The sequence below is a fragment of the Salvia hispanica genome, chromosome 2 (assembly GCF_029641045.1).
Source record: "Salvia hispanica isolate PSC_SH4W2 chromosome 2, Shi_PSC_v1, whole genome shotgun sequence".
NCBI classification, from domain to species: Eukaryota; Viridiplantae; Streptophyta; class Magnoliopsida; order Lamiales; family Lamiaceae; genus Salvia; species Salvia hispanica.
The window spans coordinates 16,039,040-16,109,996 of record NC_142693.1 but is presented as its reverse complement, the minus strand read 5'-3'; the positions used below and the strand labels follow the sequence as shown (position 1 = coordinate 16,109,996).

General features: G+C 35.0%; 9 protein-coding genes across 15 annotated transcripts in view; 5 read left to right on the top strand and 4 right to left on the bottom strand.

Annotated features, from left to right (window-relative positions):
- Window positions 1–40, top strand: part of LOC125200537 (protein KINESIN LIGHT CHAIN-RELATED 2-like) — a 3,198-nt gene extending 3,158 nt beyond the window's left edge. The window contains exon 3 of the mRNA XM_048098171.2: window positions 1–40. This exon is cut by the window's left edge and continues 461 nt beyond it. The gene's annotated coding sequence lies outside the window, so the exon portion shown is untranslated.
- An 899-nt stretch (window positions 41–939) lies between these two features.
- On the top strand, window positions 940–3,393 carry BSM (Mitochondrial transcription termination factor family protein). Of its 4 annotated transcripts, none has more exons than XM_048098175.2 (3): window positions 940–1,114; window positions 1,333–1,416; window positions 1,631–3,393. In XM_048098175.2, the coding sequence occupies exon 3, from the start codon at window positions 1,658–1,660 to the stop codon at window positions 3,203–3,205; it is 1,548 nt and encodes a 515-aa protein (XP_047954132.1). In that variant the 5' UTR covers window positions 940–1,114; window positions 1,333–1,416; window positions 1,631–1,657; the 3' UTR covers window positions 3,206–3,393. The 4 variants fall into 4 exon arrangements, with proteins under 4 accessions (XP_047954132.1, XP_047954130.1, XP_047954131.1 ...); XM_048098173.2 differs by having other exon boundaries at window positions 1,626–3,393; XM_048098174.2 differs by lacking the exon at window positions 1,333–1,416.
- Window positions 3,394–4,965: 1,572 nt separating this feature from the next.
- Window positions 4,966–9,611, top strand: LOC125200539 (uncharacterized). Of its 2 annotated transcripts, XM_048098176.2 has the most exons (14): window positions 4,966–5,120; window positions 5,204–5,348; window positions 5,783–5,850; window positions 5,938–5,991; window positions 6,084–6,167; window positions 6,262–6,347; window positions 6,431–6,514; window positions 7,129–7,259; window positions 7,973–8,014; window positions 8,292–8,368; window positions 8,484–8,574; window positions 8,658–8,739; window positions 9,076–9,148; window positions 9,248–9,611. In XM_048098176.2, exons 1-14 carry the CDS (start codon window positions 5,023–5,025, stop codon window positions 9,414–9,416), a joined length of 1,284 nt encoding a protein of 427 aa, XP_047954133.1. In that variant the 5' UTR covers window positions 4,966–5,022; the 3' UTR covers window positions 9,417–9,611. The 2 variants fall into 2 exon arrangements, with proteins under 2 accessions (XP_047954133.1, XP_047954134.1); XM_048098177.2 differs by lacking the exon at window positions 8,658–8,739 and having other exon boundaries at window positions 9,248–9,415.
- Window positions 9,517–13,052, bottom strand: LOC125200540 (carbonic anhydrase 2-like). 2 transcript variants are annotated; one of them, XR_007172734.2, is made up of 10 exons: window positions 12,771–13,046; window positions 11,339–11,400; window positions 11,085–11,234; window positions 10,937–10,985; window positions 10,737–10,853; window positions 10,601–10,654; window positions 10,438–10,523; window positions 10,211–10,319; window positions 9,872–10,100; window positions 9,517–9,719 (listed from the first exon to the last, which is right to left on the bottom strand). XR_007172734.2 is itself a non-coding variant. In XM_048098178.2 (10 exons), exons 1-10 carry the CDS (start codon window positions 12,951–12,953, stop codon window positions 9,678–9,680), a joined length of 1,011 nt encoding a protein of 336 aa, XP_047954135.1. In that variant the 5' UTR covers window positions 12,954–13,052; the 3' UTR covers window positions 9,517–9,677. The 2 variants fall into 2 exon arrangements, 1 of the variants encoding a protein (XP_047954135.1); XM_048098178.2 differs by having other exon boundaries at window positions 9,942–10,100; window positions 12,771–13,052.
- An 8,502-nt stretch (window positions 13,053–21,554) lies between these two features.
- LOC125187707 (uncharacterized) lies at window positions 21,555–22,608 on the bottom strand. The gene has a single exon (XM_048084339.2). The coding sequence runs from the start codon at window positions 22,458–22,460 to the stop codon at window positions 21,666–21,668; it is 795 nt and encodes a 264-aa protein (XP_047940296.1). The 5' UTR covers window positions 22,461–22,608; the 3' UTR covers window positions 21,555–21,665.
- A 4,244-nt stretch (window positions 22,609–26,852) lies between these two features.
- Window positions 26,853–32,633, bottom strand: LOC125200704 (putative phospholipid-transporting ATPase 8). 2 transcript variants are annotated; one of them, XM_048098442.2, is made up of 11 exons: window positions 31,655–32,633; window positions 29,609–30,969; window positions 29,428–29,538; window positions 29,059–29,335; window positions 28,863–28,951; window positions 28,673–28,781; window positions 28,389–28,598; window positions 28,140–28,265; window positions 27,954–28,052; window positions 27,677–27,868; window positions 26,853–27,615 (listed from the first exon to the last, which is right to left on the bottom strand). In XM_048098442.2, the coding sequence occupies exons 1-11, from the start codon at window positions 32,051–32,053 to the stop codon at window positions 27,058–27,060; spliced, it is 3,531 nt and encodes a 1,176-aa protein (XP_047954399.1). In that variant the 5' UTR covers window positions 32,054–32,633; the 3' UTR covers window positions 26,853–27,057. The 2 variants fall into 2 exon arrangements, with proteins under 2 accessions (XP_047954399.1, XP_088920424.1); XM_089064298.1 differs by having other exon boundaries at window positions 29,609–30,962; window positions 31,655–31,784.
- Window positions 32,634–52,000: 19,367 nt separating this feature from the next.
- Window positions 52,001–54,528, top strand: LOC125185099 (NAD(P)-binding Rossmann-fold superfamily protein). Its single transcript, XM_048099922.2, has 4 exons — window positions 52,001–52,361; window positions 53,000–53,181; window positions 53,627–53,821; window positions 53,907–54,528. The coding sequence occupies exons 1-4, from the start codon at window positions 52,100–52,102 to the stop codon at window positions 54,351–54,353; spliced, it is 1,086 nt and encodes a 361-aa protein (XP_047955879.1). The 5' UTR covers window positions 52,001–52,099; the 3' UTR covers window positions 54,354–54,528.
- Window positions 54,529–56,463: 1,935 nt separating this feature from the next.
- On the top strand, window positions 56,464–60,045 carry LOC125202773 (uncharacterized). The gene is made up of 2 exons (XM_048101237.2): window positions 56,464–56,557; window positions 59,359–60,045. Exon 2 carries the CDS (start codon window positions 59,505–59,507, stop codon window positions 59,940–59,942), a length of 438 nt encoding a protein of 145 aa, XP_047957194.2. The 5' UTR covers window positions 56,464–56,557; window positions 59,359–59,504; the 3' UTR covers window positions 59,943–60,045.
- Window positions 60,046–68,063: 8,018 nt separating this feature from the next.
- Window positions 68,064–68,812, bottom strand: LOC125209818 (large ribosomal subunit protein bL12c-like). Its single transcript, XM_048109402.2, has one exon. It carries the CDS (start codon window positions 68,761–68,763, stop codon window positions 68,200–68,202), a length of 564 nt encoding a protein of 187 aa, XP_047965359.2. The 5' UTR covers window positions 68,764–68,812; the 3' UTR covers window positions 68,064–68,199.
- Between the last annotated feature and the right edge of the window lie 2,145 nt (window positions 68,813–70,957).

Sequence of the window (70,957 nt, the reverse complement as noted above, 5' to 3'; positions counted from 1 at the left end):
TTGTGTTTTGATGAAGTAAAGATGGGATTTCATTTTCCTATATTTGGTGTAACCACTATTGATAATGACAATAGACCTTCAACTGCATTCTTTGATGGATCAGATCTTATATAAATGTGCTTAATTCTCTTTTCTAGAAATTGGATTTGGATTAGATATTTCATCTTGTGAGTGTGACATGGGACTTGTATTAGATGAGGATTTGTTAAGGGACAAGAACTGCTTAATCATTAGTATTAGGCTTGTTGCATTGTGGAATGGATGGCATTGATGGAAATGGAAGAACAGAAGTGGGAAATGACAAAATATGGTGAAATTTGTCAATTTTGTAAATATTTTAATTACAGTGCAACAGCCTCATTTGATCGTGAGATTACTATACACTAGGAATGATATGGTACACCTTATACTTGAGTTCCTCATGTGAATACTAGTCTCATTTGACGCATGTTTAAATATGTTTCGTTTCAATTTATAGATTTATTTTAGTTCTAATATATTATGTTATTGGTTTTTTTAATTTCACAAAATTCATAATAATCAAAGCTTGATTTATTAATTTATAAATTTATTATTATTTAAATTTATAGAGAAAACGAGCAAATTGAGCTTTGATTTATATGAATTTTGTTCATGGATTTCCAACCCTAGATGAGTTATCACCCCTACCAAACATGCTAAATATATAAAATCAAACTAAATATATAAATCGAAACGAACAACGCTAAATATGCGCGAACATGGTGCTCAGGTAAGTGGGCAGCATATCATTTGTCTACTATATATCGACAACCCCCTCATCTCGTACGATTTTATAATGTATTAATTACTAGGAATTAAAAAAAAAATTTGTTCCCATTAGTTAATATCAATAATTAAATATTAATTTCTAGAATCATGCCTATGAAATTGAAAAATCGACAAACTACATACAGTAAAATTATTTTGAGCTGCGCCGCTAATTTCAATATCTCTCCTCCACTTGTGACAAACCACGGAACGAGGCCGTGTATACTGTATTGTGTGTGGATAATGGAGCCGTTTTGTGTAGACTGCTGAGTTTTTAACTGCCAAAGCTCTAAGCCCAGAGGATTAATTTCTTATCATTGTTTAGGTGATTTTCTTTATCCTTATGTTTCGGCTCTCGTAGCTTCAAAGATTTTCTATTCATTTGGATCTGTGGTGGGTTTTCTCTTTTGATTGTGGGTGTGTGATCAAGATCGGATTTTTATGTGGATTCTCGGTGTGAATTCTGTTTATTGATTAATTATGTTTCTTGAATTTTGAATAATTCGTTTCTTTCTGGTGGTCTATGTGAATTTTGTTTTCTAGGTTTACTGGGAGTGAGCTTGAATTTTTTCTGCTAAAGCCTCTTTTTTTTGGGGGAAAAAAGTATTATTGCGGTGATTGAATAGGGTAATTCTCTAATTGTGCCATCACTCTCCCTAGCTTCCTTTTGGAATTCTGTTTTCACACTCTCCATCAATTGATGCTTCATAGGCTCCTTTCCAGTTTCGTTTTTTTTGAGTTTGTGGGCTTCAACGTTCTGTAACTAGCTAACTTGCTACAATAAAGGCAGCTGGAGTATTTGTGTATCTGAATTTGTTTGTTTTGCTCCTTCATAGTGCAGAGCTGATTGTGTAGTTTGTTAGAGGGAATGAAGATTGCGATATGTGCTAGCCTCCCCAGACCTAGTCTTCTGCTTGTGCATTGCGACTTGCCTGCTTTCGCTTTCCATGGATCAAAATCAGTATCTATCTTGTCTAGTAGTTGTATCAAGAGATGTAGACTGGTGATGAGTATTCATTCCTCTGTTGCTGGCCGAACCAGTTCATCCACCTCCAAAAACGTGTCTTTGTCGAGGGGAGATAAATATAAAAGCGAGAGGAATCCTTCTTCATTTTACACTCACCCTAGTTTATTAGAGCTGAAGAACGAAAGGATTGCTAATCGTGCCCGTGTTTATGACTTCTTAAAAGGTATTGGCGTCGTTCCTGATGAGCTTGATGGATTAGAGCTTCCTGTCACTGTTGAGGTCATGAGAGAGCGCGTGGATTTCCTTCACAAGCTAGGGCTTACGGTTGAAGATATCAACAATTACCCTCTTGTTCTTGGCTGCAGCGTGAAGAAGAATATGGTTCCGGTGCTGGATTTCCTTGGCAAACTCGGTGTCAGGAAATCTACTTTCACCGAGTTCTTGCGCAGGTACCCTCAAGTCCTCCATGCTAGTGTTGTGGTTGACCTTCAACCAGTTGTCAACTATCTTCAGGGCATGGATATTAAGCCTAATGATATTCCTCGAGTTCTTGAGAGATACCCGGAAGTTTTGGGATTCAAGCTTGAGGGCACCATGAGTACTTCTGTTGCTTATTTGGTTGGGATCGGAGTAGCTAGGCGTGAGATTGGAGGAGTGTTAACTAGATACCCGGAGATATTGGGTATGCGAGTTGGTCGAGTGATTAAACCATTTGTGGAGTATTTGGGAAGCTTGGGAATACCTTCCCTAGCTGTTGCTAGGTTGGTTGAGAAGCTGCCTCATATCCTTGGTTTTGGACTTAACGAGAGGGTGAAACCGAATATCAAACTGCTTTTAGAGTGTAATGTTAGACAGAAGTCACTTGCAAATGTGATTGCTCAATATCCTGAGATCATGGGCCTCGACCTGGAATCGAAGCTTCTCAGTAAACGTGACTTTCTCAACTCTGTTGTAGAAACAAGTCCCGAAGAATTTGGGAAGATATTGGAAAAGATGCCTCAAAGTGTAGTTCTCAGTGACAAAGCAATTGTGAGGCATGTCGATTTCCTAAAGGAATGCGGATTCTCTGTAGAACAAGTGAGGAAGATGGTGGTCGGGTGTCCACAGCTGTTGGCCTTAAACATTGACATCATGAAGCTAAGCTTCGATTTCTTCAAGTCTGCAATGGGTAGGCCGTTGGATGATTTAGTGGCTTTCCCGGCTTACTTCACTTATGGCCTAGAGTCCACTGTTAAGCCAAGACATAGGATGATTGCGCAAAAGGGTATCAAGTGTTCTCTTGCTTGGCTCCTCAACTGTTCGGATGACAAATTTGAAGACCGGATGAACTACGACTCTATTGACATGGAAGAGATGGAGGATGATTCGTCGTTTCACCTAGATAGCTTGATGAAGCCCAGGACTCAAGTCTCGGATTCTGAGAGTGATATCGATGATGAGTATGCTTGAGTATGTTTGGATTTGTATTTGTATTAGATGAGAGATTTTGTAGGGAACAAGAACTGCTAAATCAATAGTATAATTAGAAGGAATTGACTTGTTACTGTCTCACCTGTTGTGGAATTAGTGGAGAAACTTGTGTTGATGGTAATGGAAGACAGATGTGGGAAATTACAAATTGTGGTGAAATTTCTCAACTTTGGGGTGTTTGTTTGTGATTAATCTCACTTACTTAAGTGTACTTAAATAAAAAGAATTATTGAATATATCATGTCTACAATACTTTGAAGTTGCTGGAACATAACATTTCAAACGAGAAACATTTTATCAGTTGATAGTTTTTATCAGCTCTACAAACAATCATTGATTTTATAAGATTTTGGTCAACAAAAACCTTACTTTTGTAATTTTATACTACTTGTGTAGGGAATTGGAATTTGGTAGAAGAAAAAAAGTGTGCTTTGTTCTTTCTTGCATTTCTTCCACAAAATTGGTATTTGAATCTCCCACTTTTTTCCTTTAATTTGATTGCGTCAATAAAATTCTATTGAAATTAAAGAAGTCATATTTTATTTATTTTGATGATTGACTAGGGGTTGGGCAACACTATTAACAATATGGTCCATACTCCATACTAATTCTACTACTAGAAATATCTTGATTTTAAGATAATTAGACGCATCATATAATTCATTTGAAACAAGATCATGGTTCAGTTGATGTTATTTCAATCAAATATAAAAGTGATGAAAACCTATTGGAACAAAATTTAAAAAGGATCTTTGAAATAGGATCTCGTTGGGTTTCATAAATTAGCTAATATACAATTTATCTTCAAAAAATAAAGTTCAAATGGAATAAAGTGGTAATGGATATTGCCTTAGTTTATTCATTGTGTTTGAGTCCGAATAAAATGGTAAGAAAAAGGATAAAATAAAACCAACAACAAACAACAATATAATTGATGCAACCTTATAGAGAGACACATGATACGCATCTCTAGTATTAGCGTCACTTTAGAAACTGTTTGTATGATTAGAAATCATTCCGAGTCTTCGATTGAGAAAATTACAATTGCATTATTTTTATAAATGACAAAGCACATTGACTCTTTTGAGTACTAAAATAATTTAATCTAATTTACTATTTGAATTAAGAAATTGATAATTTCTCATAAAATATTGTGGCTCCAAAATTAGATGACTATTCTTGGTTTTTATTTTTTATTTTTAAAAAATGATCGAATGACACACATTCAATCAGTTTTATTACCAATTAAACTATTCTTTATCATTAAAAAAAAGACAAAAAAATAACACTAGCGATTCTGAGCTAAGGTATAAAGCGATTATTGTCTTAAATAAAACTCATTACCATTATAAATAATAAAATAAATAATTATATGTTTAATTATTATTTTCAGAATACAAAAAAGTAACTATATTAATGAGTGAAGTCATTGTTTAAAAAAAAGTTGAATAGGATCTGGTCCAACACCCCCCAAATTACAAATATAGGATGATACTATGAAATTTCGAAGGTCCAGCCCAAACTCATATTCGAAACCAGCAGTCCAGCACTAAACGGCCCATGAAGGCCCGTTTCAGTGACTGCACAAACCGTACACACAGAACAGAATAGACAGAAGAATGGGGTCCACCAGTAACGGAAATGCTCTTAATCCGCTGCCACGTGTCCTGGAGTTGACAGAGTTAGTTACGGACGGTAGAGATTATCACGGTACCATTTCCCTCCATTTCTCTCTCCTCCAACAATCAAACTCTCTCAAATTCAATTCCGCCGAAGAAAGTTGCAGCTCGCCGGAGATGGGGAACACGTTTAAGTCCCCCCGGCCTCCGCCTCCACCGCCGATGGTGCTGGTCCCGCCGCTCTTCGATTTCCCCCCTCTCGCCGCCCGTACGAGGTCACTGATTTTTCATGCTCATGGTTGTGTTTCCCTCTGTGATAATAATGGAGTCTGAATAGTGTTATTCCATGGCAATGCAGAATGCTGGATTCGTCCTACAACATGCTGTTTGGAAAGCTGGCTCTGAAATGCCTATTCGAGGACTATTTCGAAGAAGCGAGGCGTTTCAGCACGAGAATTATGCTCAAGCCGATCGATGATCCGCATGTCGATTTGATTGCCACTGTATCCGTGATTTATTGCTCGCATTGTGTCTGATTACGCGATTTAAGTTTTCCTTTGCTATTTTGTTAATTCTAGTTTACAGATTTCAGTGGGAGAATCAATATAGGAATAGTGGAAGTAGTGAAATTTTGATCCATGATAATTCCGGTATGCGACCAAGATGTGTGTTAGTTCTACCCTTATTCGAGCTCATTGATATTTAGTGTTATTTGGTGAAATGTTAGCATAGTTAGTTGTTTCCTTATCAATGAACATTGATTTTTTTTAATAGTAGTGGCTGCTTAGATTTCTTTTCTTGTAGCTTATCAAATTTTGCAAGACTAAAAATGGCAACAAGCAGTTACTTTAGGTTTGGAGTTTAGTGGATAACTTTGCAGTTACTGAGCTACTTGAAATAAAGGTTGTTATGCATTAGTGTTCCTTAGCATGTTCAGGTTGATGGTCCACTCAATCACAAGCCAGAAGAGAAATTTGCAGGAAACGCACAGTTTCGCTGGCAAAGGTTTTGGATCTACTTAGACACGCGATTTAACCATAATTTCAGTTCCTTCTTGATGATGTACTGAAAAGGTCCATTGTTTCTTTCTAGTGATGTTCTTGATCCTCACACATTTGTCGATCTCTCCGTTTCAAACTCAGAACCGTAAGAACCGAGTCTTGCATGAAACCTTTTTTTTATCTACTTCTGTATTGGAAACAATCGATCTTTATATTCTCTATTTGTTGTATATGCAGAACTCTACTGATGAGATCCTGTGCATACTATCCCAAGTCTGGGTTTGGAGCATTTGGCATCTTCCCTATTCTTTCAAAACAAAGGTTACTTTTGGATTTTCAATTAAAAGAGTGATGTTGAGAAGTTGGAATATGCTTGTCTATTTGTATAATGTTTGTGACGTAATTGAGCAATCAGAAAATCTTCTGAAGATTATGGCTACATGGGTTTGAGATATGGCTCTTCTAATCTGTCAGTTGGAGCTACATTTGTCCCATTTACTGGTAAAGTACTTAACAAATTATATATGGCTGATAACACATGCAAACAACACGAAGTCTCCGAACTAAGTTGTTTCTTACTGCAGCATCGGCTGATGAACTCCCAAAAAATGCATGGTTAGTAAGCAAGATGGGAAGGTTAACTGCTGGAGTGCAATACGAACCAACATGTATGTTATTTGTCGAACTAATACCTGTTTCCTTTCTCTCCTAGAACTTCCACAAGAATAATAGTTTCAAATTATTAAATTTATGAACTACTGCAGCCATTTGTTTCAATTCATATTGTTCTGATGCAACAGATTATTTTCCTTACATTCCTCATGCCTCTGAGTTATTAATAACATAATAACACATCTATTATTTAGAGCTGAAGACGTTCTCTTTATTGCTGGAAAACTGGCAATGAATGGTTGAAATAGGTCAACTTTCCTGTGAAAATAAGTTGCTTCTTTGAAGGTATATTAAAGATGATTTGAATTATTGTCTAGCCATGTTCCTTAGACGAGCACATATTTCTTTCGGGATACTTAATCATGCTCGTTGTGGATATTTGGAAACACAGTGGGATGGCTATTTACACTGTTTTGAATGCCATTTTGAATTCAATAGCCGTCATTCATATTGTATATGTGGTGAAGTGTAGTTTGGATGAATAAATATTTTCCAAGCCATCTTAATTGAAAAGAAATGAATATTACTGAAATTAAACTGTTAAACATTGCTATCTCTAAAAATTTATAATGGTGATTCTATTACTTATATATTTCTTGATGTGCTGTAGTTGAAAGCAAAGATGGAGCTAGATACAAAAACTTAGCAAATTGGAGCTGTGCAATTGGTTATGGACTTGGATCAGAGAGCCCATTGAGCCCGTCATTTAACTTTGGACTTGAACTTGCTAAAAACTCCCAGGTTTGCTTTTGAAGTTTTAGAGTTCCTGCTTAATTGTTCAGTCATTTTTACCTTGGCAATCAGACTCTCTCTTCTAGTCAATTTATTTAACATTTACATTGGGATGCCATTAGATAATGATTGACTACTATTAATAATTCACTGAGGAAGGGTTTATGTGGTTCTAACATGTCACATCAATATAATTTCTTAGATGAGAGCTCAAAACAGAAGCGTTGACTAATATTAGGTAGTATGTCTTGATTAATAGGAGTAAATTTTAACAAGGCTTTATCAATTGCTATGACCATATAACATTGGCAGCTTATCACTTTCAGTCATAAGTTGTCAATTCTGTTAGTAAACAAATTTGAGAAGTCAGATGTGAGGCTGATGCTAAATTAGTTTTCAATTGCCTACAACCATCTCATTTACTAGTAGGCATTTATCTTTTCTTGTAGCATGGCAAAGATACCGAATGGTCGTGAAGATATTCAAACTGTTGCTTGTACATCCTCAGGGGAATATCTTGCACTTGCATTATCATGAATATGATGCATGATTTCGCAGTATAAATTTACTGCTCGTGCATGTTAATAATACCTACAATTTGACCATATTAGACACCTGTATTAGGAAATCTCCCATTCCCATGCCTTGTCATTCCTTGTCATGTCTTGTTGTATTCTTTATTTGCTTCCAACTCACAACTTTGTCTTTGTTATGATTTGCAGTTCATTGCTTCTTTCTACCAGCATGTGGTAGTCCAAAGACGGGTCTCTCTCTCTCTCTCTCTCTCTCTCTCACACACACACACACACACACACAGTCTATCCTTGCTCTCTTCATAAGCTATTGTGTCATTGTGTGTGTTTGTATTCACTTCATAGTCTACTGTGTGGGTGTTTGTACTCACATGTTTTCATTACTGGTTTCAATCATTATTTTGACTCTACTATGAGATGGCTTTGCTGTGCAATATCTATGTTAGTCTATTTTCTTGATGCATAACATTTGAATTGGGGTTTGTAATAAAAAAATGATTTCATGCAGGTTAAAAATCCGTTTGAGCCAGAAGAAGTAGTTGGAATCACAAACTACATTGACTTTGGTTTTGAGTTGCAGACAAGGTATTTTCCACCTATTAGCTGTGTACAATTTTAACATGGCTTCAGGCCTCGTTCATATTCCATGTTATACTGAAACATGCGGGTAAATAGAGTTCTTCCAATACTTTCTTTGAAGGGTCGATGATGCCCAACATGCAAACAATATTCACGATTCTAGTTTCCAAATTGGTGCATCGTGGCAAGCTAATAAGAACTTTTTATTAAAGGTAACACTTAGATGTGTGTGCTGTGTTGTATTCGTTTTGTTAAATAACACTACATTTAAGAAACCATTACTTGGTTTTCTAAGGGTAAGTTGGGACCTTTGAGCTCCTCAATAGCCTTGGCTTTTAAGTCATGGTGGAAACCTTCTTTCACATTAAGCATCTCAGGTACTGCTCTAATTTCCTTCATGGATATTTGTAATTTTGGATATTTCCTGCTCTGGAAATGATTCTATAATATTCCCTCCTATCTATCGCGATTGTACTACATGCACACACAAACATGTTAGTATTAGACATCGTTTCACCTTCTGCCCCATACTGAGGTGAAATCAAGATTGTAGTCTGTTAGCTGAAGGTGATGATACCTATAAACGGCCATAAGCATATACCGATATGCTTCTTCCTTATCTGTAGTCTCTTTGAATCATCGCATGCTGTGACATCTACATAATACATGTAATAGTCTCCATGTCTTTGACCATAACAAACATTTGCATACAGCTATCAGAGACCGTGCAAAAAGGGAGACAGCATATGGTCTCGGTATCCAAGTCGAAAATATTCGGGAAGGAATGTAAGTTCATCCCCTGTTACTCCCTCTCTGCATTCTCTATTAGCACCTCATATGTTGAGTTAGTTCTCATTTAATTTCATTTCACAACTCGACACGCAGTTATCAGAGGGCTGATCCCAATTATGTGATGCTGACGCCAAGCAAGGAGCATCTTGCTGAAGGCATTCAGTGGATAATTGGAGAGAGACCATTGTTTGAATCAGATGTTACTTCTGGCAATTTCAGTGGGGTGCCCAAGGAATTGAGACCCTTAAACAAAATGTTGTGAGCCTCTCTCTCTCTCTCTCTTTGAATTGTTCAAAATGTAGTTAAGATTTTGGCAAGTTAACATGTTTACCACCTATTGTAATTGATACTCCATCATAGAATTATCTGTCTCAAAATATTGTAGCAATCAATTAGGTTTCTGAAAGTATTGTAGCACTCATTTTCTTTACAAAAAAAAATATTTTATTTGTATTAATCCCAGATGATAGATACAGATAAACCCCATCACTCTGCAGATTGGGCTGCCTCATACCCAATTTTCCTAATAGAGCTTCCAGTGCAGAATTGTGGCCACATCTTTTACCTATCCAAAAATGAACCAAAACAAATGCCCACAATAAATACATAACCCCAAATCTCAACTCTTATTTCACAAACAAAAAAACAGTTATATTAACATTATCATACAACAAAAAAGGAGTCTCCCTCCCTCTTTATGCTTTTTCTTTTACTTACTGAGAAATAAAAATACAAAGGCAAGATTGCTGAGAGAGAAATAGGGAAGAAGTGCGACTCAAGTTCATACAGAGAGAGATGGCGATAGGCTGAAGTCAAGCCCCCACAGCTCGAAACTCCCATTCACAAAGTCATAGTATCCGCCCTTCAACGCTAGCGTCTTCTTCACCAACCCTTCCCTCACAAACGGGTATGACAGCAGGTTTCCTAGCGACACGTTCACAGCTTCCTGTTCCGGTTTCAAGATCAAGAATCAGTGTCCGTGCATATGAGCTCGAATAAAATTTACTACAATTATAAAACTTGTGGACGGGTTAAGGCCAGATCCGCAAGTTATACCTTTTCACAAGTGGTGCATTGCTCGCCGAATGGCGTGTCTTTTGAGCACTCGGCCAACGTCTTGTTCTTGGCAGGTAATGCAATCTTCACCCAGTCCTCAATGAAGTCACTGAAATCATAACCAACACATGAAAATGAAATCATCTCTCTATCTTTCTCTTTCTACTATTTGACTTGGTAAATAGGCAGTTTTGAAACGACACGAGTAAATATGAAAGCGTGCTTACGTGGATGAGGAGCCATCATATGGGAATGACATGACTCCCTTGATACCTCCACATGCACTGTGCCCAATCACAACAATCTCCTTCACCTGCAACAACAAATTACTATGTAATCACTGATAATTCACCAATATTTTCTTTAAGAAAAATTTATTAATTACTTCACCTTCAGATGGAGAACAGCATACTCAACAGCAGCTCCCACTCCTGAGTATTTTGTCTGAAATAAAAAAAATTAATAATAAAATGACCCATATATTGAACGTCCAATACTAATTACTTTTCAAAGAAAGAAAATCCACCTTGTCGAATGGTGGCACTAGGTTAGCGACGTTGCGGACGACGAAAGCTTCGCCTGGCTGAAGGTCCAGCACGTGCGAGGGGCACACACGTGAGTCTGAACATGCGAAAACCATGTACTACACATACATGCATGTCCAAAAAAAATTAATTTCTAGATTAAATTTTACCAAAGGAAATTTTAAAAAAAAAATTTATGTACCGTAGGGCTCTGGCCTTTGGCGAGTTCACCATAAAGAGCTGGATTTTTCCTGATTTAAATTTTTGGATCAATATGACGTTATAAGTAATATTTTTTTACTAGTGTTTTTAAGAAAAAAAAAAAAAGGTTGATGGATGCGTTGGCTTACTCGTATTTCTCTCTTTTGAAGGTGATGAAGCCAGTTTTCAGCCTCTCAACGTTCTCCGATGAAATGGAAGCGCCAGTGTCTGCTGTTGCAAGCTGCGCCGTGATTTCATTGACTTTGGCCGCTGCCACCGGTTCTATCACTCCATTCTCACTACATGTACACGTGACACAATTTTGGTGATTAAAATACAATTTTTGCTAATTAAAACCAGCAGCTATCAATGAGTGTGTGAGAGAGAGAGAGAGAGAGCCAACGCTAGAAGCTTCTCTAGTGCAGCCATGGCTTCTTCGTAGGAGTCCTTTCCCATGTCTTCTTTCTGCAAATTTTCAATCGTATTAGAACACTTATATATATGAAATTGTGAGTAGAATTTTATAGAAGAAAAGTAGGGGTGGCATTTCAGATTTTTGCCTAATTCAATCCGGTCCAAAAATGTGAAATTTTATGAAAAATGAATCCGATCCGGTTGTCCAAAAATAAAAAAATTCAAAACTATATATGAAATCCGATCTGATCTGAAAAATCCAAAATGGCATAAAAATATGAAAACCCGATACAAAAAAATTCGACATTTTGAAAATCCAATACCAAAATCCGAAAATCTAATACTCCCCTCTGTCCCGGCCTAATTGTGACGTTTCTATTTTGACACAGAAATTTAGCTAGTGGTGTTTAGTTGATTAGATTATTAATAGTAAAATAAGAGAGAAATTAAAGTAAGAAAGAAAAAGATGGAATTAAGTAAAAATGAGAATAAAGTAAGAAAGAAAATAAATAAAAAAGTAGGAGAGATGAAAAAGTAAAAGAGATAAGAAGATAAAGTAGGAAAGAGTAGTGAGTTAACTATTGCCAATTAAAAGAAGAAATGTCTCACTTAGATTGGGATGTATCAAAAAGGAAAACGTTTCACTTAGGCTGAGACGAGGGAGTAGCAAGTAACATTAGAATTGTCCAACACAAATGTTTTATAGTATTTGTTAGGTTTATTATTGTAAGGAATAGTGTATTTCTCTATATATAGATAACTATATACAAAGTATATTTTAAATCTCTGATTAATTCAAATTTTAAAATATCCAATCTGATTTGAATCGAAAATTAAAAAAATCTAAACAGAAATTTTAATTTTAATTTAGTTCAAATCGGGTTTTGGATTTTTTTTTTCTCGCCAATGTAAAAAAGTGAGGATAACTTATTACTAGAAGATTTTCAAACTAACATTAAAAAAATCTAGTGTAATTTGGTAAGTAGAGAAATTCAATAATTCATGCAGCTGAGTTATAATGCGACAATACATGTCCTAAGGTTGTTATATATTTACTATATATAGCAAATTTTTCAGTCCATATAACCAACTATATATATGTATTAAATTTAGTGCATGTACTAAATCTAAATGTAACATTCATGTGCACCCGTCACCTAACTTGTCATGTGGCTTAATTCTTGATCTTGGACTTCCAGATTTCAACTCAATTATTGCCTTTTTGTGTCACACATATATATCATTAATATTTGTATGTTAATGTAAAAGTGAAGTATAGTAGTACTAGTGAAATTTGAAATGTACATGTGAAAAAGAACTCAAATGTCAAAGCGTAACTCAGTTGGTGAAAGAAGACTTGAATATCAAAACGTAATTCAGTTGGTGAGAAGAAAAAAAGCAGCATTCTAAAAAAAGAGTACCAAGAGTGGGTGGATGATGGGAGCGGGAGCCGCGAAGACGGGCTCATTGCGGATGAGGCTGGGAGGAGTGGAGCCGGAGTTGTTGAGGCGAGCGGTGGCCGCGGGGCGGAGGGAAACTCTTGATCGGCCGGAGGTGGCGGCGGTGAAGATTTGAGAGGCGAGGCAGCCGTTAACGGTCGACATTGCTCAATGGGGGACAAAATTTGAACGCCTTAATTTGTGTATATATTGAGAAAGTGTTTTGAAGAGAGAATGCATGCATGTAAATAGTAAATTCAATGGATAATGAAAGGGAAATGTGAGTGAACCACAGCTTCTATTACTCGGAGATTAGGATTGGATGTTGCATTTCAATTTTTGACCTCAAATTTCATCTTGCATTCACAAATCAAGAGAGATAGAATAGTGGAGAAATTTTAAAATAATTAAATGCTTTGGATACACTAACGGTATTTTTTGTTTTTTTGTTTTTTTTTTTGAACTACTAATTTGCGAGGTATTCTAATATAATGTCCATTTGTAATATATATATCTGTCTTTTCAATTTTTGCTTAAATATATTAACATGTTGTCGATTATAAAAATATTTATTTGCTTGTGGTAATTTACTAGTAATTTATCATGCATGGCGTACAATATAAGAACCCTTCTTCCCAATATTAATTAATTACACTATTGATATAATACAGTCACATAATTAATACATGCATATTAATAAATTGCATTTTCGTACATCTCGGAAATAATATTCAAATATTAATGTACGAGGTTTGGAGTTTGGAGTTTGCAAATAATCATTAATTCGTATATGATTTGACAAGGAAATAATATCTTAGTGCAATATTTTCTACAAAACCAACCTTGAGGCGACACGTATTAAGAGATATGTGGTGCTATTATTTTTTACAAAAGTGTGGAAAATCTTGGAAATTAATGTGGGAAAATAATTATACTATAAGAAAGTTGAAGAAAAAAATACAAAGAAAGAGTGAGTGAATGATGTGGTGAAATGGTGATGAAGGGATAAGACCCTATCTCTAAAACGTGGTTGTAGTCTTGCTCCACATCTCCACTTTATCTTTTGAAATCTTATTCGTTTCGATTCCACTAGATTTTATATTTATATTTATTGTTGAATTTATATAATGTGATTCATAAGATGTAATTTAATTTGTAGAATATGTGGTATTTGAATTTATAAATTTGGACGACATAAGGCCGCATCTGGAGCATTTATGAACGCAAATTATGTAAATCTATTAAGTACTTACATTATAATAGAACACTAGTTTAAAACATTATTGCTTCAAATCTTCAATGAAATAAAATAAATGAAATGAAATCGAGATTGAATCAAGAGATAGAATAGTTACCCGGTGTATAAAATTTTGAACACATTCTTCATGACTAGAATAATTACCAAATGGGGTTTGGGGATAAACTACAAACCAGTGTGCATAACAATATTTCATCTCATATAAGTCACAAGAGAAAATATATGAAGAAGAAGGAGAAGAAGAAAAAAAGGAGTTTAATGCTGCGAAGTTGAAGGTGGGATTTAATAGCATATATGTTGCTTAATTTGTATTTCAAGGTTTTGGAGTGGTTCAATCTATATGTCAACATTCTTACAACATCCTTTCCACATTCTTATTGTACTCTCCATATTATTACTATTATTTAAACATATTTATTACCTGTAAAGTGTAATTATTTATGTGAGGGTTAGTAATTTAATAATTACTCCCTCCGTCCCGGATAATTCGGGTCACTTTGACCGGACACGGGTTTTAAGAATTGTAATGAAAAGTGGGTTGAAAAAGTTAGTACAATGTGGATCATACTTTTAAGGTATTAGTTTTATAATAAAATGTGAGTAGGAATGAGTTAGTGGAATATGAGGTCCACTACCAAAAAATGGTAAAAGTGAAATGGGACAAATTATGTGAGACGGACCGAAATGGAAAAGTAGGACGAAGGGAGTAATTTATACTTAGCAATAGTTAGGAGATAAGTAAGGTCAATTACAATTTATTAAACACTTGAATTCCTAATTTGGATTTCATTGGTCCGTTTGGTAACGAGAAGTTTAGAATGTGGACTTCAATCTTTGATTCCAAATGTCACGAAAATGTTTATTTAGAATTCGAGCAAGTTGACCTAGTCAAAATTTTTCTAAGAAAATATAGGAGTTAGAGTATATCTTTAAGTTTGCCCCAAAAAACGAAAATACTCGTAAAAAATGATAACATTATCCGTGAAACAGATCATAATAGTCTCAACATCTAAAAGATACAAAACTGTGCAAATTGATTATTAGTAGAGAGACATAAACCACAAGAGGAAAAATAAAAGAAAGGAATGCAGCGAAGGAAGTCCCGTTGATCAACCGTGACATTGGGGTTTGCGAACGGAAAAATAAAAGGAAGGAAATATATAGGCGAAAACTCATTATTTCATTCATTGATTAATATGAACATAATATGTGGGGATGCAAAGGAAAGTAAAATAAATCATATCTTAAAAGATAAGTAAATGCAAATCACACATAAGAACTTGTTCCTAGCAAACGCTTCATGAACTCCTTTGCATATCTCCTAGTCATAAAAATCATGTTCCTTCCGCTCGATATTGGGGCTGCACGGCTGATAGATTTCCTCATCTGGTTGGCCAACTCTAGTTGCACTTGATGAATCTCCTATATCTAAATCAGCAACTTTACGAACTATGTCTTCTGCTCCTCTTCCGCATATGAATACTCAATCTGCGCATCTAGCATCTTTGGTCATGATGAGTTGCATATGCCTGGTATCCTTGTTGCACGCGATATCCGGAGTTACAGGTAGGTGAGCGCGGTGGCTGTGGTGGGGGTCGTTGTATTCTTCTTCCTGCACTCGATAGCACTCCCAGCGGGTACGGACTCCGTCCCAGCACGTTGGCATCGGGTACCAACTTGAATTTTGGTGATTGCACTGTGCGTGGGATTGGTACAGCTGACCTTTGTTATTGGACATGACTACGTTTGGAAATAGGCGAAATTAAACTTGTTATTTCATTCATAAAAGATATGCCAACTAAATCATAAGGATATGGGGAATATGAAAAGATATTGGAGTATCAGTTTTGCAGTGCCGCATTCGTAAACAGAAAAGAGAGAATTGCAAAAGTCTGGGATTCGAGCTTTATATTACCAAAAATTACTAGTCGATCATATGGTGGAGAATTATAAACCTATAACAGCAAGCATCAAGCAAGTATAGTAGTAAACTGATTAATTCTTCAAATCACAAGCTCAGTGTTTGAGAAATATATGTAATGTTTAAATAAACAGAGGATGCTTGAGTGACTCTGTTTCAAGAATTTGCAATCTTTACGTGTGATTTTTGAATTCATCATACCTTCTTTTCCGGTTTCACATTATTGATATATATTCAGTACTACCAGCCACTTTCAAGCACCCATTTCAGATCCTAAGCTTGATATACACTTGGATATTATGCACTAAAGCTCAACATATGTACTTGTTTGACTACTAAAATGCTCTCTAAAAATCATGATTGGAATCTCCCACCAGATGTAGTTCTTCTCCTTTCTATATTGGAAAATATTTCTATATATATATATACAGATTATATAAAGAGAGAGTCTTTTGACTATTTTTTAGAATTACTATTGAGTTATGTTTTGGAGTTAAACATCATAAATTCTTAAAAGAGTTTAGTTATTATATTTGAAGTATATTGTAAAAATTTACTGTTTTAAAGCCAAAATATAGTTTTATCAAAACTAGAGTTAGACTTGATTATCAAAAATAGAGTCAAATATATTCGTTCATTGGCTATAAAAAGGTTGTTGTGATTGTGATGAAACACTGCAGAAACTTGTGGGCAAGATAATTGTCTAATTACTGCATAATCCAATGCTACACTCCCTTCGTCCTATAAAAATAAGTGCATTTTTCATTTCCGCATGTCTCATAAAAATATGAGCATTTCTATTTATAAAAAGGTATCCCAATTTATTATCTTTATACATCAAGTTATTTACAACTTATACCGTCAATTAAACACTAATAATAATGTGGGTCTCACTATACGCTAACATTACTTTAACTACCCTTCCTCTTATCTTTCTTACTTTACTAATTTAGTCTTAATTCTCGTGCCATATCATATGCCTATATTTTTATGGGACGGATGAAGTATAATTTATCGATTGTGGTATCTGGCGAACAATACTAGCACCAGTGGTGGATCCAGAATTTCCGATCTGGGGGTGCCATAAATAGTTATAACGATTTAGAGTTTCAAAATTCGGCCGATGCTTTAATCATTTGATATCTTTTTTTCGATAATAAACTTCATTATATAAAAAATGAGAATATTTATAGTATTATATGAATGATTTAATTGAATTTTAGCAACATATATTATTTTCATGAAGAAATAAATAAATTCAATTATCTAATTAAGAAAAATTTAGTTGTTTTTCAAAATAGAAAAAAAAATTAAATACATTAGAAAGAGTAAAACATTTAAAAATGCATTAAAATAAGTAAATTATGGCAAAGGATCCAGAAATAATAAAGATAAAACAAATGCATGATAAGAAAATCAAACAATATTTATAAGAGAAACTTAAATAGTAAATTAATTGTATTGGAAGTTTTTGAATGTACAACAACAAAAAGATAAACAAAATAAAATGCATTCAAAACATTGAACAAGATAAGAAATGAAACTGTCGTCCATGGGATTCAAACCCCAGCCTACCAGATGGCATGGTGATATGTTTACCACTGCACCAATACTAGTGTTTTGTTTTGGGGTTACACTCATACTTCTTTGTTCTCACTTAAATCCGCCACTAACGCGCATACATACACACACGCATTGCACACATATTGCACACACACAACACATGCATACACACACTTTGCACATACTGCACATACACAAACATTGCACACACGTACATGCACTGCACACATATTGCACACGCACAACACATGCATACACACACTTTGCACATACTGCACATACACAAACATTGCACACACGTACATGCACAGCACACATATTGCACACGCACAACACATGCATACACACACTTTGCACATACTGCACATACACAAACATTGCACAAACGTAGATGCACTGCACACATATTGCACACACACAACACATGAATACACACACTTCGCACATACTGCACATACACAAACATTGCACAAACATAGATGCACTGCACACATATTGCACACGCACAACACATGCATACACACACTTTGCACATACTGCACATACACAAACATTGCACAAATGTACATGCACTGCACACATATTGCACACGCACAACACATGCATACACACATTTTGCACATACTGCACATACACAAACATTGCACACACGTGCATGCACCGTACACATATTGCACACGCAGTGCACACATTTTACATACTGCACACACACATTGCACATACTGCACACACACACACACATTGCACATATATATTCACACTGCGCACATGTACACACGCACTGCACACACATTGCACATACACACACTTCATATTAATTAAATCATTTCACCGAACAAAAGTTTTGAAATTGAATTAATCAATTCTTTCAAATTTAAATCCGTAGATTTTTAAGTCCAATTAAGTCATAATTTTATGTACCAAACGGATCCTAATTAATTTCAAAATTTAACAAAACTTCATATATTTTGACAAATTTTTCAGTCCAATAATTGAATTGGTTACGGTATCATTCATGTTTATTGTTAAATTAAAAATATTTATCGATGTCCATCAGTAGGCCTGTCAAAATGGATATCGGGTATTGGATGCCCAATATCTATACCCGAAACCCGATTTTTGGGGTATCGGATCGAATCGGGTAGTGGGAATTTTGGATAATCGGATATCGGATTACCCGATACCCGATCGGGTATACCCGAATTATCCGATTTATTTTTAAAATTAATAAATTTTATTTTTTATTATAATTAAATATAATTTAATTTCTTAATTATAAGTGGATGGATGAAAGATGTTAATATGTAATTTAATTTCTTATTGTGGATGAATGAAAGATGTAATTTATTTTAATTACTTAATTTAATTTCTTATTTTGGAGGGATGAAATATGAAAATTGTAATTTAATTTTTTAATTAAATGTGGATGGATGAAGATGATAATATGTAATTTAATTTCTTATTGTGGATGGATGAAAAATGTTAATATGTTATAACTTATGAATTTTGTATTTCTTAAAGTTTAGAGTTATTTTTTCTAAAATTCCATCTATTACAAGAATTTGTATTTCTAAAATTCTTTAGTAATTTTCTCTTAAATTCGAACTAATACAAAAAATTTGTATTTCTAAAAGTTTGAAGTTATTTTCCCTTGAATTACTACTTCAACTTTGTATTAAATTCGAACTAAATAGTATATTAAATAAACTCTAAAAATTGTAGTTAATTTTAAAAAAAATCAAAAATCAAAAATTAAAAATTAAAAATTAAAATCACAATCGGGACTGGATACTCGATTTTCGGGACTGGATACCCGAGTCGGGTATCCGAAATCAAATTCGGGTCGGGTATCAGGTATTAAATTTCGAGAATTTCGGGATTGGTACCCGAAAATTTCGGATCGGATATCCGTAGGTACCAAAAAATGTGACACTTATACTTTCGCCGATCTAAAACTTGAATAAAAAAGAACTAAAATTAAGTGACCTCTAACGTTAATTTTTTACCAAACACGGTGAAGTATCATTGTCCACATCTTATGATAATAGTTTAAATTTTTATGAAGAAAATAAAATGAAGAAATATACTTTTATTATAAATGGAAGGTGTAGTAATTTTGTAATGATGCTCTTCACCAAAAAATCACAACTATCAATTTCGCGGCTTCTTTAGTTTATAAGTCAGAATAATTTGAGTGAATAAAACATCCCGCTTTTCCTTTAATATTTCCGTTACGTGAGTATATAACTGAAAACATTAATCAACAGTCCAGTATAAATAATTATGAAAAAACTTGAAATGTTAATGTCTGATAGAGACGATATACCTAGCTTAAAATAAATAAAAACTGTTAAATTAATATATTTCTACATCACGTTTCGATTTTGCAGGAAAAAAATTATTGCAGGATAACTAAAAAAGTCGAAAATTTGTAATCTGTGTTTCAAATTGTGAAGAGTATGAATTGAATCATCCAAACTTAGAATTATGTCTTATGATTTACTCCCTCCGTCCCCGAATACTTGACACAATTTGCCATTTCGGTCCGTCCCCGAATACTTGACACAATTTGACTTACTAAATATGGACACTAAATATGCCCCTCCTTGTTCATTGAATTTACACATTTATGCCATTATACTCACCATTCTCATTCTCCATCCCTTACATTTATAAATAGTGTAGGACCCAAACTCCACTACACACCTTCATTTAATACAAAGTCAACCACTTTCTTAATTCTCGTGCTGGGTCAAACTGTGTCAAGTATTCGGGTACGGTGGGAGTAATTACCACGACTATTCTACGTTAGTGAGCACTAAGAGTGGGAATACGGGTATTTGTGGATATCCGATCCGGAAAAACCGGGTATCCAAACCTGAAAATCATCTAAAATGTCCACCCGATATTCGACCCAATATATTTTCGGATAATCAATTACCCGCCCCGGGTATCCAAACCCGACGAATCGGGTACCCAAATACCCGACTCTTTACATGTGTTAATAACTAATAAAAAAATTCAAATTATAATTATATTTATATTACTATAGAAAATATTTAAATAGACTAATATCTTTATTGTTCATTTATTGTGTAGTATAAAAGTATAAAAAATGGGTTACTTTTATTTTAGTGTACACGATTATATTTATGAGGATTGGTAATGTAAGTAAAACAGTAAAAGTTATGCATTTAATTAAAATATAGAGGCAGTGACCTAGAGTAAGAGAGATTGACTTATTTATACTATAAGTTTAGAGAAAGTTATAATTAGTAAATAAATTAGTCCGGCACTTGAAGCCCGAACTGACTAAACCTAACTTATAAAAATACTTAAAATAATAAATGGGTATTCGGGTAATTCCCAATATGCATTCGGGTTACCCAATACCCAAATTATCTTAAATTTCAATATCCAATCCCATACCCAATCCCACAAAAGTTGATATTGGATACCCAATACCCGACAGGTATTATGTCGGATACGAGTAAACCCAATACCCGATATCCGTATTCTCACCCCTAGTGGGCACTATTTCACCAAATTCGTGATGGCGCTAAACTAAATTAATGCTAAGGTTTAAATATGGATTGTCAGCATTTAAACACAGTCATAAACACCTCCCCCACCTACATAAATTTAAATGGTCTCAAAATTTAGTTGAGCAGCTTTAAAAGTTTGATTTATAGTATTCCATTTCAAACAACAAATTTTTGACATAGAGCTGTGGTGCCATTTGGCTATTCTGATTAAAGCAGATATTATGAAATTTAGGTGCTTTGCGTTTGCAAGATTGTTCTCCAGACTAAATTTGTAGCGTCTTTGATTCACGAGATTTAATCTTCCAATTCAATTATATATAAATAATTATAGGATAATTAGTCATAGTTAACTCCATATAATTAAAATAATCTCACCACCCAATTCTTAATTATATTTTGATATTATTTTATCTAGAAAACCGAACACCATCTTTATAGTCAGTATACAGTTGATTTACAATTAAATAAACATTAGAGAAGAAAAAAAAAATCTCCGGAACATGTCGCAGAAATGTATCACAGCTAATGAAAGTGTGATCGATTATCATAATCGAGCTAATTAATTTGAATGAAAAAAGGTTAAAAAATATCTAGAAGTGTGGAAAACCTCTAGCCAGAGCGTTGGCGTTTACGAAGAATCCCACGAGATCTCGCCGGTAAGGCAGATACGATTTCTTCCTATCGACTTCATTCACCGCTCTGTTCCTCACATACAGCGCTTCGTGCGCCGAACGCGCCGCCGCACCGGCACCGGATCCAGAGCTATTGCTGCATTTTCCTTTCAATTTCTTCGGAATTTCCGCTGGCAATTTCTCGTCTCTGTTCTTCGGCGTCAGGAATACCAGACTCTCCTTGCCGTCGCTCTTGCTCCGCCGCATCAGATCTCGAAACTTCCACCGCGTCGACGCGGATCCGGTGGATCTGCTCTTCCTACACCGCATCGGCGACGGCAGATCGGGCGGATTCGGGCGCCAGACGCTGTACGTGCCGGCGGGGACGCTCTCCACCTCGTCGGCTTCCGACGACGAGCACGACGGAGGATTGTTTTCGTTTCCGCCGCGGCGATCTTCGAGGAGGAGCTGACTCAGCGGAACTTTAATACTCGATTCGCACTGATCGTCTCCGTCTTCGCCTCCGCCGCCGTCGCGGAGAAGGAGATCGCGGTTGAAGACCGGATAGATCGGGCCGTCGTAGACGAAATCCTCAGCGGAGAACTCCTTATCCTCGCGCACCAGAGAGAATTCGAAATCGTCGTCGTCTTCGATGTCGTCTCCGCTCTTCTCGGCGGCGATTTGCACGGCGATTTCGGCTAATCTGTCAGTTGAATAGCTGTTAAAGCTAGGGCTCGTATAAGCATCTTCTCTAATGCTTCTTAGCCTATCCATTGCAGAAATAACTGTGTGTGTTTGAGAGAGAATGGGAGAGGGAGAGGGAGAGTGGTGGCGGAGACGAGTCTGGTTATGCAGATGTTTATATATGCGGCGGAGTAGGGCGTTGCAGAAGGAATCTCAAATTAATAAATCATGTTTGTAGTTTACCAATAAGAAAGCTGACTTTCCAGTGGAAACTTCCTATATTAAAAAATAATAATCCCTCCGTCTTATTTGAGTTCAGCACGGGTTTTACGTTTTATTTGAGTTCGGTACGAGTTTTAAGAAATACTCCCTTTGTTCTATAGTAATGGAGGCAAAACTTTTCGGCACGGAGATTAAGAAAAATTGTGTCAGGTGAATTAAGTAAAGAGAAAATAAAGTGAAAAATGAAAAAGGTAGAGAGATAAAGATAGAAAAAAGTAAGAGAGAGTAAAATAAGTGTGGAAAAATGTGTTGATTTTTTACTAAAAAGAGAAATGACTAATGACTCTATTACTATGGAACGGACGGAAATGGAAAAATGCCCCTATTACTATGGAACGGAGAGAGTACAAAGGAAAGTTGGTGAAAAAAGATATTGGAACGTGAGTTCTACTTTTATATATTACTTTTATAATAAAATTTGAGTGGAAAAAAGTTATAGTGGAATGTGGGGCCTATTACCATTTATGGAATATTCCAACCAAGATTTCTAAAGTGAGACATCCAAAAGTGGTAAACCGGGACTCCTAAGTTGAACGGAGCGAGTATGCTCATTACTCCTTCTATCCGCTATTAGGAGTTTCTTTCGTACGAGTTTTAAGAAATACTCCCTTTGTTCCAAAGTAATTGATGCATTTCTTTTTGAGTACAAGATTTAATAAATTGATTTGTTAAAAGGTTAAAGTGGAAAGAGAATAAGGTAAGAGAGATGAAGAGAGAGTAAAGTAAGAGAGAGAATAGAGTTTTAATAGAAAAAGGAAATGACTCAACTAATTTGGAACAAATAAAAAGTAAATACGACTCAACTAACTTAGAATGGAGGGATTATAAAATGTGGGATCCATTTTTATAAATTGATTTTACAATAAAATGTGAGTGAAATGAGTTAGTGGAACCTATAATATTTTTTTCAATTTCAATAAACTAAAGGCTGCATCCTATTATCTAGGAATTTAATATGTTCAATCAAAAAAATAAGGGTTAATATCTAAGTATTATATTTTGTAACTCAATACAGCTACGTACAATTGTTCGTCTTTCCATACCGAATTTTTTAAAAAGTGAAACTGAAATCGACATAGTTTGATGCTCTTAAAAACTAGCGGCAAAAATGGTTGAGTTTATGGTCACGGTTACTATATTTGTATATTCTTATTAAATTTTCGGAGTTGCTATTTACTACTTAGTACTCATTTTATTAAGTAGCTATGCTTATTAATTTTTATTAATAAGTATAGTTAGTTTTTGTCAAGTGTAAATAGAAGACCTGATTTGAGAAGTTTCCTTGATTTTATTCTCTTTCCTAACGACGTGTTTATATTTGATAGAATCCTAAATTATAAATTTATTATTTCTCGTTATAAGTAGAGTCAAGCCGACCTAAGGCGGTGCACGTGGCCAAGTGATTAGAGATATTAACGGCACTTTGGATAATAAACTTTTCAAGGCCAGTTTGATAAGATAACACTTAAGAATTTTGTAAAATTAAAAGTACAAATGATAATTAATTTAAAATATTGAAATTAAATTTAAAAACTAAATGTGCATCAAAATGCGAATGAATTTCTATAAGTCGAAAGCGGTTACAGTTATTATACTCGTTTGATAAGACGATGGAATATAAGAAGATTTGAAATGTAAGATATGAATGCGGGCATAGTATCAAGATAAGCTCAGATGATGTTTTTTCGTTGTTGTTTGTTAGATAAGAAATGAGGTGAAAATGCTATCCGACTAAATTTGTGAGATACATATCCTTATATTTTGAAGAAAAAAAAACTGCGAACTTTGATGGGTTAACTATGATACTAAACCTTTGAAAATAGTATAAGTGTATACATCTATACATTACCAAAAATAGATATACATTATATTCCTATCTAATTATAAATGCCAGATAAATGTGTTAATTATTTTTAGTTTTTATGTAAAAAAGATATAAGAGAAAGTATAAATAACATTAGTGAAATAATTACCAAAAATAAAATAGACAATGTTGTAAAGGATGGATATATTACTTTAACTTGCACTTTCTAAATACTACTCATTCCGTCCCACAAGAATATGCATTCTTTTCTTTTTAGTCTATCTTACAAGAATATGCAATTATGCACTTTTTAATTTTAGCAATTCTTTTTCTTTTTTAATGAGTTGACACTCATTCTTCACTAATAACACTTTAATTATCTTTTCTTTCTACCTCTCTCTAATTTTGCACTAAACATGTGCCGAACCTAAAGTACGTATTCTTTTTGGACGGAAGAAGTATATGAATTAGAATGGAAATTCTAAATAATATTGTTTTTAACACCATTGTAATTTGTAAATTTATCCTTGAATATCCGAAGTGACAGTCATTTGTCACCTATTAAAATCCAATTGACTATTACAAATCCAGCCGACTTCAAGAAAAAAGTTTGGCAAATTGCAAGAAAAGTTAATCAAGAGAAAATCCAGTGGAATCTTTAGTTTACGCCGTAATCAAAGATTTACGTAGAATTTAATTAAGTTTGGAAAAATAGCACACTTTCTAGAAGGATATTAAATTCAATAAATTAAGTAGTGACTAAACATGTTTATAACAGCAGCAATCAACCAGCCTATCCTCCTTGGTTACTTCTAGAACTTCTCCACAACTACGTGTTCAAAAATATTTATATATGCGCGTTTTGAGATTTCCTATTTCGATTGCTTAGGTTTTTATTGTCAATGCATATTTAATGATAGAAATTATTTTTGGGATGAGATTCATGTCATCAAATAATGAGATGTCTCTATTGAAAACCACACCACTGAATGTCTGCAGTTTGAATTTGGTACATGCATGGAACGTTGAGGCATAGAATAAAAATAATGATATTTACATATTTAGAAATATATTTTTAGTAAAATATCTAAGAAAAATGTATTCCCTCCGTTCCTACGTAGTAGAGGCGTTTCAGTTTGAAAACTCATTTTGAAAAAATAATGAAGTAATAAATAGTTAAAGTGGAGAAAAAATAAATATAAAAGAGAGAATAATATTTATATTTGAGTAAAATATCTAAGAAAAATGTACTACTCTTAATTATATTAACAAAGTATTTGCTCATAATGAATGAAGTTGTCAGCATATGCAAACAAAAGGCCGCAGCTAGGGGAACTAATACAATATAAAATTTATTTACATAAGAATAATATAGTTCTACCAGAAATGAATAAAAAGAAGCATATCAAATCAGATGAGCACAAATATTAATTATGTCATACAATTAAAATAATTAGGGGACATATTCCATGTTCAAAGCCGGCAATCGGCATGCAAAATGATTAAATATTTTTTAGTGTTTAAATCAGAAAATATTAAAAACGAACATTTTATTCATATACATATTTGTATAATTGTGTGCCACGTCGCCAATGATTAGATTTTTTTTAATGGAACCAATAATTTCTAGTATTTGATGCAATGCTCTTTATTTCAAAGAGGATATCTAGAAATTCAACTGGCAAGTATCAATTCAAATCATATGCTTGCATTGTAATTCTTATATTTCCTTGACTAATACGCATTATGTCAATTATATGATTCTGCAATCTGCAATATACACCAAGATCCATTTTATATTAAAGAAATTAAGATATATGATCGTGACTCAAAAGCAAAGTCAAATATAACGTTATTAAGTAGTAGTAGTACTATATTTTTATTTCTTCATTACCTAATGAGGTAGAGGTAATGGGCATACGAATTTTCTCGATAATACTATTAAAAAAAGTTCTCCACACTTTCAAATGGTTGGATGCTAGTATGAGTCCATAAACAAAGAATCCATGTTTTGTCCTTATGCAATTATGTACAATGTTAAAATCTCATAAAGTTTAGTTCGATTTTGTAAAATGGAATTTTTAGGCCACAATAACATATTCGAATTATATGTTAACCTTTATAGCCATCACATTAAATTTTCAAGCATGTATACGATTTACTCATTTTACATCGTTAGTGAGTTTTGCATATACACACAAGCTCTCTCTCTCTCTTTTTATTTTTTAGGGTTAACATTTTAATTTTATTTTTACAATAAAATAGTTATTGCTATTAGGATGATATACATCATAATTTGGCTACAATTATTAATCGGAATATATTATTTCATAACTATCAATACTTTTGATCTTCAAAATAAACTCTCATGCAAAAACTATACGATGAAGCACAGATTAATTGGTACGACGCTACTCCTTCACTCAAAAATCGAAGATTCAAGCTATTACAAGGTAAATGGAAAATCATTATTGATATTTTTTAGGAAAAAAAAATACTACCTTGTATACAAACAAATCTCTTGTACTACTACTTACAAACAGTAGCAACTCTGAATTGGGCTTTACCATTTTGAATCCCAACAAACTACTCACATTTTGCCTATTTAGACAACAATGTATCTTTCTCCCTCACTTTACCACTTCGACCATCCGAGGTTTCTCTTTGCCATTTTTGGATAATGTCGTGAGGCATAGGAAAGAACTCTGTCTGAACCGTCCTGTACAAGAGGTAAGGCAGCAGACACAATACGACCACGAGCATCGTCCCGAGCCAGAAAAATGGGCTCGGCCCGCAAGCCTCCACGAAGACCTGGTAGGCCGTTGTCGAAAAAAGAGGCGGGAAGGCGCCGTAGATGAGCAGGAACGCGTACCAGAAGGCGATGCTGCCCCAGATTACGAAATGCTGCATCCACGTGAAGTAGTTGATCGAGAGCGCCATCTGGCAGTTGACGGTGCACACGACACACGAGTACATGTAGACCCCCAGCACTTCATAGTCGACCACGCGGCCGTCCCCGCGGAAGGCTTGGTGCGCGGCCGAGCTGGTGGTGAAGAAGAAGACAACGACCGAGCAGATGATCCCGTTGAGCATCCAACCGAGAATCCGCGGCCAACTGAAGAGGATGTTTCGTATTCCTTCTTTATATAACTCGGGATTCTGTGACACGTAAAATATCAGATGTCGATTATGCAATGACGAAATAACGAGCAGTTGGTACCTTCAGACAGAGCTGTGGAGAGACGTCTTGATCGAAAACACCGAGAGCGATCACAGGGAGGGAGGTGAAGAACACGTTGTAGCACGACATGTACCAATCGTTGTAAGCCGGTTGGCCAGAGAAGGAAGCGTACGCCTCGAACCAGAAGAGAGTGAACCCGAACGCAATGTTCTTGTAGAAGAAGTAGCACACCTGCATTGTTATCGCGCTACCATGTCAACAAAAATGAGTTGTAAAAAGTCTTGAACGAGAACGGATTGGAGAAACGAAACTATACCATCATAGAGATTCGTCTGTAGCACCAGTGGCCATGAACCAACAAAAGGCGTTCCAGAAATCGAAACTGAGCTATGGCAAAGTCACTAGACATCGCAGCCTGATAAACAAGTCAAGTTTCGAAACAGGTGAGCCTTACGTCTTAAACGAGTCTAGATTGAGCTATGGAATCGGGAGCAGAGATTACCTGCATTCCTTCCACGCCACTGATTCCAACACCAATATCAGCTTCTTGAAGCATACCGACATCATTTGCACCATCGCCAATTGCCAGCGTTGTCCGGCCCGTACCCTTTTTGACCAATCTTGTAACCTGAATATCTTCATCAGTGAAATTGCATTATTCGATCCTAGTAAATTCTTAATTCACAAGAGTACGAAAAACTTCACGTGTGCGTGTGTGCGTGTGTGAGAGAAACGAAGAGATAAGACATACCAGAGCTTTCTGTTTAGGCGTGGATCGACAGCATATAACAGAGGCACAACTAACTGCAAGATGCAAAAATGAACCCTCCAGATTCTGGCTCAGAACAAATGACAGTGACTTGCCATCAATTATCAAAGCGGGGTAAATAGAGCGCCCTTCGTACGAACTCAGTAGCAATGTTCCTTGTCTGATTTGGTTCGCTACACTCTCACGTGAAGCCTAACGTGAAGACAAGCCACTTAGAGAAAAGGCGTATTTTAATAGTAACAGAGATGGATATTTAGGACCGTTACCTTTGCAACGGCCTCCTTGTCACCTTTCTTTTCTAGCTCGATTATTTCTGGATAGTCTAACGTAATCACAATTTGCTCCATGTCTTCTCGCAGCAAGCTGCAAGCATACCTACAGAAAAGTATGCAAGTTTAAGGTTAAAATAGCACATTGCTTTTTTATTGTTATGGCCACATTGGCGACTAATCTTACCCGATGTTTATGGCCGTTTCCATCTTATCACCTGTTATAACCCAAATCTTGATTCCTGCATTCTCAAGCTTTTCAATGCACTCTGGAACCTAGAGAGCGCATATGAATAAAAAGATCAAGAACGGACACATCTAGACGAAGAGGATTCACGTCATCGTGAACAAGAAACAAAAGATAATGCAAGTTGGAGAGCAACCCCTATTTGCAGTTTGTCCTCGACAGCTGTAGCACCAAGTAGAATCAAGTCCCTTTCAATCTTATCAGCAGCCGCCTCGATCAATGCATCTCTATCCGCACCCACGGTTGCTTTGGCATCCAAAAACTCTTTTTCCCACGAACTGAACTCCTCTTTGCTAAGCTCATGGTATGCAAGTACTAGAGTTCGTAACCCTGCTTCAGCATATCTTTTTACATGATCCATTGTTGAATCTACAAAATCTTGAGATTTTTTGGAAAGCCTTTCGAGCATTACACTGCACAGAAGCACGGAATGCAGAGGCAAGGAAAGAAAGTCAAGGTTCGTGTCAAAACAAGAAGACACTTCTACTGGATAAGAGAAATTCACCTGTCGGAACCCTTGGACAGAAGCAGCAACTGGTTTTCGACATTTCTTACAATCACGGACATCCTTCTCCGACTACTACTAAACTCCAATATGTGTAGAAGCTCGTATGGCCTGTAAAAGTAACACCACTAAAATAAGGATAACACGAGATATGTAGCATGAAGATATGAAAAGATTGTACCTGTCGATTTTTTGGTGGCTCTCGTGATCCAATTCACGCAAAGAGATGTGTGACTGTGATCTTTCATACATCTCGAAGCCAAGCTCCCTAGCAGCAATGACGAAAGCAGCTTCATCTGGCGACTCAGCTTCATACAAAATTTCGTTTGCATCCTCATCAACCTCAGGGATGGCTGTATGGCACAGTGCCAGAACTCGAAAGAACTTCTGGATCATATCAGCATGAGGCTCATTCACCCACTGACCGTTCATGACCCGATCATCGTGAAAGTTAAAGCCTTTAACCGATTTTCCAGGTGCCATGCCGTCGTCACTCTGCGTGCTAGCAGATGAAGTGACTTCAGAGTCGTCAAGTGCACCCCCTCTTCTCTTTGCAAGGGCCCTCTCCACTTCCGTCAAACCCCGGCCATACGCGACTCCAGCTATCGAGCATTTGACGAACTCCATGGAGTTGCAGGTCAGTGTACCAGTCTTGTCGGTGAATATGGTATCCACCAGACCAAGCTCCTCGTTCAAATTCGATGTCTTTGCACTAGCTGGTCGATCCGTTTCCTCATGATACATATCCGTATCCTGATTGATAAATATAACTTGCAAAACTTTGACTATCTCGATAGATACGTATAGGGATATCGGTATCAAATACCCATACAATATAAGCCCGGTTAGGAAATGTAGGAACGCAGCCACAGCCGCTCTATTTGGGTCGAAAAACACGGTCGTCTGGTCTGGTCGAAGATACCACCTCGTCATCTCCCCATCATCATCTATGTCGTTCTCCGTCGTGATTCCAAAGAAGAACGACCCAATGAGAGATACGAACACTAACAGACTGAAAAGAACATACACAATTTTATCCATCTTTCTCTCAATCTTACTCCTTTTCGAAGGAGGCTCCACAGTATTCTTCATAACTTTTGTATCATGATCAGTGAAAACAACCACACCATACACGTACTCAGTGTTTCGCAATTTAGAATCTCTTAGAAGAAGCTGTTGCAGAGAGACGGGATACTGCTCACCGTTGTAAAAAAGTGTTCCGACAAAGGAATAAAGATCCTCATTCGGGTCCTCACACTTGATAACGGCTTTAAAGTGCTCGAAGGAATCATCCTCGTGCATGGTGCATGTAATATCCAACGCGTGCTTCACCTTTAGATTAGTCTCCCCGTCTAAATTTGTAGTTTCGACATAACAAATCCCATCATCGTAAGTCGAAGAGAGAAGCAGCAAATCTGCAGGAAATTGTTCATCCTTGTGAACTTTTACGAGATCACCAACTCTTAACCTTTTCCACCTCGCAATTTGGAATCCGTGATCTCTATCATAGACTTTAACTTTACGATTATTGGCCTCTATATCCTGAAAATAGTCTGTTAGGTTCAAGGTATATCTCAAAAGTGACAAAGTAAGCAAGAGTAATACACCCGTTGAAGAAAAATAACCTCTATTTCCAATAAAATGCACAAAATGCAATGTTATATAGCATCACTTTTTTATGTTTTTAAATAAAGTACGAATTTTGCAAGTTCAATGAGTCGCTTTCACATGGCTAATGGAGACACTAAAATTCAGCACATTATGGTTGGTGAAAAAAGATTCTAAATGTCATAGCCTGGTCTATCAAAACAAAGCTTCTCAATTGCAAAAGTAGTCCAAACTATGGAGTATTTCTGCGAAACATCGAGATTTTTATCCCTTCAAACGATTTTTAAAACATTTGCCTGATTTTCTCTTCACAAGCTCTGGTCTAATCTAACCTTCTCCAAACACTTATAACATTTTACATCACCATCAAAAAAGGAAATTCAACCAACATTCCAACTTTACCAATTACTTTCCCGATTGAGGCTACACTGCCCAATTTGCACATAAATCTTCTACTACACAACCTCACACATTCCACATAAAACAACACAAGTTTAACATACGAGGAAGCTCTTCCATCTAAAACGAGAAGCGAACAATAGGATACAAACAAAACAATATCATTAGGAAAGAACAAACCAAAAGCAACTTAAAGGAGAAAAGCAATAAGAGTATAAACCTGCTTCATACGCCTCCAATCTTCAATGGCTTCCTTAACAATGGTGGCTCCGATCACCAAGAGCAACGGCAGAAGCACGCTATAAGCAGAGTACGGAGCCAGAGGACTATAGGACACACAAGCCACCACAAGAAAATATATGTTGGCAACCCTCCTAAACTGCTCAAACAACGACTTTGGAATGAAATTCAACGCGGTGTACTTGGTAGTCGAAACATAGTTACTCGGATACCTAAGCTTAGTCTGCTCCGGATTATCAGGATCGTTACAATACACCACTCTTGAGTAGCCCTTAAGCCCAATTTGACTGTGTTCATCTCCAAAAGCTGATTTTACACAAGAAAATGAATACAATCTACTAAACCGAATCCCTTTCCTCCTAGGACTAGGACTAGCCATATTTGATATTTCCCCCTGCCTCAAACCTTATCCAAATTCATAACCCCACTTCAGAAAAATGCTCAAATCAACTCAGATAGGCCCCTCAAATCAACCAACAACGAAAGTAGTAACAACACTGATAATCCATCCAAAAATGAGCTGGAGCAAGGATTTCAAGAATCACACATAATCACAAGAAGAAGAAGACAAAAAAAAACCCAAATGGGGAAGAAAAGGAAGAGAATTAAATCAGCATACAACTAAATTGAGGCGTCGAGAAAATCTGAGAGAACCCTAAAACCTCAAGTTTTACTGCATAAAAATTCATTCTTTACTTCGCTAGCAAGTTCGCGAAGTTTCTTCTTTCCTTCTGAGAATATGCGATTGCGATGGGGGAGAGAGAAAGGGTGGGAATTTGGAGGTTAGGGTGGAAATTTAGCTACTTCGAGAGCTCCTGTGAGTCGAATTTGTTTGACGAATTTGAATCGGCAGAAATCCGCATGAAATGGGATGGGAATGAATGTGGAAAAACAGTGGGAAAAGTTGTTCTGTTTAGTTATTGTTCATCAGCAGGAATGACTAAACTGTTTATGCTTTAGTATTGATTTATGATTATAGTTAACTACTTAACTTCTTCTTACTTATTTTTAAAAAAAATTTGGAGACTTAAATGCTTATGCTGTTATGCATGCGGCGCCGACACGACAAAGATTGGTCCGTTTCTTTTATCGCATTAAAAAAATTGTAATCTAACCTTCCTCTTATTTTATTATTTATTATGATACGTATTTTAAGAAATAAAAAAAATAAAAAAAAGTTAGTGAAAATGAGTTTCACACAGGTTTATAATAAAAATATGAATAGAATAAATTAGCAGGATGTAGAACATAATTATCATCATTTATGATAAAATTAAAATATGCCTCTTATTATAAAATGGACCAAAATGGTAAATTAGGAATCTTACTTTAGGACGGAGGGAGGGAGTACTATTTTTATAAGATTATTATGTATTGATAATGAAATTCAGATAAATGAAATATCATGTAAAAATTGGTCAGAGCAATATGATGAATATTTGATTGCATTTGGTTAAGCAACCATGTTGAATTTGTGATGTAGCACAATAAATGGTTAAGTACTAGTCTCTTTTAAAATAAAAATTGCAAATGACTTCTTCCATATTAGTATAGAGACACGTTTTAACTGGTATGTAATTTTATAAAATAAATTAGTGAATTCTACATCTCACTTTTGTACTATTCTCTTTGTTATTAAAAATAGAAATTTCAAAAATAGCATGGATTTTAATGTTAAATTGGTAAAGTAATAGAGAGATAAAGAAAAAATGGGTTAATAGAAAATGAGTCCCACCTCATTAGAGAAAAAAATTTTCTTAAAATAAAAAACTTTCTATTTTTAGGAAACAAACAAAAAACGAAAGAGTTTCTATTATTAAGTGACGGGAAAGTATATAGTTGTATTAGAAGTCAGAATATAAGAAGTAATAATATAGTGAAATATGAAATTTATTTACTATAAATGAAAAAAAAAGGTAAACATATCTTAAAATGACATACTCCGTACATCTGAAAATGGCAAAATAAGTTACTAGAATTTAGCGGATGAAGGAAGTAATCGTCTCTAAAAAATCTAATACACATTATCTATAAAAATCACTCCATTCGTCCTTTTGTAGTAGAATTTTTTTTATATATCTGAAAAAAATTGTTTTAAATAAGTTATGTGAAAAAAATAAAGTAGAAAAGGAAATAAAGAAGAAAGATAAGGTGAGAGACTATATATAGTAGTATTTTATTATTAAAATCGAGTACTGTGGTTGCTAATTGGCAGGTATCTAGTATACCCGACTAATAGCTAAATTTACCAGATTAATTAGTAATTTAACAATTCACTATAGGGTCATCACCCGGGTCAGTTTATCAAATTTCAGGTTAGTCTTACTTCTGTTGTGGACTAATCTAGTTGAAATTTTATTATACTGTGAATTTTGTACCAATGATTAATTCGGGCTAAAAGCTAATAATAAAAATTCATCAATGTATTTTTAACTTTTAAAGATGTATGGTCCAAAAATACATTGCAATTTGTTTTTCCAAAATTACATAACATAAACTTAAAATAAATCATTCAACAATAGTTCGATCTCATGGAATCAAAGTGTATAAGAAATAAATCTAGAATCTAATCACTTAAATTACATTATTCTTCTACATAAATTATATTTGGAACTTCAATTTAATCATTAATTTCAAGTTGATTGTATTCAATTTTTTTCAGTCTATATTAAAAAACTATGATATTAAAATATTTCTAGTAATCTAAACATGAAAACTTAGTAAGCATCTCACGTGGTAATGAAAATTGTTAAATAGTGAATCCCACAACAAAGGCATACCAAACTCATTAAATTTTATAAAACAAATTCGACTTTTAAAGTGTTAATTCGTAGTATAACTTTTAAGTACTAATATCAGAAAAAAAAAAACTTGTTAATTCGTGACAAGCAAAAGGATTGGGAAAATTGGGCCATCTACTTTGATAAAGTTAGACCACGTGCAAATCGGACCCAGCCCGTTGATGTCAATAGGCCCACTACAAAAAATAGAACAATTGAAAATTATTACAATCAAGGAATAAATTTGCTCCTTTCTACTTTTTCTTCTACATTTTCAAATAGACAAAAATTGAGCATATTCCGTTTCATCTTTATTTTATGCTGTATGCTATATTTATCAATGACCGCTCACAATCATTTTTTCAACAAATTATTTATTCCTCCCATATTAATGTAGAATACTTGTAGTTTGAAAATTACACACATATGTAGGTTGATCAAAATATAAAATAATTGAAAATATAACTAAAAATCATGAATTTGTTGTTAACATGTCCAAATTTACTGGAACTTTGTATGGACTCAGAAATCGCAATTTTTTTCTCATATGAAATTCGAATGTAGGACCATGGATTCATTTAAGATATAGACATGGTTTGATATCTGAAACTGATTTGTTTAATTATTGGTGCAAGAAACTTGGAAAGAAGTATGCTTCGAGGGAAAAAAAATAGAACGCAACAGTGCCTCACTTGATGATGATGTTTCTCTTGACCAACTCCATCTGATCATAGCTTTTGCAAACCTTTTTACCCCAAAATAGAATTCCTTTTTTCAAAGGTCATGTGCCGTCTCTCCTCACGTCTATGGTATCAAATTTCAATAATGCTTCACTTTAAAGAACACAAACTGGTAATTAATTAGTAGCATATTCTATTTTCTGTTCCCAACTTTACTGTGTTATTCTTCATGTTTATAAGGTTAGATCAATATGTGTAGTAATTTGGTTATGATAGTATTTGTGACTTGAGCTCCTTAGATGATCCCCATCTTTATAGTATAAAAAAACCAACATAAATTCACCCAGCAAATTATGATAACGATGAGCAAATGATTGGGAGTCAAATAGTATAAAACTATGATAACGCGGATCACGCCCAAGGCTTCTGAGGAAATGGTGAAACTCGTTCTCGATAACATGATATACAGAGGGAGGGCAATACACAGAGCCATCAAATAGTCGACGACATGCAATTTTTTGCCACGAGCCACACCCAAGTAGTACTTTTCGGTCAATATGCTCCAGGGCCCTAGCTGCCTCCAAATATAAATTTCCATCAAAATCAATTTGGGCTCCCATGATACTGTCCTTTGCTTCTGGTGGAAATACCTTAACATTAACAGGGGTACCCTGATTCCTTCTAGGCATGAAGGGAGAAATTTGAAAATGAAAGAAAACAATGATAGACTGATACTACTATATACTACTACCTTTGTATTTGAAAAATAGAAATATTTGAAATCCATACCATACATAACCTTGTCTATTTTTTATGGACGGAGGGAGTATAACATATAAGGGATATATATATAAAAGCTACAAATTCTGCACCCAAGGAGGTTCGAACTTGGTATCCTTTAGAAGGCAAACAGATGGAAAAAACGAACCGAGCTAGATATCCATTAGAACATTATTGTATGCATATACTCTCTCCATCCTACTCTAAGTGGAGCATTTCTTTTCTGCCGCCAGATTTTATATAATTTTGTTTTGTGAGTTAATTGGAGATAATAAAGTAAAAGAGAAGAAAAAAGTAGAAAGATGAATGTTCCTATTTTTTTAAATGCGTCATTTAGAATAGAACATCCCGAAAGGGAAATCGTTCATTTTAAGTGGGACGAAGGGAGTATTATATATAGGTAGAGTTAAAATGGTTGGGGTCTGGTCCAGCGTAGCTCCACCACTGGCTACACACGCTGCACACACTACACACTTCACACTAGGATTGAGCAAAAGAATCGAAAACTGAATATTCAATCTGAACCAAATCGAAATTTAAAATTCAATTCATTATGTTTTTGTTTTCGGATTGGTTCAATTCAAAATTTGGCAAATTTTTATCTTTTGTTTGGTTCGGTTCAAATGTATAAAAACAAAAAAAAAATTGATTGTTTTAAGGAATTTTGGTCCTTACAACCATTAACTTACGCGAAATCTGGTATTTTTCATTAACTTTGAAAGAAGTATTAAAAGGCAAAAACTTTGACTGATCGTGTTTTTTTGAGCCCAAACCATTTTCATAAATTTCCGGCAAAAAACTGTTGGAATGTAAACAAATCATAAAATTAGGGAAAACAGTAAATTGATATAACCTTCTACGTAACGAGGCTGCCTCCAAAAGTGGGTAATAAACACTGAAAAATTCCCCAATCATATCTATTATTGTGTCTTCCCTCTCTCGGCTATCATCAATCAAAATGATACCAGAGCAGGTTAAATAGGGACTTGGAATTTTATATCATCATCATCCAAACATACCAATCTCAAACTTTTCGACCAAGAGGTAGAAAACTTGCATCAAACCAAACACCACAATGTCAGATTCATAGGAACAGAAGCAAACCCATAGCTCAATTATGAACTTCTCGGATGATTTTGCAGAATTCATCCTGCAGAGCATACAGAACTCCCCAACTCCACCTCCAAAACCGACAGCCAACCCGGACAACCTAGGCGAGGTTGTTATCTCGACCAAATTATCGGGAGATAACTATCCTCTCAGGGCGAATGATACGGTTGTTCCTCCAGTCCAGACAGAACAACACCGAGCGACTATGGAGGAAGAGGAGGTAGAGAAGCAGCAAGCTACGGAGGTGAATTATGAAACGGTGGAACGTGGAAGACCTTTGCCAAGAGTGGCGAACAAGCAAGGGAAGCCGAGAAGAAGGACGAGGCCGCCGGTGAGATTTGGTGACTTTGTCTCCAAATAATGCGTCAAGGAGAATAGATTATTTTAGTAATATTTTTGGTTTCTTTGTTTTGTTTTATTAATTATTGTTTAGCTTTTATTATTATTATTTATGAACTTTTGAGTCGAGCAATTTATAAGTGATTGCGTCAACAAGCAATTTATTTATTGTTCCGGGTCCTTAGATTATAAAAAGACGCTTAAATCAATAAAAAAATCATCTGAGATTTCGCCTACTTCATTTTTTTACGTTTTCTTGCAAACCCTAGTTGTCGACGGGATTTTGCCTCCCGGGACTTCTACAATACCATCTCCGGAATCACGTTGAGAGGTTACTCTTAACAGCGAACCTCATCAAACAAGTGATTGGAGGGAAGGTATTATCCTCCCACATCGCACAGGATTCAGACCTCCACCGACCTAGGCCACGCAACATGGCAAGAGTTGGATCATTGCGTTAACTAGTGGATAATCAACAACATGGAACCCAAACTCATGAACGAGGTCTGGAAATAATACCCAACTATGAAGGAGCTATGGGAGGGATTGGTGGTGACATACGGTAGCGGAGGGGACTTGCTACAGGTATACGACCTGCACCGAAAGCCGAGCAATATGAAACGGGCAGAGAAATAAAACACACCCGAGATGGGTGTTTCCTCCTAGTCGGGTATTGGCAGATCCGAGGGAATCGAGGGACATCAAACAGCAGCGACCGAGCTACCGGCATTGCAAATGCAGTGGGCAGCTCCAGCGCATTGACAACTAGACGGGATGATGGGCACAAAGGTATAGAAGAGTATAATTTTGAATTAAACCCATCAGCTTCGACCCCCTTATGTTTTGCACCCTAAATAAACTGCACGAGATCAGCATAAAACTTGCAGGTCAGGCTATTCATGTATATGTGTATCCTGAATGTATGCTGCATTATACGACTGACAATGTGTTTATAAGGATTTATATCATGGAACCCAACTTTTTTGGCAATATTATAAGTAATCCGTCAAACTTAAATTAGTGGTCAATGTGTAGTGAGAGTATTGAACATGACAAGAAAATCTGTTCATATGTGAACATATGAATGCACAGCTGCAATAAAGTATTCGCATAATTTTATTTTTAACTTCTTACTAAATTTTTTTTGTTTTGGCAGACTTTTCTATCGAGCCAATCAGAAGTCTCCACCCAAGCAATAATAAGCTATTATGTTGCGATTTTTCAACCCACGGAAAATTCTTAGATACTGTTGGGCATGAGAAAAAGGTTGTGCAGTTTAGCGATCCTGAAATTCTGTTTTGACGAGTACAAATTCGTATATGGTTGAAGTTATTGTATTGTAACAGATTTTAATTTGGAACTTGAAGCAATCAACCAGATAGGTTGTCCAAGGGCATACTCAGCTCATTACACATGTTCAATTTTAGCCAAATTCCCATATGTTTGCAATTTCCTCCTTTGATAAAATTGTGAAGATATGGGATGCAGCCAATACAATAACTCTTCCCTTGTAACTCTCAGGGGTTTCTTCAATTCCATTCTTGTGCTTGGTATTCTTTAATTCCATTCTTGTGCTTGGTAAGTGCAAGGAATACAAAGGGAATAGATTATTATTTCATGATTGATTTCATTCTGATAAGGCTAATTTCATGCATCGGTTATGTGGTGAAAAACACTACATTTTACTGGGTCTAACACAGTTTTTAAGCCAGGTGTGTGACGGAATCGCTAGATCCAGGAAGAGCTGGAGGAAACGGACTAGCGAAGGAAATGAAGGAAAGTGAGCAGAACTGAAGGAAAAGGAGGCTAGAAGAAGGGAGTCAATAGCTGAGGGCAACAAAGACTATCTATACCTCGCTGGGCCCACTTCAACGCCTATAAATAAGGAGCATGCAGCACACGCCAGATATACAATTTCGCTCTTAGCTCACACATAACACACACACTTGGGAAATGGGAGTTCTGGGGTAGTCTAGGGTTTGAAGGGTCTCATCTTCCGAGAAAGTCAATCGTAACACCGTCCGCGTGAGGGCGAAGAAACAATCTACTTTCAATCTGTTTTTGCACTTTATCCCGTTCGAACTTCGCGTTTTAGAAGTCGATTTGGTTGTTGTTGTTACAGATTATCTATGCATTCAGTTTGTTTTGTTATATTGGTGTTATCTTGTGTTGATCTGCGTTGATTCTATTTTGTTGAAGTTTTATTTCAGCAGTTGCATGTTAATCTCTGTTTTGGTCAATTTTGTGCTTGATCTGGGAAATTTGGCTGTAGATCTGTGGTGTTGTTGTTGATCGGAGGTTGTTGGGTGATTTTGTAGTTATGGAATGTTTTTGGCCGGAGTTTGTGTCGGATGCTTGGATCCGGAGTGGATTTAGCATTCGAGGTTGGATCTGAACAGGGGATTTAAGTGGTGCATGGATTTATTTTGAGTTTTCTATTTCCTTTCTGTTTTACTTCGTCTAGTAGCCGTAGATATGTTTAGTTCCTAATTGTTCTTCGTTAAGTTGCTAAAATCCAGTCTGCTCTGTTTTCCGATTACGCTTCGTACCTGTTTCTACTGAGTTTTGATGCAATTTGATTTGAAGAAGATAATGTCGCTGTTAGTTAGTACTTTAGTTAGTTGTTTTCCCAGCTTTTCGTCCGTACTCTGCCTTTTCAGCCATGGTCCCCACCGTCAGTTTATTTCCCAGGTCTAGGTAATTTAGAATAGTTTCTTAGATCTAGTGATTGTCTCGATTTCAATTTACATGCATGATTTCTGTTCTGCCTAGATCTAGCTGTTAGCGTAGCAGATTTCAATTCCAAGTTTAGTTTAATTTCCTCATCCCAAAAATGCGTGGCAGCAGCCAACCCCAAAATAATTTCCAAATCCATGAGCATGTTCATTACGCATCCATCTCTGTGGGATCGATCCCTACTTCCCTGTGCTAAATTTTAGTATAAGTGGTTGGGGGTTTTTGAAGAAGTATTCTGTGTGTCCGACGACCGAGATTTTCCAACGACCAGTGAGCTCCTAGACCCTGTGATCTAGTGGATTTGCTGGACCTAGGAAACTTGTTATTCTTTTCTGTGCACACAGTCTAAAATCCGATCTTCACATTCCTATGATTGGTAGCTACAATTAATATAGAAATGAAACGAAATATGAACAATTATACACTACACACACTGTACACAAACTGCATACACTATACACACACATCGCACATTGCACACACTATACACATACTACACACATCACACACACTATATACACTGCACACACAAAGCACACAGACTATATACACTGCACACACATTGCACACACAAGGCACACATACTGCACACAAGGCACACACATTACACAATGCACACATTATACACACTATATTGCACACACTCATGCACACACGACACACTAGGTGTAATGGCTCTTAACTGAATACTTAATAATTTATTATATATGATGTCACGACATAAAGCGTTTTCAATTTGGTAAAATTTTGGAACTATTTTTTTAAAAAATCTGAGAGTCAATCTCATAAGATGCCATAGTTAAAATGGTCTGAAGTACTCTAGACTAATTCAACGAATAAATAAATAAACTAAAGTTTACATGACTATTCACAATACGAAAATCTTGACATGCCGCTACACAATCTCACTTGCATAAACATAGTTGCCGCATACTCAATAAGATAATAACAACATATAACATGCAGGGAGAGGAAAATATAAGTGAGCTCCATAACTTAGTAGGGTGTTTATTTTAAAACTTTATGTGTCGCGCACTCTGGGAAAAGAACATTATACTACATCCCTATTTGGTCAAATAACCTTTTATCCTGAACTTGTTTACCCCGCCACAGGTTCGTTCTCACAAGCTATTTTTACATCTACATGTGCATTAACAGAGTATATCATTAGCAACCTTTAGACATATGTAGTACAATCTATATCCACAAAACTTTAACTAATAAACTTTATCAATAGTTCTACCTTTACTGTATCAACTTCACGACACAACTCATGTCAATAATTTACCTGGTCAGACTCTTTATCATTCCACAACACATGTAAGCAACTCAATTCCATGGAAGCACGTCTCAAGTCTCCTAATTCTCAAAAAGGATATCTACTTCATACAATCATATACTCCATCGGTCCCATGTTACTCACATTTTTCTATTTCGGTTCATCTCAAACTACTTACACAATATTTATTTTAAGTAAGAATTAGGATATTTAATTAATATATTAAAGTTAATGAAGTGTTCCCATAATAAATGTTCTCTTATTAGACTTAAAATACTAATTTAAGTACACTAAAAAATTAATTCCAAATTCACAACCTAAAAAAAAAGTGCGAGTCATATGCATTTCCACAATCAAACCAACAAATTTCAATGTTCATATTATCATACATCTCGCATATTTCTCACTTACACTTTACTACTAAAGATATGATACTATATAGCAAAATTGGCAGATTATACAATTATCTTGTTCACATTATTCCCACTAATCTTTCAATCATAATGTTTCACTTAGTAATAAATTTCTACCAAAATGGCATCTAGCCGCAAATATAACATATCATTTAATCAACATCACTACTTCATCCCGTCATTTCCATTTTAATATTACTTTAACTCTGTCTCAATCAATAAACATGTGTAACCTTTCCAAGAATATTACATGTATAACCATTTATATTGAATTTTAATCGGGTAATAAAAGTTCAACCCTAACCCTAAAAGCTCGGGTTTCGAACTAGTCCTGTGGACTAATCGGGTTGCTACCGATAAAATTAACATACAATCAACCTAATAAATAATGGTGAAAATTAGTTATATTTATAAAATTTAAAATATTTAATTATGATAAATTTGAGAGATATGCTTAAACTCAAACATAAACATGATCAAATACTAATATTTGAGATTTATGCAAAAGAAAACATAAACATCAAGAAATTTTAAAGCATGTTTTAGAAATATAAATATATTTTTTAGTGAATTTGAAGTTTCTAATTTATATATCTATTATGTTAATAAAAATTTAATATATAATTTATATATTAAATATATAAATCTGAAAGTTATTTTTTTAGTAATCTATATTATAAAATAACCAATGAGGTGTCGAATTGGAGTCAAATAAATAGAACGATAGAAATTTGATCGGGTTTACGGGCCAGCCCATTGGGTTTTCGAGTCTGGCCCTAACGGGTTGTGAGTTAATCGGGTTCGGGCTAATCGAGCTGGAAATTTTCAGCCCTAACTCTATAAATTTGGCGGGCTATTCAGATCGGCCCACGAATTGCGAGTTACATTGACATCCCTACTAGTCTTGTCACACGCGTCTTGACATATAAACAAAATTTAATACATACTACTACTACATATCATATTGTAACGTCGAAACACTAGTTTTTATTTATATGCACAAATTTAAACTCTATCAATTTATATGATAAAATCGAGAAAAAAGTTTAAACAACGTAATAAAATCGAGTAAATGCTCAAACAATGAGACAAAATCGAGTAAGCTAACGCTTCAATTACACATTAGATGTCCTTTGCCACATCGACAAGTGATGTGTAACTCCAAATGCCCCATCGATATCATGATCGCTGATTTTTTTTTTTGCGAGAAATTTTATTCCTTTATAAATAAAAATTGGGCACTAAAGTAGTCACCAAGACATTTTGTAGTAAACAACCTAAATATTGGGACAACAATTGACTATTACGATATTTTAATCAATGATGGACCATACCAGCAGCCCGATGTGACCTCAAATTGGTTCTGAAACCGGGGACCATTTTGCACAACTAAAGCACCGATTATAGTTTATTTGGATGTCAATTTATTCCCAAGTAACACCTAAATTTTGACAAAATAAATAAAATTTAAATTGAATTAGCACATAGACAAACAAGTAAAAGAAAATTAGAATGATGAGAAAGATAATGAGATAGTGATGCAAATAAAGATGTTATAAGTTACTCCCTCCGTCCAACAATAGGAGTCCCATTTTTTATTGGTGCGGGTTTTAAGAAATGTTAAGAAAAGTGAGTGGAAGAAAGTTAGTGGAATAGGGGTCCCACTTGTATATATTAGTTTTAAATGATATGTGAGTGGAATGGGTTGGTGGAATGTGGGGCCTCTTTACCATTTATAGTAATTATGAACCGGGACTCCTATTTGTGGACGGATCAAAATGGAAAAACGGGACTCCTATTCGTGGACGGAGGGAGTATAACATATCAAATCATCTCCAAGGATATTCTGAAATTCAACACGAAGAAGACAAATAGCTTCAATTGTACTTTAAAAAACACATCCTAGTTTAAGTTTTTGAATAAAATATACTACTAGTATGGAATAGTTATTTTTGAGTTTATACTTAAAAAAAACTCAAATCACTTTTCTAATTTGTGAGTGAAAAATGTGTGTAGATAGAAAATACTTTTTAAGTTGAGTTTAGTGTGAAGGTTAGAATAAAATCATTAACATTTATTTCATATTAAAATAAATTTAAGTTCAGTATAAATAGTTTCGGATATTTTTAGAGATTGCGGAGTGAAGCAACTTCTTCTGTGACTATTAAAATTGAGAGAACGACTTCGATCTACATAGTAATCACTAACAACTTGTCAAATTACAGCCATTATTAAAATGCCGAAATATTCAAACTTGTGCTGAAATTGAGTTGTTTTTTATTGGACTATGGGCCGTTTTCTTGTTCTTTTGTAGGTAAGTAGAGTACATGGCTATAATTTTTCACACGTTCCCATGAAATGCGTGGCTCTATTAGTACTACATCCGTCTCACTTGAGATGTTTATCTTTCCTTTTTAATTTATCCCATTCAAGATGTTTATTTTTTATATTTAGAAATAAATCCTTCTCCCATCTCTCCTCATTAAAATAATCAACTACTACATTTTTATCTCTACTTATTCCAATTAACAACTTCTCATAAAATCTCGTGTCACTCTAAAATGTGGACATCTTGAATGAGACCGAGGGAGTAGTATTTTTCACACATTGTAACAGTCAGTGGATTTAGTTGCACGCAGTGGCGGAGTTTGACGAGCCGGGGAAATCCTCGTTGACCAATTGACGTATTTGGTCATTTATCTTCAATAATCATGTTGTCAAATTGTAATGCACATACATACATGATATCGGCAAGTACTTCTCGGAACAACAATCACCCCAGCCCTTTGATGATGACGAAATGTGTTTGTAAAATTCTGAATGCTCGCTTGACGTATTTGTTGAAAGTCTTTTGCTTATGCGCAGATGGAACATGTTTACATTGAATTTTAAAATTGTGAGAAATTTAAAATAAAAGAAAAAAAATTTCCTTTGTATTATTTAAACACACGATATTAATTTATTTAATATTAATACTTACCCGTGCTTCTACATTGAATTTTAATATTTTTGAGAAATTTTATAAGAAAAAAAAAATATTTCCTTTCATTATTTAAAAACGCGATATTAATACTCTTACAATGACACTAACGTAATGTTGTGATGATATCTGTACTATTTGATCTATAACCTTTATTTTTTTTGTCCGGGGACTTATAATAGGTTGAATTTTAATATTTTGAGAAATTTTATATGAAAGAAAATATGATTTCCTTTAATTTTTTAAAAACTCAAAGAAAAAATGATTTCCTTTAACTTTTTAAAAACTCGATACTAATACTCTTACAACCACACTACATAATGTTTGTGATGATATCTGTAATATTTAATCTAGGCCTTTTACTTTTTATCCGATGACTTATGATTTATGATAGGTCTTAATTTTGCAGTAGGTACTTAAATACAACAAAGTAGATATTAATGCTGGCCACCGACAAAGTCATACATGTTGTCATGTAAGATATAAGGTCAACTACAAAGCAATTTTACAAGTTTAAATCAAACACACCTTTTCAGATAAAAAACACCTGAGCATGGCTGAGGGTTTAAGGCAGACTACCCGTGAATAAAATCAAAGTATATCATTCTAAAATATGATTTAAGTACAAAAATGACTTGGATCCAACAACAGAACAAGAATTAATTAATAAACTGGAAGCTCCACAAGTCGGGTGCAAGTGCAATGTGACATTTACTTAAGGTATAATTTTATTTTATTCTTTTATACTATAAACGATTTTGTATAAGAATTTTTGTGGGTATTCAAACCGAAAATTTGGATACTCTACACTAAAAATGCACCAACATCCCATCTAAATCCGACTCAATTTTGCTTCGGATATTTCGAATACATGAGGCGGGTGCCCACAAACTCAATTTTCAATATTTTTATAAATCATTCAATTTATAGTGAGACTACGATATGCAATCCATCCCTAAATCTAAATGACAAGATTTAAATGTTATGAACTAATGAGATCTGTCCTTGCAATAGTCCTAACGAAAATCCGTAACTACACTGCCTAATAAAAATACCATCCCATATATATTGTTTTCCCCCAAAACAAAGTTGGTCTCCATAGAAAAAAAGAATAGCTAAGGAGTAAGGATATGTTTTATTCAATCAAGAACATTAGTTTATGTTTCTCTAAATATCTCACTTATGCTTTGAAAAAATGTCTTTATTCTTGGCGTCTCAATTAAAATTAAGGGACGCAAATAAAAGCGTAAAAAATTGCAAAGATTAAGAATGTAATGGTCGACGATTGTGTCATCAACTTAAGGATGCTTTTGTTTGCATCCTAAATTTTGATAATTTTAATAATTTTATATTACTCACTCCGTTCGCGAATAGGAGTCCCAGTTGGCCCTTTTCATTTGTCCGCCATTAGGAGTCCTAGTTAGATATTTTATCTTGAGAGTATAAAAAATGACCCCACTGTTCCCTTAATTTAGAAGCTGCAATTAATTTTAAATTAAAAAAAAAAACTTTGATTGCAATTTCTCACTCTCTCTCACGCACAATCAATATCCCACTCTCTCTTCGAGCCATTTGTTGCGACCACCTCCCACTCTCCTATTCGCACTCTTTCTTGGTCGGAAAACGTCGATTTTGACCTTGATTCCAGCCCCTACGTGCACAATTTTCAATTTTTGGTCGATTCAGAGTTGGATTCCATGCGCTATGTTGGATTCTGTGCGCTATGTCGATTCAGAGTACAATTTAGTGTCGTTTCAAATGTTATTTTCAAAGAACTAAGGAAATATTAGTGACTATCAATAATTTTCAATGTTAGTTGTCATCTACTCAACTAGTTTAATACCGACAATTCAAAAATTCATACTTCTACAATATCACGTCTAAATCTAATACTACATGCTACTATACGTAAAATATAATTGGGTGGATTGCAAAAATTTAAGATACTTACTAATTACTAAGCATATAATTCATATCGATTTTATTCATAAGTATCTAATGGTAGGATTAATTATTGAAGCAATCATATATACTAATGAGAAGAAAAACATTCAGTCATTTATCTTATCATTTACTAAAAGGCAGTAGACTTCTATCATTTATATAGTGTGACGTTAATCGTATAAAAAATATGTTGTGAAAGTGTAATTAAAATAGCAAATACAAATTTGTTCAATAGATATAGCAAGCATTCTCAATTAAGTGAAAAATGTTTTAAAATTGGAATGCCAAACTTTCTAAAGAATAGACAAATGATGTGAAATGTTAACCGACAATAATTTTGCAGTAATATTTAAAGTTAAAAGATACAAATTTTGTGATATGAACTTTTGAAACGAAATGCAAAAGTGGAAATACATGAAGTTATGTTTTGCCTACATTTTTTTTTATCACGTTGTGAGCATAATTATGACACTCGTCCAATATATATATAGTGGCAATTAATTATTTAAAATAACATAACGTGCATATATGGACATTGGACGATAATGACAAAATCACAGTATAACATAAAATCTTATAATTATGCCGAAAAATTAAAGTGGATTTGCTTGAATCATTTTTCAATTGAGTTAGGTATTAATAGAATTGAAATTGTTTCGTAACTATGATTGTATAGAATTGAATTCGATGATTGAAGTTTAATTCTTTTTTATAGATAAAAAGTAATACTGAATTAAGGTAGAGGGGTTGGATATTTTACCCACATATATGGTTGGATTAGTTATTCTTTTTGTTCTGGCCAAATATACTTTTGATTAGTTAAAATTTTCAGCTTATAGTCGGTACTAGAGGTTTATGTGATTTTGTCTCAAAACAAATTTGTGATAAGAGGAATAACCCAGGAAACTTATTATATAAAGATAAGATTATTTGTTTATTTTTATTTTCCAATGAAGTTATAATATTCTAATTCTAATCAATTTTTTTGTTTGGACACAATTGACAAGATCAGAGAGAGGAATTTACGCATATTGTGACTGGTATGTTTTCTCCAATTCTTTGCTTGTTGAAATTTATTAATGCTGTTGGTTGGGTATCATAATTCATAAGTGATGATGTTGCTGCTTTGTTCTTTCGTTTTTTCAATTGTAACATTGAGTCATCTTATTATTGTAGGCATCTCTTTTGTTGTTGCGCTTTAGCTCGCTAATTTGAATGATTTCATTATTATTTTATTACTCTCTTCGTCCCTCAAAAATAGAAATTTTTTGAAACGACAAATTGAGAAAGTAAAAAAGATAGAAAACAAAATGTGTTAGTGGAAAATTGATCCCACCTTAGTAGAGAGGGGGAAAAATTCATTAAATAGAAAGTTTCAATTTTTAGGAGACGGATCATGGACTAAAAGGAAAAGAATTTCTATTTTTAATGGGCAAAGTGCGTCTATATTTCGAATTATGTATGCAAATGCACGTGATGTGTGTAGCATGCATTTTAAAAATTTTACTAGAATTCAAACTGTATTATTGGAACAATTTGGAATTGAAATTTAAATCCAAATTGAAAGATTTTTACTATCAAAAACATTAAATATACAATAATCAAAGACTATAATATCAAATTCAAACTCTGAATTTCATGCTACTAGATACATTCCCAAGATAGAACTCCAAAATAATAAGGTCAATCGTGGATTACTTATTAATTTAGAACATATTATGTGCAAGGAAATGTATAATACAACTATACTCCCTCTGTTCCGTTAGAAATGTAACTTTTTTTTTTTACATTTTATTATTTGTCTTATGAAACTGAAACGTTTTTAAAAATAAAAACAATAACTCTTTACTTTTCTTTTTCTTCTCTCCTACTTTACTCTCTCTTTATTAACTTATAAAACAACACTACCTAAAATTTTATGCCAAAAACAAATATTGCATATTTAATGGACGGATAGTAAATAAATTGCCACGAGGGGATAGTAAATAAATTGAGTTTAGTTAGTTCCATCTACCACCACGAGAGCCATGATTTTTGTATCACCATCACCTGTCCTTCAACGCTTACAAAAGCCGAGCCGCTTAAATTGCCAAAGCCGAGCCTAGCCGATTCCATATATAGTGTTGTCATATCATAAATATTGTTGCATAAAAGTATCCAATAATGCGCCGATTCTAGAAGAGGTGAATAAAAATAGGTCTTTTTCTCATTTACTAAAGGGAAATTGGTCTCTAAAATCATGAACTTTGCCTAAAATTTGGTATTTCTCATGAACTTTGAAATTGGTATATAATATCACGAACTTTGCATTTTGTTTGGTATTTCCCAAACTCACTCAAATAAGATATTTTCATCAAAATCTTATTTAATATAGGCAACCTTGATATGTTTTATAATATTTGAAACCACTTTTTAAGTTCATAACATGTAGCATAAAAAGTCACGTTGAAAACTACGTTGATTTAATTGTGTCAAGTATGATAAAAACGCCTCGTAAGTTAGTCAAATATAGCAATAAACATGTCGTGGGAAATACCAAACAAAATGCAAAGTTCGTGATATTATATACCAATTTCAAAGTTCATGGGAAATACCAAATTTTAAGCAAAGTTCATGGTTTTAGAGACCAATTTCCCTTTACCAAAATACACCAAACATAATTTTATTAGAAATAAATGAATCTTGGTGAATATATTTTTGTCATATATCAGAATATGGTAAATTTTTATCCTGCTTGACTTTCCAGGAAAATGAAAAACTTTAATACTAAAATTTAATTTCTTATAAATTCATATTTAATCTTGATTAGTAGTGTTATGTCACCTAAGGAAGGGTCATCTGTCGCAATTAAAGATAACTCTTTTTTTTATCTGTCGCAATTAAGATGGTTCATTGCAAAAAAATGGAAATACATTTATTTCTATTTTATTTCATCTCTGCACTCCACACAGTAGGAGTATAATTCTCTTGTCACCTAAGGAAGGGTCATCTTCTTTGGGACGGAGGGAATGTCTCTATTTTATACGAGTAGATAAAGGTACATACTCCTCCTTCCTACTTCCTCTGTTCCATAGAAATATGTCACAGAAATAGTCCTTACCATTAAAGGTAACATTTTTTCTTCTTCTCTTTTACTTTATCATTATGGTCCCAGGACACAATTTCAACTACTTTTTCTCCCTCTCTCTTACTTACCAGTTACACATTAAAATCTATGTCAACCCTAAAGAACCTATTTCTATAGGACGAAGGACGTATTAAATATGAAACGTTTATTTTTCAGCACGATATTTTAAGTAGTGTTATTTTGTTTTCATTTAAGGAAATACTCCCTCTGTTTCGCTTTAGGAGTCCCGGTTGAGTCAGACATATGTTTTAAGAAAGTGTTTGAGTGTGTAATAAAAAATGTTGCAGTGGATATTGAGAGTAACTTTTAATTGAATGTGTAATAAATAAATATTGTAGTGGATGTTGGGATTCACTTTTAGAGCATCCACAATGGGGTGGACGATGCGACGGATGATGCATCGTCCGCCACTGCAGCATCGCAGACAATGGGTAACCCATCGTCCGCGCCCGATACATCGTCCGCGGACGATGCGCGGAGGATACCCCATCGTCCGTTGCATCGTCCGCCACTGTGGAAGACGCGGACGATGCGACGCGTTTTCATTTTTTTTTTTATTAAATTTTCAAAACCTATATATTCCTCTCATTTTCACTTCATTTTTCTCAATTCACTCTCAAATTCACTACATCTTCAAGCAAAATGGATTCCGGAGATTATCCGAATAGTCCGATGTTCGGTGGTGCACATGGCCGGGTACAGAACCCGACGAATACCGACCATTCGACACCAACGCCGAGTACGATCCCGACTTTTCCACCGACTCATACGGGCTGTCCGACATGGAACCTTCTCCCCCACCGCCCCTCCGCCGCCGCCGCCGCTTCTGGGTCCGCCACCAAGAAGAAGCGGACCAAGGCACGAGCCCAGAAGTTGCCTTCAACGGAGGTGTGCGAAGAGTTCGCCCCGGGATGGACGAACTACTCCGACCCCGAATCCATCGTCTTGACGAGATGTTGGATTGACGTTTCGGAGGATCCGGTGTACGCCAGAAGGTGACTGCGTATTGGGAGCGCATCGTCGAGAAATACAACGCGGCCAAGCCGTCGTACGCCTACAAGCGCCACAGGGAGCAGCTCCGCAAGCACTGGGAACAAATAAAGAAGCAGGTAAATTTGTTCGCGGGAGAGTACGAAAAGTGCGAGAGGGAGCAGGGCAGTGGCGAGAGTCTCGCGGATGTGCGGGACAAAGCGATGCAGTCGTACGTTTCATTGTACGGCGATTTCAAGCACTACCAGGCCTGGGCGCTATTGAGGGACAAGCAGAAGTTCGTTGGTTGTGTGATTCCCCCATCGACGGCGGCGGCAGCGTTGAAGCGCACCTTCACTGATTATACAAGCAGCGAGAGCGGCGCGTCTCCAATGGACCTCAACAATCCGGTGTTCGAGGATGAGAGTTCCGGCACTCCGGTATCCCAGCGTCCCTCTGGCGTCAAGGCTGCCAAGGCCAAGGGCAAGGCGACCACATTCGCCGCGGCGCCGCATGACCAGGCCCCGTCGCCGACCCCGAGTTCGACGCCATCCGCGACTTCGGCTGCGGCCCATGCCTACTCGGATTTGGCGGCCTCCTCCGACTATAGGACGTTGTTGGACGCACACACTTCCCTCATGCAGGCGACCAACCCGGCTCAAATCGAGGGCATCCAGCGGATGATCGATGACCTCAGCCGCAAGTTGGGACTACTCTAGACTAGCCTTTTTTTTTTGTATTTAGTGTTTTTTTTTTTCTTATTTTATAACTTTTTTTTAATTAAGTTAATTTAGAATCTCCCTTTTTTTAATTGTGTTATTTTTATTTACATTTGCAAACATAAAAATATAATACAAAATAGAAGTAAAAATGCTTAGGGCGGGGCTTAGGGCGTCGCATAGGGCGCCCCATTGTGGATGCCCTTAACACTTTTTTACTTAATTTATAGGCATTTTATATTAATCTATCCCAAATGAGACTCCTAAACCCGAAATTAATCAACCGAAACTCTTAAAGTAGGACGGAAGGAGTACTATTTAATAAAACAACTAAAAGAAAGAAAAACATTTCACGTGCTATTATAAAAAAACTCGAGCTCCAACCGAAACTCGAGCCGGCTAAAAAAGCCGCGCGAGCTATGAATGATGGGCCGATATAAGCTGAAAAGTTGCTGAGGCGCTTTTTACATGATACTCACCTTCATTTTCCAACTAAAACCTCTTATCTCTCTTTTCCATATTCAATTTTGCCGCATAGCATTTTCTGCAGAGCTTCAGCTGCAATAATAATGGGGATTGTGAGGCAGGAGGCGACGCAGAAGGCGGAGCTCGAGGAATTCCGCCGGATGCTGCTATCGTGCGCCGCGGTCAACCGGCAGAAGGACGGCGACGGATTCGGCGGCGCCAGGGAGAGCTCGATTCCCGGTCGCGGAGGCGACGTCTTCGACAGGATGGTCTGCGTCACCAGCGGCGTCTCCTATCTCGGCATCGCCATCGTCAATCAGCTACTAGTCAACGGTTACTCTGTTCGAATCATCGTCGATAATGAAGGTCGGTTGTTGTTTCTTAATCTCCAATCTGTGGTTGGAAGTACCAATTTTCGATTGAATTCGGTTTGTTTTACGAAGTCAGTCGTTTATTCATTCATATTGAGAGCTTTCGTAACGAATTGTAATCTCAATTGGTATTTTAGCTTACGATTGTCCAGATTTTGCTTTGATTTCCAATTCCCCTGCTTCCTTAGTCCATGATTTTCAGGATTGAAGGCATGATTTCCAGTAACAAAGGCAATTACTTATGTGTGTAGGAGAGGGAGAGAGAGCTCAAGCCTAGAATTATAGCATAAAAGCAACCATTAGACAAAGGAATGTATTAATTAATTGGTGTTTGATTCTGTTAAGAGAATGTTAAAAATGCTCATTATACTGTATATTTGGAACATTTACAGCATAAAAACTCTTTTCCTTTTCAAGTGTACGTCACTTTTGATGCATATTGATTGATGTAATTGCTTTCTTTTTTGTCCCTCAATAAAAGGAAAAACAACCTAACATTGTAATGCCGTGCAGCTTTCTTTACTGAGAATGCTCATTCCAACTCAAAAGGAGAAACTATAATTGCATTCACAGATTTTGCATCTCTTGTTTGACTTTGATGAGATACTAACACCTTTAAAATCGGAAAAGCAGAGGACGTTGAGAGGCTGAGGGAGATGGAAACATCCGGTGAAATGAGGTTGAACAACAGTGTGGTTGAAGTTGTGATGGCCAAGCTCACCGAGGTCGAGAGCCTAACTGAGGCATTTGATGGTTGTCGTGGTGTCTTCCACACTGCTGCATTTGTGGACCCAGCCGGGCTTTCCGGCTACTCTGTGAGTATTGACTCTTTGCATCTTTCTCAATAATGTTCCAAGAATAGATCCCTGCTCACCAATTAGTCTAGTACACGTGGGAAGTCATAATTTGATTGTTTTCTTCATTTAATGTATTCAATGTGCTCACTGTTTCAGCCTTTTGTGGAATAGGTTTGGTACACGTATTGTTTATTTATGAAGGATAAGTATTCTGATTAAGCTTGATCTCGTGTTTGAACATAATAATCAAGGTTGTTTGGATATGATCATTGTTGCACATTAAATAGCTTTGATGTTGATTTGCAACTGAAATTAGGCAATCATTTAATTTCAACCTGTTTAATTAGTTCAAGAATCTGGTAGACCTTACTTTTAGGCAACTCTACTACCTATGATACACTATGTTCTGACCGTTGCAGCATTGTTTAGCGTGTAGCTTAACTAACTAAATTCTGTTGTGTAGAAAACCATGGCTGATATTGAAGTAAATACGAGCAAAAACGTAGTGAGGGCCTGCGGGATTTCTCCTACTGTTAGACATTGCGTGCTCACCTCGTCTCTCTTGGCCTGCATTTGGTGTGACAACTCTAGTGACGAGGCCCCACACCTCATCGACCACAAGTGCTGGAGTGACGAGGCTATATGTGTAAACAAAAAGGTATTAGCCATATAGATCTCTAGAGTGGCCGTCTGTGTAATCAGTAGAATCTATCCCAACCTTTGTTTGTCCATCTAATTGACAGCTCTGGTATGCGCTCGGAAAGCTGAGAGCAGAGAAGGCTGCGTGGGAGATTGCTAAAGCCAATGGCGTGAAGCTGGCCACCATATGCACTGGGCTCATCACCGGGTCGGATTTCTACCGGAGAAATCCAACACCTACCATTGCATACCTTAAAGGAGTCGAAGAAATGTACGCGTATGGCTTGCTGGCAACAGTTAACATCGACACACTAGCCAAGGCACATGTGCGCGTCTTTGAGGAGATGAAGAAGACAGCCCCGGGCAGGTACATTTGCTACGACAAAGTGATAGAAAGAGGGGACGAGGTCGAGAGGCTGGCTGCTGAGACGGGCATAAGCGCAGCCTCAGTAACGGGGGGCGCCTCATCTAGCAACCGGCCTCGGTATGAGCTGTCGAATGCAAAGCTTAGGCAGCTGATGTTGAGACCACGCCGTTGTGTGAATGAATGATGAGATGGGATTATAAATCAAATTTTGATGTATCATTTGTTTGGTGTTGGTGTATAGTGTATGTATTATGAATGTGGTGGAGAATTAGTGTACGTGTGAATTGTTCTTCCATGGTTAAGAATTTGTGATTATAGTTTAAATAAAAGATGATAATACTATTGTTAGGTTAGTAAAATCATCCCCTTGTGGGCTTTGAGTTCATATAAAAAGCCCATTATGATCAGCCCATTCTACAACAACGGAGGCTCATGTCAATAAAGTCTTGAATTTGAATGTGTAGTCCTTTTAAATCCAAAAATACACTTTTTCATTTATAGATATTATCAATATGTTACCCTTTATATTATGAATATTAGTTATTACAAGTGATGAAATGATATACTGATAGAGTCGTGATGCGCGAATATTTTTTACTACAGTATACTTATAAATAAAAAGAAAAAATTTAAGATTTGAATTTCAGCACTTGTTATTTTAATTTATTATTTAAAGGTGTATTGGTCTCTAAAATTATAAACATTAGTCGAAATTTTCTCACACAAACTTTCTTATTTTAAACGTATTTATTTCATATTTAATTATTTTACTCATCAAATGTGTGTAATCATATATTTTTAATGTGTTTTGCCATCAGATTTCAAATCCCAAGTAGTTATTATATCCACTCATCTCATTAACATTATTTGCCAAATTATATTTAGTGTGTAGCAAATACTTTAAATAGGGGATTCAATAAGATAATTCGTTCCTAAAATGATAAATTTTGGCTTAATTTGACATTTTTCATTAAGTTAAAAATGGGTCGCAAAAATCATGAACTTTTTTCGTGTAATGAATTGAAAAAAAAAACTGATTTCATGGGAAATCCACCGTAAAACATAAGTTCATGATTTTACGTGAAAAATTATAAGTTTACAGAAAATACCAAATTCCGGCCAAAATTTACGATACACTCCTTATTTAAATGCCTAAATCCATGTGAGTTGTGTAAATGGATGTAAGATTTACAATTAGAATAACTCCAGTTAATGTGATACACAAAAATTGCTTTGCTGCAGTCAAGATTCACTAAATTGCTTTGCTTTGCTAATATAATAGTATATAATTTCTAAAGAGAATAAATGCTATTCATCCACACGCTACACGCTCTCACATACTCTCTATATATACTCTCTTCTCACAAGCTAGAACTGGTGATACAATTTAATCATCCATTTCTATTTGCTACCTTCACAAATGTAAATCAAACGCTTCTGTCAAATAAAAAAAAGTGTTTTATTCCTTCAATAATTCACTTCTATTCCAAAGACTTGCGATTTTTGAGGTATGTCTGATTTGTTTTTCTGGTTTTTTTCTTCCTTCAAGTTGCCATTCATTTTCAGTGTACCACATTTTCTGTGTTTTATTTATTTTTCAGAACTTGATTCGAGTTAAATAATACTTTCATTTGATTGTTGTGGAGCTTTTGTTTTCATGAAAATTATAAAACAAGAAAAGAGTAAAGGAGAGATTTGTTTCCCCTTTTCATTCTGATTCTTTTTATGAACTATGCAAAGCACTCTGCATTTAGAGCAGTTTTATGTAGTGTTACTTTTTTGCTGTTTTTTTGCCTAATGATTATATTTTTGCTTCTTTTTTAAACTTAATATTGTTATTATTAGCAAAAAGTTTGAACTGCTCTAGAAAAAGTATTTTCATCTTCTCTCCAACCAATCAGTGCCAATATGAAACTAAAAGAAATAAACAAATTCTTGGCCTGTAAAATGTTATGGTTTGATATTTTTCACTAGTATTTATGTCTTTAAAGTTTTTGCAGTTTGAAATGGTTGATATTAGTGTTGGAATGATTAGAAAGTTGCCTGTTTAAAAGATTGAAAAAGAAATCATATCTCTTACTAATACTTTTCGCTTTTTTTTTTTTATTTGGGAAAAGGGGGGTAATGAGTTTCATCCATAAATAGCATAAATTATTACTAACATCAGGTAAAAAATATTTACATGATTTGATATTTGGATTAGACTATTGAATGGTAAACACTGCTTTAAAGTCTCAATTTAATGTGACTCCTATATATATAAATCAAAATTTTAATTTATTCCCTAATAATACAGGTGAAGAAGTTAAACAAAAGCGATAAAAATAAAAAAAATTGGGAGTGAAGAAGTGGCCAGCCAAGCAAGAACAAGGCAAGATTTAACTATAGGTAACACCCCATGTGAAAACCTCATGCTTTTATTTGGAAGTTGTTTTATTTTATTCAATTTATTACTATATGCTTAATATTTTAGGATTTGGATTTGGATTTGGATTTAACATTTGGTTCCTCTAAAAAATAGCAGTACTAGTTTTCTTGTATATTTTGTCTTTATAGTAGTATAAAACAGCTAATATTTATTTTAAATTAAATAGACACAGTAACTATAGATTTTGTACAGTGAAAAATATAGTACTATGTTTATGTTTTGCCAAAGACAAATTTAGAATCAGTTTGTATAGCTTTTTGTAGTGTATTTGACAGAAGAAATTTACTGACATTCCAAATGTAGGAAAAGTTTTCGTAAGTTTGATTCTACCTGTTGTGTCTCTATCTTTTCTCATTTTCCTCAAAAACTCTCTTTCATTTTTTTGGCCAAATTATGACTACCCTACTTTTGTTAATCACCCTTGCACCCTATCATTTTTAGAATATGTCCCACTTTTTATAATTTCTTAAAAATATTAATGTAATGGTTGGAAAAACTTCTTTTTCCTTTAATAAACATTATTTATCATTGAGAGACATGTGATATTGTATTTGTTTAGGCATTTGTTTTAGTTAACCTTGCCAATCAATCTTCTCCTCACCAATCACCATCACTGTTTTCCTTTGAAAGTGGATAAAACAAATACTACATTGAGTAGTATAGTTTTTATATAAATTTATAGAACAATATTAAAAGAGGAAAATAGTAACTAATTGGCATTTTAAGATGACATTTATAGATCAAATCAATAATCACTCTTGAGTATAGATATTGAAGTTTTTGTTCTTATTATATTCCTATGTCTTTTATTTCTTTTATAGTAGCATATAAGTCACATGCATAACATGATTTAAATATCATGGATGTGACAATTACAAATATGATATTAAATGAAATATGAAATCGAAAGAGTTTTTCGTGATTACTACATCCAAGAGGTGTAATGGAAATTCTTTTTGGCGAAATAAATTCCTGTAAAATTAATCATACTTTACAACTTTAATACTCCCTCCGTTTCGTCATAGTTGAGTCATTTTACTATTTTGGGAAGTTTTTTCATAGTTGTGTCATTTCCATATTTGGTAATTTTTTTCTCTTTCTTACTTTACCCTCTCTTACTTTATTCTCTCTACTTTATTCACTTTATACTTTATTTTCTCTACCTTTTCCCCTCTCTTACTTTTTTATCTATATATTTAACACACCCAACATTCATTTCTAAAACTCTGTGCCCAAAAGTTCCGCCTCAATTATAGTGAAACAGAGAGAGTATTAAACTAATATTTCTTCAATATATTACACTATTTTTGTTTTTCAAATTTTTCGTGATATGATATTAATTTAAAATAATATTTATATTATTATATATATGTGAAGAACTTAAAATGCACTCCTTAACTAGACCATAAGATTTTTGACAGTGGTACGTATAAATATAGTAATCAAATAAATACTATTGTCTCAAATATTTTTTATATAGTGGTCCCAACTGCAATGCAATAAATTTGTAAAGATATCCATTTTTGTAATTGAACTATTGCAAAAAATATTAAATATTTGTATCCTCTGAAAAAACACAACACATAATGATAAATGTAAACATCCAAATATGAATTGAATTAAAATTGCTAGTAATTGCGAGATGCAAGATATTTCGAGTAAATTCGTTAATTCGAGCTAAACATATATTTAATATTTTGCTATTTATGCTTGGACATGAAAATAATTTACTGTACTTTCTATCTTTACAGCATTGTATCTTTTATTTTGAAACATTTTGACTATTTTTTATTTTACTGCTTACAACATTGTGTATCTTTCATTATAAATAGGAATGCCTTAAAAAGCAGCTCCAACTTTGATCTTTTGGTGACTTTTAATCCCAATTTACAGTAATTACAAATTTAGTCTTATTTTATACTCACTGTTCATTTTTATATACACGAGTTAAAATTTCGGTTAACTGGCAAAAATATTATATCTTTGTTTTGTCTTTTTTGCCTAAAAAATTGTTACCAATGTCTCTTTGCAATGGTATTATTTTCTATCATCATCATCATCATCATCATCATCATCATCATCATCATCATCATCATCATCATCATCATCATCATCATCATCATCATCATCATCATCATCATCATCATCATCATCATCATCATCATCATCATCATCATCATCATCATCATCATCATCTGTTATTTTTAGAATTGTAATGTTATTATTATGTCATTTAAATGTTTCATCAACATTTCTCATGTCATGGTATCTAAAGTAAGCATCATCTGTGAGTACCAAGGTCGTTTAATGCACATTTAATTGTTTGTTTTGTTTTATACATTTAGTTTGTTTCTAATACATTAAAGATTGTTATTGACATTTTTATTTTTCAATAATCGTAAAAACCAACGGTCAATTTGTTCATTTTCTCTATAATTCTATAAATGATTGTAAAATGACAAAATAAACAATGTTATATATTATTTTCAACGTCTAATACTATTTAATCGAATAAATATACTACTCCTATTTAATTTACAGCCGTCAAAATTTGTAATTGATAGATTTAAATATTTTTAGTACTAAGAAGTTAAAAATTTGCATTTATATGTTTAGTATACGTCAAATGTTTATTAATAAAGTAGGCGCACATCATCATTATATATTTACTAATAGAAAAAATATAATTGCATGGGGAAGCCCCATATTTGGTACGCTAAAGCGATTAATATATTTCTTCATTTCATCTTCACTTCTGCAGAAGAGATGGACAATTCTCTACTCCTTTAGAGAGAGAAACTCTCCCCTCCCGCCGTTGCCGGGGAAAAAAAATCCGAGCTCGTTTATGGAAATTCTTCTCAAATCGAAGTCGCACCAAATCTAATTCGCATCTTTTTAGCATCTAAAATGAGCGATCGGAAGCCTTCGCCGGAGCTCCGCCTCCGCCGCCATGCAGCGGCGGAGGACGACGGCGGCGCCGTCGCGTGCACGGGGAAGTCGTGCCAGTCGTGCACGGCGGGGGCGATCGCCGACTGCGTGGCGCTGTGCTGCTGCCCGTGCGCGGTGGGGAGCTGCTTCGTGCTCGCCTTCTTCAAGCTGCCGTGGGCGGTGGCGCGCCGCTGCCTGCGGCGGCGGCGCCGCCGGAGGGTGGTGGAGGAGAGGAAATGCGGCGGCGGAGATGGAGAAGAATCGGAGAAGGCGGAAGGGGGGATGATTGAAATCGAGGTGTCGGAGGCCGCCGCCGCCGCCGGAGACGGGGCGGAGGAGTGGTGGCTGGAGGTTGGGCACTTGGGTTTTGGGAGGGTTTCTTCTGCTAGGATTAATCTGTACACCAAGGGTAATTAAGGTAATTCAATTGTTTTTATTTATTTTTTCTTATGCTGAAAATGTTTTTAGAAATTTCTGTTTCTTTCTTTTTATTGTGAGAGTGATATCTCACCTTTTTTAAGCGTTTGAAGCTTTTTTTGTGTTTGTCTATTTTAGCCCTTGGTTTAAGAAGTTATGCCTTTTCTTTGAATTCCACATATATCACAGTCACATGTTTCAGTTCAAAATAGTTATAATTACACGTAATTTGCAAGCATTTATATTTCACACAATGATTGGAAACTTGGATATATTGAAAAGGATAAGATATATTGCAATTATATAGGTAGAAATGCTACTTAGCATTTTTTATCGGATTTAGTTGTTAATTTGTTCTTTATAGTATGAAAGTCAGTGCGACACTCTTTCTGGCCTTGTTTTTCATTATTTATTTATGGGCGCAATCATTATATACTACAAAAAAATACTCTCTCCGTCCCGCTTTAGCAGTCCCATTGACTTTTCTGCACTCGTTTTGTAATAATGATAATAAATAGTTAAAGTAGAGAAATAATAAAGTAAAAAAGGGAATAATATGGAGAAGAGTCTTATCTACATTATTCTCTTTTTTACTTTATTATTTCTCCACTTTAACTATTTATTATCATTTTTACAAAACGAGTGCAGAAAAGTCAATGGGACTGCTAAAGCGGGACGGAGGGAGTACTAATACTCCATAAATTATGGATACTTTAATCTCTTCAAATTAAAATTAACTTAAGTTAATAAGTAGGAGTAACTATTTAGACGGATCTCATATATCATATTTCCACTAAATATTCCGTTATTTTCTTATTTAGATGGATCCCAATAAATATCTTATTTCACTTTTATTATTCTTAGTAAATATACTTCACATTCCACTAATTTAACCACAATTATTACTAATATATAGGTATAAAAATAAATTCACACTTCATCAACTTTTTACATTTACTTTCTTTCATAAAGTTAAACAATTTCTTAAAATTCATACCGCTTCAAATATGGGCATGGTACTGACATGTAAAGGGGGAGAGACTTTTAGCCTATAATAAATCCAACGTTTAACTTTTTTTTTTTCTATTATAAAGTTTTAAAATTTATTCATATTTTATAATATATATTATAATTATATAAAAATACCTTTAATAATCTAAATTTCTTGAAAATTTATTCTTACATAAAATTTTGAAAATTTTGCCTTTACTTATGTTATTTTTGTATCCGCCCTTAAATATGGGACATATATATTGGGGACCAGAGGAAGTAATTTTAACTATATATGCTCGAATTGCACAATTGACAAGTACTTCTATGGTGAAATTTCAAGGCTTGAATAAGGCCTTTTTCAAGTATTGTGTTTATATAGTAAAATATATAAAGGTTTTAGGTAGGAATGACTTTAGAATAATTAAAAGAACTATACATTATATCGTAGATAGGTCCACAGGAACTTTGCATGGAGTGAAGAGGCAGAGCTGTCAAACAATTTCGAAAAAGAGAATCTGTTGCTTAATTAATTTGTTAAGGGCCAATATAATTATAATTATAAGCGAAATTTTCTGTGCCTTTTTGGGATCTTCATCTCTTTGTATTTATGTTAGTTAATTAGTAAAATGCATAGTTCATGCATGGCTTACAGCTACTTCTTACTCCATCAAACAAATTTTGCTTCAGAATGTTATAGCCACCGGCGGATCTAGGGGGCAGGAGGGAGATAAATTTTGCTAAGTTAAGAACATATTATCTTAATATTATATTTTTGTATAAAGCTTCTATTTGGGTTATCTAATTTATTTGGGTTATCTAATTTAGTTGGGATACTAAAAATGTGAATGTGTTTTAAAGCGTTAAGATGATAAATTTTACTTCTTACTCCGTGCGACTAATTTCGTCTTATCCGGACATAAAATTACAATGTCCATCCCCTCTGTTTGCCCCGACGTCGCCCCGAAAATTGAAAAAAATTTGTCATTTTCGCCCTAAACCAATCTACTAATATATATTTCGCCCCTTCGTTTATGAATTTTGGATCCTCCACTTATAGCTAGTGCCATATGTCACTGAAAAAATGCTAATGACATATTATAATACAATTAAATATACTAGTTTATATTTCTAAATATATCATCCTAACGCTTTAAAACACATTCACATTTTTAGTATCCCAACTAAATTAGATAACCCAAATAGAAGCTTTATACAAAAATTTAATATTAAGATAATACGTTCTTAACTTAGGAATACTTCATTTTGAATCTTCAATTATGGTTATATTTCAAAAAATTCAAAGCAAATAGTTGAATCTTCTTGTGATCAGGAGAAGTTGCTTTAAATCTTATGTGAAACAAAATAACAATAAATTCATGTTCAGCTCGATTTAATTATATTATATACTTCGTCCATCCATATTCCATAATCAATTCATATATTTTTCATTTTGATTTGTCTATAAAAATATCTCCATCTTTTTAAAAATTATCTCTATAGTCGTGCTTGTGCTCTTCACTAAAAATGCCATTGGGTGGAAGAATGGACTACGTGTGTGTGGTATTATGTATAAATAAAATAAAAAGTACTCGTATGTTAATATAGATACGTACTATTTGAAAGATGAAGTACAAAATGTATTACATATTGGACTATGGAAAAAGGTCCAATTGCAATTTTCAGCTCCTAGCTATATATTTTATTAAGTGATGTAATAAAAATGATGAGTTGTAAGTCATAATTCACAATATATCTTTTCGGTTTTAATACCGGCTAATCATGGAAAGGATGACCTTTTCTACACAATAAGAATTGTTTTTTTTCTTGCTTCTACTACATAATATTGTTGTTTAAATGAACTAATGCAGGTCGCATATTGGGTAGTTGGTGGTAGGCAAGAGATTGAGAACCCTACAAGATAATTAAAAACATAAAGTAAAACAAAAGAAAAAAACCCCGAAAGTATCAACATAAAATACATAATATTTGACCCACCCAATCAAAATTAATAAACAGAGTCTAAATATAAATTTGTAAAAAAGTCATTCTATCATTGCAATTTGAATACATTCCACCTGTATCCTAGTCAATTTGAATTAAGTATACTAAAATGCAAATTATATACCACAATATGAAACTAGCTATTAATTTCACAGATATAATTTCAAAGTTTTTATGGTTTCCAATGTATTCAAACATCTAATCATCAATTAAATTTTTTTGGGTAAATAATGCAAGCAAAGCCTAATATCAGAACTAAACTAACGAATATTTCATGTCGGAAATCTAATTAATAAGCTATATGTATACATTTGTTGATCTTAATGTATGGCCCAATTTAAGACGCATGAAGTCTATAATTGTATGGCTCCTATCCATGAGAACATCATTCTTTTGTTAATTTGTTAAGTTATTCCACTTATCTTAATAACTATCTTAGTCGCCTTTGTTACGGATTCCAATATTTCATATAACTTGTGTAATGCAATGTATGAAAATTATAAGTGAGATGAACTCTATGAACTCTTTTTTGTAGGCTTTTTTAGATAATTTTTTTGTTTATTTTGTAATGTTAATATTTTTATTTTATTGAAAGGCCGATTACTTAAAGTGGTGGCTTGAGAAAAGATTCAGTCATGATGATCAACATGGCGCTGACTACTTTGGTAGTTGGTTATAGATTTACAATATCACATATTTTTAGAATGAATTCTTTTATTTGGTTTGTACTAATATTTAAGATTATTTTTAACATGTGTCCATAGCCAAATACTTATATTATTTTAATTTTGCCTACACATATTAATCAATATAGAAATCAAAAATATATTCTAAAATATTCAATTTACAAACCAAAAAAGAGAACTCACTTCAAATCTTTCCAGTGAAACTAAATTAATCAATATGAAGTGTGTGTGCAATGTGTGTGTAATGTACGTGCAGTGTGTGTATGTGTGTGCAGTGTGTGTATGTGCATGCAATGTGTGTGTGTGTATGTATGTGTGTGCAATGAGAATGACTAGTGTGAGCATTATGAGGGTGCAATATCGTGTATGTGTGTGCAATGTGTGTGTACAGTATGAGTGTATGTGTGTGCAGTGTTAGTGTGTACGTGTGCAGCGTGTGTGTATGTATTTGTGTGCAATGTGCGTGCATTGTGTGTGTTTGTATGCGTGTGCAGTGAGAGTGCGTAGTGTGTGCAGTATGAGAGTGCAATGTGTGTGTGCGCGCGAAGTATGAGTGTATGTGTGTGTTGTGTCAGTGTGTGTACGTGCAATGCATGTGCAGTGTGTGTATGTATGTATGTGTGTGCAATGTGTGTAGAGGTGTCAAGTGGGCCGGGCTAGCCCGCGCCCATCTGGTGACTTTTAGGCCCCGTCCCGCCCAGGCCCATGGCTGGAAAGGGCCGGGCCAAGCCTAGGTTTTGGTTTACATATATGAGCCCAGCCCAGCTCGAGCCCAGTTAGCAAGTGGGCCGGGCCGGGCTGGGCCAAGTTTATATATATTTTTATGATATTGTATGTAAATAAAAAATAAATGATAGTCTTAATAATTTCATATTTAAAATTTACAAATTCATAAAACTTAGCTAAATATACCATGTAGCTAAATATACCGTGTTAGATCTACCAATCTAACACTATTTAATATATACATATACGAATAAAAGTTTAACTTATTATCAAATTATTTTTGATAAAGATAAACCAATTAACAATTAACCTCTCTATAATTATGCAAATCACTTTTAATTCTAGAATTCCACTAATTTGTAAAGAGAGAAATTAGTTAACAATGAATCTCTATAATTATGGAAATCACTACTAATTTAATTCTAGGAATATGATCCACTATTTCTATAGAGAAAAACTAGTTAACTAATCACTATAATTATGAAAATCAATTTTGTTATAAACTTTTATTTAGGTTTAGTAATTGAATGCATCAATTTGTTGAAATAGCCAAGACCTAATTAATCATGGATCTAAAGATATATTCAAACGGCACTAATCATCATAATTTATAAACATATATACGTAGGGGCATACGCTAATCTCTATAATTATGTAAGGAAATACTATTAGTTAACAAGTAATCTCTATATTTATGCAAATTATGATTAAATCTAAAAATAAGATAAACTATTCTTGAAAGAGAAGAATTAATTAAAAACTAATCTTTATAATTATAAAAATAAAATTTATAATAAGTCTTGAACTTTTTATGTTTTTATACTTTATCTATCATACAGAAATTTTCATATACTAATCTTGAATTCATAAAGAATTCACAAAATATATACTAAATGTAAAAGATGATTTAATGCTAATTAGAAAAGTGAGTTGTGTTGGGTCTGGGCCTGGGCCTGGGCCGGGCTTCAAGTGGTCCTGGCTTTATAAAACAGCCCAATTGGAGCCCAATTAAACTACTAAGCCTAGCTCAGGCTCGCTCTATTTCAGTACTGGGCCGGGCCTGGACCGGGTCAGCTCGGCCCAGTTGATATCTCTAAGTGTGTTGTGTGTCAGTGTGCATACGTGCAATGCGTGTGCAGTGTGTGTTCTGTTAGTGCGTGTACGTGCAATGCGTGTGCAATGTGTGTGTATGTATGTATGTGCAATGTGTGTTCATTGAGTATGTGTCAGTGTGTGAAAGTGTCCAACTTTATAAGTAATGGTAATTGTAAATTTGTAATTCAATTATGAAATAAAATATTTACGGTTTCAAACATTGAATTTGAAATTGAAAACTACAGTTTTAATAATATATGTCCAATTCCATAATACCAGACGAATCATATGTGTTTACCATAAGATTTCAAATGCTAAGTAATCATATTCATTTATCTCATTAATATTACTTGCTAGGTAGTACTAATATTTATTTTGCAAAATAAGGCTACTAACTTTCCATTCAAGCTGATGTCTTCTTAACCATCAAATTGGGGATTCAATAAAGTTAATTAGTCTCGGCATAATTTTGCATTCTTTATAAAATTAAACATTGATAGTAAAAACTATGAACTTATTTATCTGATAGTGAATTTTCCATGAGTTGACGAACATAAAATTTTTATGGGAAATCCAGTGCAAAACAGTCGAGTTGTGTAAATGTAAGATTTAGAAATAAGCCTAGTGAATTTGATACACAAAATTTGATTGCACGGGGAGTGTATTATATAGCTTCATATCAGCAATTTAGGGACACAAACAAATCTAATTCGAGTCGTGTTTTTAGGAACTGAAATGAGCGATGCAGCGCAGGAGGACGGGAAATCGTGCGCGGCAGGGGCGGTCGGTAACTGCGTGGCGCTGTTATGCTGCCCGTGCTCGGTGGTGAGCTGCTTTGTGTTGGCTTGCTTCAAGCTGCCGCTGGCGATGGTGCGCTGTTGCATGGGGAGGAGCCCGAGCCCGCGGAGGGAGGACACGGGAGGGATGGAGATGGTTGAAACCATGGCGCCGGGAGAGGGGGCGGAGGAGTTGGGGTTGGAGCTGCCGGATTTTGGCATTGGCCATATGAGTTTTGGGAGGTTTTCTTATGCTAGTAGCACCGAGGCTGATTAGGGTAATTCACCTTCTCCTTTATTTATAGGTGCAAGTCTCACATTTCATAATTATACAAAATAATAATCTTTTTCTTATTCTAAATGCAAATTACTCTGGAGTAGTATTTGTTTTGACGGCACTTAGAGCATCTCCAATGGCGGATTTCCCGTCGCCCTTCGGAGAGGCTTTCGGGAAGTCCGTCGGGGAAGGGCGCCATTGTGGCACGGAGAGGAGGATGCAGACGTACCGTGAGGACACGGGAAGGGCGGGCGCACGTCCGCCATTGTGGCAATGCGCGGACGTCCGGTATTTTAATTTTAATTTTTTTAAAAAAAAACTCTAAATTGAATATTTGTGAATTTTTTTAATTCCGTAATGTAAATTTTAATTCTGAAACGTAAATTGAATATTTGTGAATTTTTTTAATTGCGGGAAGTCCGCACGAGTAGGGCGATGGGAAGGGCGGATTGTGTAGTGAGAAGTCCTTATAACGTGGCAGGAGGGTGAGAAGTCCTTATGATGTGGCAGGAGGTTATTTGGAAAGGGCGACGGGAAGGGCGTCGGGGAAGTCCGCCCATTGGAGATGCTCTTAGTAAATGCAGAAAATAATGCCCAAATTATTCATTTTAGGCGAAATTTGATTTTTATGTTAGTCTTACGATAAAATTTCATGTATTTTATCAGAGCCTCTTTCTTGAACTCCAACGAATCACAACCATAATCACTGCAAATTTGCAAAATAAGGCTACTAACTTTCCATTCAAGCTGATGTCTTCTTAACCATCAACTTTACATTATCGCCCGCCATCACCACCTTCGCAATCAAACGTTTGTTGATAATTTCGAGCTGTGATTTTCCAAGATTTTGGTCACTGAGTCGACCTTCTGCCTGATCACTATAACATCCGATACGAGATCATCAGTTTGCTTGTCTGCTGGGCGTTTGAGATGAACGTGCGGAGGGTATCAAGATGGCCTTCGTTTCTCAGGCAGATGCCAACTTCAGCTATAGCTCATTAACCTCTCTACAACAACATTAGATTCCAAAAGAGCCATTTTTTCCATTCTCACAGGCCTTATCATCATCCAATTCTTCACGAAAGAAGATTCTTGATCTTTTCATATTCTTTCTTATTGTGTCCACTTCCGGGAGATCGTCAAGCTCTGGTTCGAGCTTACAGCCCGAGTCTACGACACTAGCCCCCTTTAAGACGACCTCAAGCAAGACTCAAGTTTACATCTCCGTTCCATAACTTAAGGAATATCAAGTCAACTTGGCGTCTTTGGATGTGTGTGTTATGTCTTCGTTCCATATAAATTTCGGAGCAAAGAAAATCATAGAAATGTTGTGATACAACTCTACTTCCATACTCTAATTGGAGCCTTCAATTCCAAATTCAGTGATTTGGAATTGAATTCTGATTCAATTCCTGACAATTCAATTCCAATTCCCAAACAGATGATGAAATTTCTCAATTTAAAATTACCAATTCAAATTTGTTTCGCTTAAATAAACAGAGCTGTTGTTCATAACACAGTGCAAGTACTACTATATTGAGTTAAACGAATTTTTCGGCAGTGGGAATTGAACAGAAAATTGAGCTCAATTGAATCACAAATTCAGATTATGAACTGCATCTACACATCTATTTCGAAATTCAAACGAAATCGACCAGAAATTCAAATTCATTTACCGCACAAAATTAGTGGATCGAATTTCCTCAAACAATGGAGATCTTCGCGCCGGCCTCCTCGAGCTGCTTCTTCGCCTCCTCCGCCTCCTCCTTCGTCACTCCTTCCTTGAATTTCTTCGGCAATCCTTCGATCAATTCCTTCGCCTCCTTGAGCGCCAGGCTCGTCAGAGCCCTAACCACTTTAATCGTCGCGATCCTCGAGTTGCTCGGCACGTCGTCGATCACCACGTCGAATTCTGTCTTCTCCTCCACGACGGGAGCGGCGTCGCCCGCCGCCGGCGCAGCGACGGCGGCCGCGGCGGGGGCGAAGGAGGCGGCGGAGACGCCGAGCTTGTCCTGGAGGTACTCGACGAGCTTCTGAGCGTCGGCGAGGGTGAGGTTCGAGATCTGGTCGCCGAGCTCGACGACTTTCTCCGGAGCGTCGACGGCGGCGAGGGGGCGGAGGTGTGCGGTGCGGCGGCGGAGGTGAGGGGGGGAGGTTTTGAGGGGGAATTCGATGGTGTGGCGGGGGAATGTGGGGGCGGGGTGAGCGGTGGAGGGCGTGGGGTAAGAGGGGGTGCGGAGGGTTACAGAGGAGAGCGCTGAAGCCATTGCTGAATTGTAGAGAGAATGAGAGAGAGAGTGCAGAAAGATAGGAGGATAAGAATTGGAAGATGAGAAATTGAGATTGCATTTTTTTTCAAGTATTAAACGAAACCTAAATGGGCTCAAAAATGGACTGTGGGCTGGGCCATCTTTTGTTATTCATTTAAATATTATTTCCTCCGTTCATTACTAGATGTCACACTTCTCTTTTTAGGCCATGTTTGGTAGGGATGATAACTCATCTAGGGATGAAATTTTATGAACAAAAATATCATTTTTGTTCATAAAATCTCATCCCTAGATGAGTTATCACTCCTACCAAACATGCTTTTAGTTTATCCTATAAAAGATATCACATTTTCTTTTTTGGAAAAATTTCTTTCTTATATTAATTATAAAATTATATTTTTTCGCATCACTTAACACATAAAATAATACTCTCTCCGTCCCATTTAAAATGAAACATTTGGAAATCGACACGGAATTTTATGTAGTGTTGTTTTGTGAGTTATGAAGAGAGAGTAAAGTAAGAGAAATAAAAAAGTAGAGAGAAAGTTGTTTCCATTTTAGGAAACGTATCATTTTTAATGAGATAGCCAAAAAAAGAAAAACGTTTCATTTTAAATGGGACAGGAGAAGTAACTCCTAAATCTCGTATCATCTTTCAAGTGTGATATCTACTGTTGGATTAGGACAGAAGGAAATGAGTATATATTTAAAAAAATACTGTTACAAATTGGAAAGTGAAACAACTAATGAGATTTTAGTTATCCCACTTCTGTTATTTATTAAACAAATAAATAAAATGGGCCAGGCCACTTTTGTTGAAATAATAGAATTGAAAAACGAATAAAAAACACACAAGTGGGTTGGGTCATCTTTTGTCCGTTCCACAAGAATATGTACTTTCCAATTTTGAAAACTTATTTATCTATAATGCGGTTGGACTCATTCCCAATCAAAGTGCATATTCTTTGAGGATGTATGGCGTATAAATTATTACATATTCCATTTAAAAATGAATAAAATGGAGGGCGTATAAATTATTACTTATTCCATTTAAAAATGAATAAAATTATAAAGAGGCGTTCTGAAAATCGAACTCAGGACCTCTCGCACCCAAAGCAAGAATCATAGGACTGACAATTTTTTATACGACGCGATAATACGACACGAACCCGCACGAAGTTAACACGACACGAACACGCACGTTTAGGATTTGGATCCTTATAGGGTCGGCCCAATAAGAACCCGAAGATAACGGGTCGGGTCGGGTCGAGTTAGTGTTATACATTAAGAAAAATAATTACTTTTTATTATTTAAAAAATGATAAAACTTTAATTTTAGTTATTTTTGTTGATTAAAAAATATTATACTTTAAATTAATTAATTAAAAAAATATTATACTCTAATTTTAATGAATTTTAAAATACTATACTTCAATTTTATTAATTAAAAAAATATTAATTAATTTTTATGAATTTTAAGAAAATATTATGCTTAGATTTTCTTAAAAATTATTTTTTTAATTATTTAATTTTATTGTTTAGATTTAATATTACTATATTTAATTTTATTATTTTGATTAAGAAAATAATATGGTAATTTTTTATTTTATCGTGTAATATCATGTTTGAATCGTAGTATAATAATATTATGTTTTAGTCATTATCTTGTTGTGTCAAGCTAACTGACTATCATTAATATAGGGTTGACTTTTTTTTTGGGTACACGATAACATGCACGGATCCGTTGGGTTGTGACACGATAAGAACCCGATAATTTCGGATCCGGTTGGGTTTTGACCAGCGACGAATCTACTCAGTGCCAAGCCCCCGCGCCAGCGGGGGCTTGCCCGGCGCCGGACCTCGAACCACCCTGTCCGTGCTCCGACCGTCTCCGCCCCGGAGCGAGCCGCCGAGCCCCGACTCCGTCTCCCCTGTGCAGGCTGTACTCCTCCCGTCCTCCCCCTCAATTTTAATTTCTGTAACAGAAAATTGAGGAAGAAGAAGAAGAAGAAGAAGAAGAAGAAGAAGAAGAAGAAGAACAGTGGGCTTTTTTTTTTTTGGACTATTTAATTCATTATTGGATTACTATTTTATTTTGGGCCTTTTAATTTAAATATCAAACAATGCCAACCCTAAGCCCTTACACAATTAGCCCAATTGCCCAAATCTTCACAGAAGCAGACGCAAACTT

Bases quoted from the DNA above. Each gene is read 5' to 3' on its own strand.
- LOC125200539 (XM_048098176.2), top strand. From the start codon at position 5,023: ATGGGGAACACGTTTAAGTCCCCCCGGCCTCCGCCTCCACCGCCGATG. The intron at 8,015-8,291 runs GTCTCTCTCTCT...GATTTCATGCAG, and splicing joins ATGTGGTAGTCCAAAGACGG to GTTAAAAATCCGTTTGAGCC. The intron at 9,149-9,247 runs GTAAGTTCATCC...CTCGACACGCAG, and splicing joins GAAAATATTCGGGAAGGAAT to TTATCAGAGGGCTGATCCCA.
- LOC125200540 (XM_048098178.2), bottom strand. From the start codon at position 12,953: ATGTCGACCGTTAACGGCTGCCTCGCCTCTCAAATCTTCACCGCCGCC. The intron at 10,320-10,437 runs GTAAGCACGCTT...TTATGATTTCAG, and splicing joins TATGATGGCTCCTCATCCAC to TGACTTCATTGAGGACTGGG. The intron at 9,720-9,941 runs GTATGAACTTGA...ATTTTTGGATAG, and splicing joins GCCTATCGCCATCTCTCTCT to GTAAAAGATGTGGCCACAAT.
- LOC125200704 (XM_048098442.2), bottom strand. From the start codon at position 32,053: ATGGCTAGTCCTAGTCCTAGGAGGAAAGGGATTCGGTTTAGTAGATTG. The intron at 29,539-29,608 runs GTACAATCTTTT...TTACTTTTACAG, and splicing joins AGCCACCAAAAAATCGACAG to GCCATACGAGCTTCTACACA. The intron at 28,782-28,862 runs GTAAGATTAGTC...ACTTTTCTGTAG, and splicing joins GAAACGGCCATAAACATCGG to GTATGCTTGCAGCTTGCTGC.
- BSM (XM_048098174.2), top strand. From the start codon at position 1,658: ATGAAGATTGCGATATGTGCTAGCCTCCCCAGACCTAGTCTTCTGCTT.
- LOC125185099 (XM_048099922.2), top strand. From the start codon at position 52,100: ATGGGGATTGTGAGGCAGGAGGCGACGCAGAAGGCGGAGCTCGAGGAA. The intron at 52,362-52,999 runs GTCGGTTGTTGT...TCGGAAAAGCAG, and splicing joins AATCATCGTCGATAATGAAG to AGGACGTTGAGAGGCTGAGG. The intron at 53,822-53,906 runs GTATTAGCCATA...TCTAATTGACAG, and splicing joins CTATATGTGTAAACAAAAAG to CTCTGGTATGCGCTCGGAAA.
- LOC125187707 (XM_048084339.2), bottom strand. From the start codon at position 22,460: ATGGATAGGCTAAGAAGCATTAGAGAAGATGCTTATACGAGCCCTAGC.
- LOC125202773 (XM_048101237.2), top strand. From the start codon at position 59,505: ATGAGCGATCGGAAGCCTTCGCCGGAGCTCCGCCTCCGCCGCCATGCA.
- LOC125209818 (XM_048109402.2), bottom strand. From the start codon at position 68,763: ATGGCTTCAGCGCTCTCCTCTGTAACCCTCCGCACCCCCTCTTACCCC.